General features: G+C 46.7%; 1 protein-coding gene across 1 annotated transcript; it reads left to right on the top strand.

The window, feature by feature from the left end:
- The first annotated feature begins 43676 nt into the window (after window positions 1-43676).
- LOC142803017 (monocarboxylate transporter 4-like) lies at window positions 43677-68112 on the top strand. The gene is made up of 3 exons (XM_075888117.1): window positions 43677-43974; window positions 61209-61352; window positions 67748-68112. Exons 1-3 carry the CDS (start codon window positions 43677-43679, stop codon window positions 68110-68112), a joined length of 807 nt encoding a protein of 268 aa, XP_075744232.1.
- The last annotated feature ends 3977 nt before the right edge of the window (window positions 68113-72089 follow it).

Genomic DNA, 72089 nt, shown 5'->3' with positions numbered 1-72089 from the left:
TGTTGATATGACATAACATTTGAATATATTTTAGTAAAATCTTCTTTACCGAATTGCGTGTCATTATATATTGAATGCGTTGGTCACCTATATATATATTATATTGAATATATAATCATATGATTTACTTGTTATTATTCCTTATGCGAAGGCATAGGGAATATTATTGTCCAGATGTTGATTGTAGCTTTTTGTATCTGTCCAAGCAATTCCTTCGTGTTTTTATTGTTTTTTGTAGGAGAATGAAATGCAAAATACGGAATCATAATTCTAAAAATATGTGCATAACATTATTGTATGCCGGGTCACGTGTTTCTTACAGGGGACAAAAGAAACAGGATAAAGGAAGAGAATATGCCCAAGTACAAAAGGTAAGGCCTGCATAGCGGTCCATATACCAACCAAACAAGGCTCGCAGAGTGTATAACATCCCCTAGTCAAACTAACGTACAAAGCGTATAACGCAAGAGGACGCCAAAACGTAGTGGCACAAACTCCTCATATATATTCAAGGTGTACCAATCCTTAATGTGTAGTCAGGCATGATATAATGCGAGGTCGAGGCGCTCGTAGCTCTTTCGTGATGGAGTGTGAGGATTTTTTTGACTGAATGACTATAGAGTCAGTTGTCGAGCCATACATTTGAGTTTCACAACTAACATCTTGATTGACTCCGGAGTTAATTGGCTCAACCATGTATCGGATATTAATGTTTAACTGATCGACTGAGGATTCACTTATTGAGCCATGTATTGGCGACTCACACTTAACTGATCGAATTACCCTCCTTAGGGGTCAATTCTTGAGCTATGTATTGGAGATTCACTTTTACCAGATATGATTGTCGTGCAATGTCTACGAGTTTCACATTTATCTGATCGACTGTGGAGTAAATTGTCTAGCGATGTGTTGGAAATTGACATTTATCTGATCGATCATGGAGTCTATTCTCTATCCGTGTACACATGGGTTGCACCCACGTCATATCCGGGAAGGAGAGGACCGAGAACCGCCTTGTTTCTTAACATATGCAGCTGCTTGGAAGGTAGTCGAGAGCTTTGCAATGACGAGATCTGGTTTTCGTTCGCGCCACTGGCTTCAACGTGACTATTCGGGCCATTTTTTAATGCAGACAAGACGCGGAACTTGTGCTTCTAAAGAAAAGGCAAAACCGCGCGTTACAGTTTTTTTTTTTAGTTTTCCCGCGATTATTTCAAATCAGTACGCGCAAACAAGGGTGTCGTGCGAAAAGCGCCGTGTCACTCGGCTGGCGCACATAAACTGAGAAAACCTGAAGCAGAAATACATTCTTGTCTCAAGTCATAACTTCATCACAGGCAAGGGCGTCCTCAAGTTATATCCAGGTTTACTACGCTTACTTACGTGATCTCGTCGCTTTTCCAAAATGCTACCTAAATTATTAGCTATGTACAGACTTTTTCCACTCGAACAACCCCGTCTCGTGTTGTTATATGAGATCTTACGACGTCGCATATGTGAACGTGGCTTCTTTCATCAGACAGCCCACAATATAATGCTCGACACGAACGCCGATCGGACACCGTGCCCTCTGCTGGGCTACGACCGTTGTGCGCACTACTACCGCAGCATGTGCACGTATCAACCACTCTAAAGAGTGACAGACGAACACGCTGGATGCAGTCGCAGCGGCCACGCTGTTCACGGAGTCTGGAACATCGCCCTAACGGCTTGCCAAGGACATAAAACCAGAGCGTGATGAACCATCGGCAGTAGATCATGTCGAAGCCCATGCTTCTTGAGAAAGACACCTCTACTTCGACTATAACGTGAAATAGTGACACAACTAACCTCGCTTAGAACTACGGCATGCTCTGATGTGATCTGCTTTGCTGCTAAGCTCTTCATCCATCCAGTGGTGAAGTAGTTGTAGCCATCCAGTGAATTATAGACCTTCATTTTTGCAGCGTGACATGACTTGTGGCAAGCATCAAACGGCCTATTCCCGATGCCGCCGTGTCACCCGTGCGTCACGGAAAGCCGCAGATCAATTTTCGGCGTAGCATCCTTGCCGATGCGCAGTTCTAACTAGTCGATGCCATCGCAACATTTCAATTTTCGCTCTGTAATAGGCGAGTCGGTCTCAAAAGCTCTTCGAAGTACGAGGGGCAAAGCGCGTGCACGTTTCCTTTCGCCATATCGCTCGAATGACGCCGACATACTCCGACGCTGCTGTAATCTGCACGCGCAGCCCAACTCAGTGTTCAAGAACATGGCGGTCGCTGACTGATAGACAAAAATGACATCACGTGCAGCCCATTTATTGAAGATTCGCGTTTAACCGATCGACTGTGGAACCAATTGTCGAGCTATGCATTGGATATTCACACTTACCTTACCGACTGTTGAGTAAATTTTTGAGCCTTGTATAGGAGGTTTGCAGTCAAGTGATCGACTGTGAAGACAGTTGCCGAGCCATGTCTCGGAGATTACCATCTCTTATAATTCAGAGAAGTGGCGCAACACAACACAAAGACGTAAATGAGAGAACGAGTATGAGCACACACCACCTACTGATCTATTTTCGAATGAACACTCAGTACGTATGTCACAGTAAGCACATGCGCAGCAGTCCAAACTCAAAAGTGATCTTGCAAAAAAAATTCAGGGTTGATGATGATATGTGGGGCTTAACGTCCCAAAATGACCATGTGATTATGAGAGACGCCGTAGTGAATAGCTCTGGAAATGGCGGCCACTTGGGGTTCTTTAACGTGCACCAAAATCTGAGTACATGAGGCCACAGCATTTCCGCCTCCATCAGAAATGTAGCCGCCGCAGACGGGATTCAATACCGCGACCTGCAGGTCAGCAGCTGAGTACCTTAGCCACTAGCCCACCACAGCGGGGCAAAAAAAAATGACTGTTGTGCAAGACGATCGATGGTACACTAATAACTCTACTGCAGAATATTTTAATAAAGTAAACTTTAGTGAATTCTTCGCTGATGCGTCACCACTTCGCTTTATGATGCTTGCGGAAGAAAACATGCTACAAACAGCGTGACACACAGGACAATGGCAGATAATAATCAAGTGCTGTAGGATAACGTAGTCGTCCATCTGTGTGATTTTTCTATGTTTTCACCGTTTTCTGTCCCCTTGAATATGTACCTACCGCTCTAAGCAAGCATTCTAGGGGCCCCGCCGCGGTGGTCTAGTGGCTAAGGTACTCGGCTGCTGACCCGCAAGTCGCGGGTTCGATTCCCGGCTGCGGCGGCTGCATTTCCGATGGAGGCGGAAATGTTGTAGGCCCGTGTACTCAGATTTGGGTGCACGTTAAAGAACCCCAGGTGGTCAAAGTTTCCGGAGCCCTCCACTACGGCGTCTCTCATAATCAAATGGTGGTTTTGGGACGTTAAAACCCCACAAATCAATCAGTCAAATCAAGCACTCTAGGGAACGTCACGAATTCGTTCTCCGATTTGTGGAAACTGTCATTCAACTCTTTTAGAAGTTGCTGGAAAATTGCGAATCAGCGTATACTCATGCCATGAAACATTGAGTAACAAAGTTTAGAGACACCATTTCGACGCAATATTCGCGGCACTATTCTTGACTGACTAACAGAAGCATACCCTGCTGGAGTCGGTCAGAAGCTGTTCGTCATAGACAGTGCCACTTGCTTTAGAGCATCCTAACAAGCGATAAAATGTGAGTTAAAGGCTGTATTGTTGACTCGAAGGTGAAGTCACCCCAATGCAGTTTTTTTTCTTCCAAAAAAAGTACGCATAAGTCACTTGAATATTCAGGTCATTTTGGTAGCCTATCTTGACAGCCAAGACAGTCTATCAGGCAAGGGTGTAGGCGGAAATTTGTTTTCTGGGCAAAGATGGGGGCACCTTTTGAAATTATTATTTTTTGTTTGTATGCCGTGGAGAAAAGTCACAGTTTCGTCACAAACACGAAGAAATGAATGCAATAGCACAACTTTGAATGTAACGCTGAGAACGGAAAGCAGATCGAAACGTGCAGCGCACTGCTCACGCACAAATGTCTCACGAAAACAACACACAATGAATGGGAGCTAACTAACAACGTTTACAGCTCGACGGTTAACGCGCTGTTCAAACAACAATGACGCACCAAGCGTAATCACGGGTACTGATATGAATGCGAACTAACAAGCGTCCCAATTGTTACTTGACTGTGTTTGAAAAGCGCGCTCTTTCACAAACGGGGACTGTCTAGCGAGCAAAGTGATCTTTGTGTGCCCGGACGCTAAACGCAATCGTTCCGGTACGAACTAAGCCAAAGGCGTGTGATTCTGGATTCTCTCCCACCACAGGATAAGTCGCTGATAATGCCCCTTCTCTCTGCGGAGCAAAGCACGCGTGTGTGATGAGCGCGTATCGCGACGAGTTTGGCGACGACCCCTACGCCGAGCTAACGTAGAGCGCGCTCATCGCGCCATCTCGCTGCTGAAAACACGCCATCTCGCCCGTTCTGTAGATATAAATAGCTTGCCGTTTCAGCGTTGAAGGAAGTGCTCCTTCGTGGCTCAGTGGCTAACGCCACGCGCTTACGAACGAAAGGTGAGACGTTCTATTCCATGCGGCGGGGCCTTATTCTCGGTTATTTAATTGATTGATTCATGTGTGGGGTTTAACGTCCCAAAATCCCCATACGATTATGAAAGACGCCGTGTGGAGGGCTTTGGAAATTTCGACCACCTGGTGTTCTTTAACGTGCACCCATTTCTGAGCACACGGGCCTACAACACTTCCACCTTCATCGGAAATGCCGCGATTCGATCCTGTGACCTGCGGGTCAGCAGCCGAGTACCTTAGCCACTAGACCATCGTGGCGGGGCCTCTCGATTACTTATCTCTCTCGAGTGTCTATATTTGTAGATACGTATGCATATACTGTGAATGATGGCGATGCCGACGTAGACGCCGGCGGCAAAATCCAACCCCAAGGGTTCATGTAATTGCTATCGCAATGAAAACATTTCTAAAAGAGAAGGGTGTAAAGAGAAGGGTCTTGGTGTAAAACTTGGCCTATGCCACTGCCATCACATTTTCTTAACACGTGGCCAGAATGCAAACAAGGAAGTCTACCATACCATTCTAGAATCGTTCAGAGATCCTATTTGCAGGAGGAAGCCTGAATGGTGACAAAAGCAGGCGTCTATTCTGCAACATGACGATGCCCCGGCTCACGCGTCACTCTTTGTGCGCCGCTAATAAAAAAAACTCTACACTCTTGCTGTGCCCCGTCCACCAAATGTTCTTAGCTAACCCTATTTGACTGTTTTCAATTTCTGAAACTTTAAACCAATATGAAATGACATCGTTTCTAAACCACGGACAATGCGAAAACAGAACTGCATGCTATTTCAGGGTGTGCTTTCCAGGTTTTCCAAAAAGTGTAGCGACGACAGAAACAGTGTATTGCCAATAGAGAGGACAAGTTTGACAAGGAATGTACGTATAACGTTATGCAATAAACAGTAAAGGTGCCATGGCAAAATGTTTAGTTTCTTTTTGACCCCAAGTTAAACCTTTCGAACCGAAGAAAGAAAGACATAAGCGCAAATTTTAATTACCAAGCCATTCTACCTAATTCGTCAAGTTTTGTCTATGGTGTTAATTAGGATCCTTCAGCTAGGGAACCTGCCATTACTCTAGCTCGATATTGTTGCGATAAACACATAAATCAATATTTATACGTCATGATACCTTGCTCAATGGTAACACCACCACCTTACAAAGAATGTCAAGCTTGAGGAAGTAGGTTTTATGCTGTAGATTCATGAAGTTTAATTTTGCCTACTATAGCCACTCCAATACTAAGAGCATGTACGTTATTGCACAGGTGGCAGCAGGTGAAGGCATCGGGCACCTTCCCGCGCCATCAAGCCAAAGAATGACCGCTGCAACAGCCCCTCTCAAGCCTTCAGTTGTGCCACTGCCAAGCCAAGAAGCTAGCGCTCCACGTCTAGTGCCGCCCGCCGAAGCTTCTGTACCGAAACCGCTAAGTGCCAATGTCGTGCATGCAGCACCGCCACAACAACAACAACCGCCTCAGAAGCCGCAGCAACCGATGCCTGCAGCGGCAGCAGTGGCACCGCTAGTGCTCACCCTCGATCAGCAGGCGGCAGTGCTGTCAACTGCACCTGAGGAAAAGCCTCAACCAAAGCTGGAAGTCAAAAAAACGGAATCTGTGCCACAAAAGAAAGAAGAGTCCAAAGAAAAGGTCGAAGTGGTTGATAAAAAGCACGAGAAACAGCCCAAGGACGATGCTAAGTCAGTGGAAGGAAAGAAGGGATCCTCCCTTTACAAGGAACAGCTAAAGGCGTCCCTCCTGTCGGAACCATCGCTTGTCCCCAAGGAGCTCTTGATGACCAAGGATGTCAAGCCGCAGGCGTCTCACGACAAAAAGGCCGCTTTACTTGACAAACTGGATGCCAGGGGCGACACGAAAGGAAAGGAAAAGCCCCCTAGCAAACACGAAGGCAAGCACGAAGGCAAACACCACGAAGGCAAGCTGCCTGAAGGCAAACAACATGAAGGCAAGCTTCACGAAGGCAAGCACGAAGGGGACGCCGCTTCGAAGACGGCGACGTCTGACGTTGCAGCAACGCCATCAACCGCCATGCCTATGACCATGAGTCAGCCGACATCAGCCACTACTATTCCGCCATCCACGGCCGGTTCCATGCAGAGTAAAGAAAAAAAGGATGACAAAGGTCATAAAACTAAGGACAAGAAGAGTAAGAGCAAGGACAAGAAAAGCAAAGGTAACGAGAAGAAGAAAAAGAGGGGCTTCTGTCCCTGGCTGAGCAGTAAAAGCAGCAAAAGCAGTAAGAGTACCAAAGCGAAAAGAAAGCATGGAGACAAAGCGAAAAAATCTGCCTCTAAGGAAGTCATCACCCGCTCCGAGGCGAAGACCACGGAATCGAGCAGGCCCAAGTCTAAGAATGCCAGGAGAGGCTCTTCCAAAGAGAGGAGCTCCAGATCTAGGAGCAAGGAGAAATCTGGCAAGGATAAGACTAGTAAGGAGAAGGCTGGCATAGGGAGCAAGGAAAACGCTGACAAGCTGGTTAAGAAGTCGGGCAGAGAGTTGGTCTCCAAGGAAAAACACAGCAAAAATAAGCACAGCAAGGAAAAGTCACAAGGCAAGGAGAAGCACCACAAAGACAAACACGGAAGTAAAGAAAAGCATGGAAGCAAGAAAAAGCACGGAAGCAAACAGAAGCACGCAAGCAAGGAGAAGCTTAGCAAGGAGAAGCGTAGCAAAGAGAAGCTGAGCAAGAACAGGTCTACCAGCAAGGAAAGTAAGAAGGGGGCCAGCAAGGACAAAATTAAGAAGAAGCACAGCAAGGAGAAGAAGCCCGGGGAGCCAAAGTCCGAAACCAGTGGCGGTGGAGGAGGGCATAAGCGCGAGCCCCATGCGAACGCGTCGAAGGTCAAAAAGCCTTCAGCCGAAGGGCCTGGAGGTGGCGCCGGAAAGAACGACTTGAAGCGTAACGCGTCAAAGGCGAAGAACCAGGTGTCCCGTAAATCACAGTCCGAATCAAGCGGTCTTGCCAAGTCCTCAGGCAAGAGCTCAAAGTCATCCACCGTCCCCAAGCGCAAACCTGATAAGGACAGGGGGAAATCTGATCTAGGAGTGGCGGGAAAGAAATCCAGCTCCGGGGCAGGTCGCACCGTTCATCGTAAGGCGCGTAGCGCTAACAGGCTCTCTTCAGGTGGCTCAGACCTGTCACTCGTCACGGGCAAGATGACGTCCCGAAACATTCGTGATAAGCGCCGCCAGCGCCTGACTAGGGTGCCTCACAGAGCGCTCTCCGAAACGCAACGCACGTCGGATCGCAGTTACAAGGGGCTGGATTGTGCCGCCACTGGCGACCAGCAGCTTGTGATCGCTTTGCTGGGTGGCTTGGCCGCCGATTCCAAAGGCGCTAATCTAGAAAGTACGTAGCATGTTCTTTTATGGCATCTCATTGTTCTTTTGAGTTCCATAATCAACCTAAAACGCTGTCATCTATAGTTTTTCTGAATTGAAAAGATGCCTTTTGGGAAAGGTAGATGCAGCTTTGAACATGTCGAATTATGTCTTTCGTTTTGTGTCCCAGGAGATGGAAAATATGCGCAAACCTAAAACGCCCTCTTTTCGGAAAGACTAGTGAGCGAGCTTCCTTCACTTGCTTCTGGATAATATTCTAACGCGCAGTTTCCATCACCTGATAGGGACATAATAGAATTTTTTGGTCACTCTATCAGTTCGTGTGCACGTACATCAAATGATGCAAGTAACTAAAAGGTCGTAGTCTATTAGTAAATGTGTTACAGAGAAAGTCTTGGCACGCCACCACGTTTTTACTCAAATTGCAACAATTCTGAGCTTACTCTTGGTCCTGATGAGCTGACGTGTGTCTGGTACGAACGTGCAGCTGCTCGTCTTTGGAAACCGGAAGAGGAAGCACAATACCGCTATTTCTGTTGCAGAGAGACAAGGTGCGGTAGTCAAATGTTTTTTTCTCTCCGTGCTCAAAGCGAGATCACTTCAGAGCGCTTGGAGATGGAGAGTAATGTTCTTAACTATTCAACTGAACGTATTAGGAGCTATCGATTTTCACCAAGTGACCATGCCACACACTGCCAGAACTGACTGGAGCGTTCAAAAACGACTCAAAAAATGTACCATGAGTGTCATATATTAGGGTTACGCTAGTCCAGAGACCTACCTCACAATGGAACTGAAACACAGCCTCTTTTTTATGCTTTTCTCCTCCTTTTTTGTCATCGGCGAGCATAGGTCGGCCAAACTCACTCACTAATGAAACATATCTTGCGCTTTTGGACTCACTCAAGCTCATGCTTATCAAAATTTTTCTGAGCCGGACTCACACTAACGAAAATTTTCTTAACCGGACGCACTCGGACTCAGACTCGCCAAAACATTACTCACCCGGACTCCCTCAGACTCAGACTCACGGCTTGATCTGAGTCTGAGTGAGTTCGAGTGAGACAACACTTGAGTCTCTTAACCTAAAATTGTTTTTGACCATGATGTAAATGCTTTATAACATCAATCTCTCGTGAGCGACACTCTTCTCGGCGTATTTTCATGAAGTACCTTCGAGTAAGAGAGATGATTGCTCGTAAACCAGTAATGTCATTTTTAAAGAGATAACAACATAAGATATATTTATCAAGAACTGCCTTGGAAGAGTCGGGGGGGAGGGGAGAGAGGGTCACGGTAATGGCCCATCTTACGTAATTCATGACTGCATTCAATGAATATCGAAATAATGTATAAAAGACACTGCTTTGAAATACGTCTAAGTAGACTTGATCATAAACGTGACTCAAGGTAAGGCTTCTAGTCATGCTGAAGATTACTAGACAGTAAAAGATAGGGTAGATAGTTAGGTACGCATTTAGGGTAATAAGCTCCTTATTTTTACATAGTACATATATTCGGTACTATTTGGTACGTAATATTCGTAATACTTCATGTAGCACTTGGTCTTATAAATTTATTATTACACCTTTTGAGTGCACAACCATACTCCTCTTTTCATTTGATTTCATTGATACTCAATCCTTATATTTCTTGTGATCGAAATATGATCGTAAAGGGCACCTTTTAATGGACGAAACATTAGTGTCTCTGAGATAAAAAGTGCACTATTAAATGTATAAGTATGTTATTTGGTGCGCCAATAAGTATGTTTTCTGATACACATTTCCTGTGACATTTTAGTGCATTCTAAGCGCGTTCGCACATTTTTTCTCTATTGCAGGTGTTCATAAGTTTGAGTATTTTGTTTATTGAGCAAAGCGTCTAGTCATACGTCATCCTGATAATTATAGCTCTTTCACACCCAAGCTGGAGCGGCAAAGCGAGCGTTTCGAAGCGGCGAGTGCGTGCACCTGTTCAGACCACACGCATCCTTTGGCTGCAGCCGCACGGCAGATGAGGCGAGACCCCTGGCGCTTTCGCTCACGTGTCGCTAGCCGTGGTCTATGTTTCTTCCGAATAAAGACGCTCTCCCAAGGATACACCAGCACCACAGCCTCGCCACCACCACGTGGCGTTCTGATTGGCTGCGGCAAAGCGGTGAGCTTCGGCGGGCTCCAAAGAATTGCTCCGGGACATGGAGGAAGGAAAGCTGAGAAGAGGCCCTCGCAATGCGTGCTGCAGAGCGAAAAGTGTGGCGGAAGTCACGTGCTTTTGTAGGGGGGCGTGGGACAGTGTGGGCACGCCAGCGTCTAGTGGGCCAGTGACAGGCAGACGCCGGGCAGCAAGTTTACAAAGGCGAGCCGCTAGGCGAGCCAACGCCTTCTTCTCGCAGGTGCATTTCGCGCATGTGCGAGCCGCTGTAGCGTGCCCACAATTGAGAGAAGTCCTCTACTCTTCCCTACTTCCGCCTTCACCGCTTCACAAAATAGGACATAACGGCCTCCTCTCAGTTTATTCTTTCCTCCACAGTACGGGATATCTGGGAGCAATCGGGCCTGCCACCTCGTTTTCCCCGCTTTCGCTGCCTGCAGAAAGTTTCTCCCATTTTTCGCTTTGCCGCTTTGGCTGCCCCATCTTCGGCTTCCTGCAATCCCAGTTATCGTGATTTACAGGTCAAACCGTGAAGCAGCAGATTGTCTCTACTCTTTAATCAGGGGTTAATGAATCCTATTTTCCTTCATTTCTTTTCGGTGACGTTTTCTAATGCTTGGTCAGGCTTTCGTTCTATTGAAACCTCATCAGGCGTTGGTTTTTCCTTAAAGTGTGCGATGCAGTGGACTTTTTTTGTTAGCAAAACAAAGCCATCTTGTTATTGTTATGCATGAATAAACTCAAAGTCAAACTCAAACTCATTATGATACATTGTGTAGCCTGTGCAACTCACTGGCATTCTTTTGTTTTTGCTTTGGCTCAGGTGCTGCCATTTTTTCATTGGGTCCTGAAGAGGACAAGTGGAAGTGCGTAGGCAGAATGCCAAGGCCTCGCTATGGTCACCAGGCCGTCGTATATCATGATTACATTTACGTCGTAGGTAAGCAAGACGACCGTACAAAGAAAGGCTTACATCAGAAGCCAGTACATGTATCCGCTGTGAGTACGGTATAGTTGAAGACAGGGGAACCAAAACACAGGCGCTTCGACTTGGTCCCGTTTTCGCGCTATTTTCTCGCATATCGTGTTCCTACTGGCTCTTCAAGACATTCTTCTGCATTTGAAGGTTTCGAAGTTACCGCCTTTAGAATAATCGATTCGTGACCTTATGTAAGTGGTGCGTTACATTCTGTCTGCGCAGGTAAAAGCCAGCGATAGACTAATTAAATACTGTTAAACCCGTTAAACTGTTAAATAAATGAATGGTAAATACTGTTAAACTTAAGAATATCAAAAGTGACGATACAACGAGCTATTTCACTTTTCGCAGCTTTATGTTCGCAGAACACTATGTTACTGACCTTCAATAAGACGTAACGTATTCATCGTTAATATCAATGTAACGAAAACTATTGCTGCCACAATGAAATATATCAAAGTAACAAATTATATCTGCTGCTGGGTAATTGGTAGAAAGAGCAAATGAGGTTGTCGTCTTGCTTTTATGCGATTATGTAGGACAACTCTTTCTATTTTGTGTGTGTGTAGCACGCGATGGTTACCGACGTTGCGTGTTCATCGAAGCGAGTGGAGAATTCACAGTTTTGCCGCAGAGGCGAAGCAATCACCGCGATAACAACAAATTATAAGGCCACGTGCAGAATGGCAAGTAGATCGAAACGTGCCCTGCGTTTCTCACGCAGAAAGGACGCACGAAACGTACTCACAAGTACAGATTAACGCGAATAAGCGTCTCAGTTGTTACTTCGCTGTGTCTGAAAAGCGTGCCCTTTTCGCAAACGGAAGCTGTGCAACGACGGCAGTCACTTTTGTGCACCCGTCGACTTCAACAGAATTGTTCCTGCGAAAGCCAAAGGCTAGCTAAGACATACGATCCTCCCCACGGCAGGATAAGGGCACGCGATTGAGCGTACACCCCGTTATTCTTTACACTGGCCAAAGAACGCGTGAGAGATAACAGCCGCCGTGCGCTCACTGCGCGATCTTGCAGAGAATGCTGAAAACAAGATGAAACACGATCAATGTAACGAAGTAAACTACCAATGTTATTGACTTCCTTTTATCGAGGTTTAACAGCAGAATGGGAAGCAGTGGTTGGTTAACAGACTACTTGCCCTACAATTATGAGTCAATAGTGGTGTTGGAAACGCCGACGACTTCACACATCCGGTGACGGTGAGTGAGGCAGAATTTTGTATGGCGTGTCCTGGTTACTGTAATAATTGTACATGCACGAAGCGCAATAAATGACACACGAGAAAGCCACCCGGCCCTGGGTGTCTCGTAATATTTTCGCCCACTTTTCTATCTTCACGATTAGGTTACAGTTGCTTCTAATATCATTCCCAATACTTTCCTTCCCCTAATTGTCTGTTGTCTGATAATATTGTTTATAACAAAGGAAAAACGAGTATTGAATATACCTTTCTTTCTTTCATTCATAGCGAGGGTCTCGTTCTGGCAGACTTCCTTTCTTCAGAGGGTATGCGAGACACCATTGGTCACCTGCCAGGTCGTAATTACTTCAACATCGTTTAATAAACTTTCAAAGTTAAAAGATTGTTAAAATAATAAATAATATTGTAGGGCTTTATAAAAAATATAAACATAATATTGATAATATTGGCATATATATTACTATTATATTGGATAAACTTATTATTTTATGATTTCATTACCATTTTCAAATCTTATTATTAATAATCTCAACCTCAGGTCACGTGCTACGTGACGCTCACAGGCAAAATATTAGTGTCCCACATTCGCTAAAAAGGCAAAAGAAGGCGCTTACTGGCACTTTCACGTTTAAATGCACGTACATACTCAATAAAGTTGAATTGGGGGGGGGGGGGATAGCCGCCATGATGCCGTGGTAGCTCGGTGGTAGAGCATCGGACAGCTTATTTGAAGGTCGCAAGCTCGGCCTCTGCACAAGGCAAGTTATCTTTTTATCAACTTTTTTTCACGATTACACTATACAATTGCTTCTGATAGCATTTCCTACACCTGGCATAATTGTCTTTCAGCTCTTGTGCTATTCTGTCTAACAAAAAAATGAGCTGTTCAATATACTTTTTTGCTTTCTTGAGTCCTGTTTGTTTGCGCTACCATAGTAATCACATATTTTTTTACATCAACGCGTGACCTTGTGGCCGACTTATGCCTTCTGGTGGTCGACATGCCGGTGCTCTTGTCATGACATAAAGCTCAAAAATGAGCAGAAACAATTATTCGTACAATGGGAACTGGATTACGTCTGGTCAAGTTTAGGGTCAGTCTTCAAAAAACAGTGCTGCAACGGCCAATGCACACCGAAGGGAACAAAGGCAAGCGCTTGTCAGGATGTCGCTATTGCAAGCTACGAATGCGTACGCGTTGCGTCAAATGAAAGTAAGGAGATATAATTTTCTCGCATTTCTTGTGCTACTAAACAACTGCACACCGTAAACGCTTCATGACAGATTCCCAACAACATTTCTTTGTAACCACATAAAACACTACACGTCTTGACTACGCTCTACCAGCTTTCATGCCATTTATTTTCCGTGTGTTTCTCGCAGGTGGCTTCGAAGTTGGCAATGATGGCCGTCAACTTGCGACCACAGGCTGCCACAAGTTCAGCATGTCCAGAAGCTGTTGGGAGACCATGGGCAGCTTGCGACGCGCACGCTGCCACCATGGCGTGGCCGTGGTCCTCGGCAAAGTATACGCTGTCGGTGGACAATCTGTAAACGATGGGTAGGTGCGCGCCCAGGAGCGACCTTTGCCTCGCCACAAGAAACAATTAAGCGAGCACACAACAGGGTTGTTCAAGCAGTGACAGCTAGAATATGTTATTAGAATCCGCAAAGTTCGCGGTACATTTCAAGGTTTGCGGATGACGTAAATATTTACAAAGTTGCAAAAGAAGCGTGCGCCTTTTGTGACCAAGGGCCATCACGTTTCTTTTTTTTATTCCTTGCACCTTTTTTATTGGCTTGTTGCGTTGTTGTTAGTGTGCAGCAGGGTTCCCTACGGGGGGCTGCGGCGAGAACGCCTACCAACACTTCTTTGCCCCTAACTAAAAATATTGCACCATTGCAAATGGCTCACCTTGTTGTATCGCTTATCGCTTTCCATAGAACGCCCACCACTTCGAATTACCACTTTGAGAAGTGCGCCTGCATAGCAGTAACTGTGCGTGCGCCACGTCACGCCGCACCTTTCGTCACTCAGTTGCATAAACAGTGGGTCTAAACTCGTGACCCCGTGGTTTCTGATGTCGCCAACGCTAGAGCACACGTGTTCTTGCTGTTTTTTTTTAATGCGCGCCACAGATGCCAGAAACGCGTGATTGGTTGATAGGGTGTGGGGGACAGGAACTTCGAAGACTAGAAAATCTTCTTAAAGTTTAATTTCGTGCTTTATTCCACCTAGTTGATCACTCGCCTCCCGTAATGGATTAACATCGGCATTACCGAGAGTCGCCGTCGAATATCTCTCGTACGGGGTCACAATTTCCCCCTAGGAGAGGCGCTGCCATCAGCACTTCCGAGTCAAGGTAGAGGTCAAGTGGAGTGATGTTCTAGACCACGAGAGCAAAAGCGTGTCAAACTTCGCTTTGTATACTACTTAGTTTTCATTGCATCTCTTAAAATGAGGAATGCTATTTAAATGCGGAATGCGTTGCTGAATGATGTGGTTCAAAAAAACGTTTATTAGGTTTGTCTTGATGCGCATTTCGCGCAAACTGTAAGCCTATTAGAGTTTCTGCGTGCAACTGCGCTTCCTTACAAACGTTACATAATCCATAAATATGTTGCCGACGCTATAAATGAAGATATATGCAACCGTGTTTCTTATACATGTGTGCCTTATGTTACAAATGTTGTTCTAGAAATGCTCTTCCCATGCTTATTATTGTACAAGTCAATTCCGCACACTCCCTGTATTGACCCTCATGTGGGGATTATCGGTGTAACTAAAGGAATGAAGGCCACGGCCCTTTCGCGAACAAGAATGCCTCATTGTGCAAGTTTCATAGAATTCTGAATTTTGTAGTCTTCCCATGGTGTCTTTACCTTGACTTGTTGGTCTTTTCAGCGGGTAAGATATGCTAGCACATGTCACGCAGGTTCATGGATTCAGTGGAAGTGTATGACCCAGACTTGGACAGGTGGTCGGAGGTGACGCCCCTGTGTTGCGCTCGCATGGCAGCCAATGCTGTTGAGTACCGCGGACAGATGTACGTAGTCGGGGGTCTAATGATGGTCGCCGGGCAAAAGCGAAAAGTCTGCATTGTGCCGGACACTATGTGCTTCAACCCCATGGATGACACGTACGTACCGTACTCCACCATTGATTTCAGCATGCCTGTCCACAGGTTGTGGTGCACGGTCGCGCATTTGCAGGTCGTGGGTGCGACCCCGGTCGTGGCAGTAGCATTTTGACAAAGGCAAAACTCTAGAGGTCCACGCGCTGTACGATGTCTGTGGACGATAAAGAACACCAGGTGGTTGAAATTTTCTGAGCCCTTCACTGCGGCCCCTCCTCAGTCATATCCTGAGTTCGGGACGTTAAAGCCTTACACTATGAGTCCACTTAGTGAAATTTGAGTGTCAGGTTTCTCAGTTTTCGTCATGGTCACACTTCTTCAGTGAGGTTAATATTATTTTTATCTGCTTTTTCATTCAATGCCTAGGTGTTAGCTTTAGACGCAGCAGAACTAAAGCGAGCATGACATGACCTGTGCTATATCATAATATGCGATGTCATAACGTGAGCTTTATGACACCTATTCGACGAATAATTTTAATAAGCTCGCTGTGGCACTTACATTAGTGCTGCTGACGGCTTTCCACTCGTAAAAGAACTTTCTGAGATACAGCATTCTCAGGGAGTGTTAAGGTTCTCGTAAACGAAAAAAATGACATTATTACGGCGTTTTTACTGCGTTACATAATCTAACGTTTTGAACGCTTTATTGACGTGCTAGGTGGCACCACAAGGCGTCCCTTCCTCTGCCAGTGTGCAATTGTTCGCTGGTGGCCCACCGCGGGCGCCTCCTGGCCGTCGGCGGCTTGGTGCGCGCTCTGGCCGAGGGGTCGCCAAGTCAGCAACCTATGGCACCCATCGCTGATGTGCTCGAGTATTCAGTGGCCAACGACTCCTGGTCACGCATTAGCATCATGCCAGTAAGGGCACACAGCGTGGGACTTGCGTCGCTTGGTGAGCACAATACGTACTATGTGCATCCAGAATAACGATGAAGTGCAAACTATTTTTCCAGTGATTGTAAGAGCTTAAAGGCTTCGTTAGTCCATCAGTGGGGCCTGTTGTGTAAGTTAATGCATCAAAATTGGTTATCAGTATTAACTCAATTGTGGTAAAGGGCTTGTGTGATGGAAACCAGGGCATCGGCTTCGTTGTCCATAATTAGGAAATACCCCGATGTGTCCAAATGATGGGTGCAAATGAAGGTGAAAAGAAAATGAAAGTTATTCGATTGAATACCACACGCAGTAATGTCAGGCAAGGAGTCGTCTTTACAGATGTAATATTGTCGCGGGTATTGGAATACTTCCCGTAACAATATTTCTTGGCAGAAGCATAGAATAGCACCAGACATTGAAGCCATGTAAGGTGCGTATAAAGTGAGAGGTTGAAAGCTGTGCGCCTACTACAAAAGGCTGAACTATAACCATAGATTGGGAGCACGGAAGCTAGGCCTAGTTTGTATGACATTAAGGAATAAATTCACAGCACTAAAAACTCACTGCAAATATATTCGGTTAAAATCACAGCTATGCGCACTCGGGTGAGAGAGGTGCATATTATAATAGCCAGCTAGTTACGTAAACCTGCTCCATACATTTACAAAGAGAGAAGGGTGGCGCTGCGATGAACCTTCCCACCTTTCACTTCTGTCGGGGAACTCTGCACTCGCCTATGACTATAATTAGTCGTCATCGTAAGGCCCAGCAGTGCCAAAAACTGCATCTGTCTATAGGTGCGCGTATAGAACAGCAGACTCGTCCTGGACTTCTCAACTGTGGTTGCAGTAGGTGTCTTAGGCGAGCTTAAGACTGCGGGACTCGACTGTAAAAGGGGAGCTAGCAGCATGCGAAAATGCATGTTGTTGCGTGCGCAGGTGACGACGTCTACATTCTCGGCGGTCAGCTGGCTGACGACGCCGGAACGGCCACAAGAAACGCCTACCGCTACAACCCAGTGACCGACCGCTGGGTGACGCTACCTCCACTGCCGATGCGCCTAAGCCAGGCGTGTGCCGTCATCGTTAGGAAACAGGCGTTCAAATGACGTAAACGTAAAGTGTGCGCGTCACGGAACTATTTGCCACCCAAAATTTAATAAATTGACGAAACTAAAAGAGTAATGCAGGAGTTGCTCTTTGTTAATTTTTACTTACATTGACCCTGTTTTGCAACAGAAGCCACTGTACTGAATTGAAGGACTGATGCACTAATGGCGGTAAGGTTCGGTGACCTAAGCGAGAATGCCCACACATGTCGTTGTATGTGAGTAGTCTTTCTTGCGACGTAAATGCAGGAGGGAGATCATTGGCATCTAAAGCCTCTCTAGGCTAACCTGCGCTCAGATCGTTAAAGATGGAGCGCTTGCGTAGGCGTCTTCATTACGAATTATGCCTACGTGAGTGGGTTTTCAGATTAACGCAACAAGTTGGGATGAATGGCGGTTTACAAGAGGGAATGGCTAGGACTGTCCAGCAAACCCTATCCGCTCCGAAGTTGTGTAAGCAGTTCTTCATTCACTCACTATGACAAAATAATTAAAGGTTGTTGCGGCGAGTTCCACCGCAGCCTCATTCATCAATTCCGAAAACGAGGCTCGAATGAATGCTGCCATTGCAACAATGCCGGTAGACCTAACAACTGATGAGAGGAATTTTTTCCAACACGGATACTCTGCGGCATCGACAGAGACCATCCCATTGCACTTCAAGAAGTTTTTCTGAAGAAATTTATGTCGTTGTTGTCATCTTTGTTCTTTGTTTGTTGCGGATGTTCAATAAGCGTAGAGAGGGAGAATTTTTAAATTCAACATTTAGAACTGTAAAATGAACAAAGCCGAAAACTTTGAAAAATGGCATCATCTAGGACACTGAAATGAATATTTATGAACAAATTTGTTCCTCCCAGAGCCATTCATAAAACTGAAACCGGACAACACCGAGAATACTTAAAGGAACGTTCGTGGGAAAGTGTTCTTTTTTTTCATCAAAAAGCTATGTAAAGGTGTATGCTGATCTAAAAGTAGCTTTAGGGTGAGCTTGCTTCTTTCTCCTACAAAATATTAAGCTTCCCTTTTGCATCTTACAGCTTTGCTTCTGGCATATGGCGTAAGAAATATGGCTCCTATGTGTGATTTTTCTCCTTCAACTGTGCGAGCATGTGCCCCAAAGCTGACATCGTAATCTTTGTATGATAGTGCATAACTACTTCGTGGCTATAGTACATCATCTGTCTATGCGTTTATCTTATGACACGTAGGTAGATTGGTCCTGTGGTCTCCAAACTGCAGAAGGGTGGTTTTAAAGCATTCGTCGTTGAAGCGAAAGTTTCCGACCTCTACCTCAACGTTGAGATCAACGGCAAGCGAGTGCAATCATGTGAACACACCATCAACATTGCCAGTATCCGCGAGAATATGAAATAATTGGCATTATGCCATGTGGTGCATGGCATACTACATTAGGCCTCGCTCAAGAGCTGAAAAAAAAAACTTGAATTGAACAATCTGGAGCTTTCCACCATGGGCGTACTGCAATTTTTTCAGGGTTCTCTTTTTATCGGGGCAGGCCTACATGAACAGAAAATTCTCCACGAGTCACTATTTCTTTTTTTCCAGTAAAGCAGACAGGGGTATCTTCAAGAACAGTACAGCGTCACGACAAAAAAAAATCTGCACATTCATTAACTTTGAAGGCCGAGAGTTAGCGTCGGCCACAGTCAAGGCACGCAACTCAGACGCAGCGGAAGAAGCGGCAATTGCTCTCGCCACCACCACATGTAAAGACGACGCGGTGATTTTCACTGACTCGCAAGCCGCTTGCCGGAATCAGGTGAAGGGTTGCGTCTCAGCCGACTAAATTAACATCCTGCAGCTGCGAATCTCTCCATTTCCATATACCTGCGTAATCTGGGTTCCTGGACACGAGGGTCTACAGGGAAATGAAGCGGCTCACGCCACAGCCCACGAGCGCGTCAGCCGGGCTGCCCTGGGACCAAAGGATACCCTATCCGTGGCTGCAGATTTGGAGGTAGTAGAAAACACCTACTCGTCGCTACTTCAACACTAGAAACTGGAGTGACGGGTGTACCCTCCAACCCATCCAAGACTAACCAAAAGAAGAGAGCGTGATTTTCAGACACCTGCAAAGCAACAATTACATACCTGGCATATTAATGCACCGCCTCTACTCAACGACACATGGCTACATTTTCCCGCTATGCAGCGTACCAGACACCTTGGCACACTTGCTCCTGGAATGCCAGTGCCATGCAAACCACGACATGCAACTGGAGCGGGACCAAGCCCTCAGAATAAATGACGCCCACCCAATAGAAACGTGGGATGCCTAGCTAGTCATCGAGGATCTGGAAGACCAGCGACAACTCGTCGCTAGGGCCAAGAGGTCAGTCAAAGCCAGAGGGAACTCTCCCACCTTAGGGTGACACCGGGCCTCGCTCGGAACACTGTTTCTAAATACACGTTTATTTCTCTCTCTCTCCACATGCCTTAGGAATCTTGTGCCAAGCATGCGGAAGTAAGGTGACCGCTGCAGTTTGTAATATAACGAAACGTTACGAAATACCCGTAAATGCATGTGCAAATGTTGTGCGCACAAGCATGTTGAACAGTACCTTATGTCATATTAGCAAGATAACACTTGCGCAACGATACCAAGAGCAACATGGCTATTATCTACACCAGAATTGGTGAGCTTATAAGGAACGCTCGTGCTCACCGGGATGGCTATAGCCATAGACACTACTACATAAATCAGCTTCTTTGATTATCAGTTCTCTAGAGTGAATGTTATCCCAACGTAACTGCTGTATCATAGGAGTGCATATATAAAGTTTCTAAAATTGTATAGTCGGCCCTGCAACCATAATTGACTTTTCACGAACATTGCCTTTTCCAAATCAATTTCAAGACCTGGTGTTATTAATAATTTTATGACACTATTGACATGTAAGATTATCACAGGCATGTAAAATTATCGTTTCTCTAGAAATGACTCTGGATCTAGTACTCAAACTGCCAGATTATTATCATTCCTATCACTTCACTGCCAACGAAGTCGCGCCTACCTGTTATTTCTTCGCAAACTACTTCAGTGTATGACATCCTGCTATTTACTTTGCAATCGTGTAAATTCTTAGTTTCTGCGTAAGTTAACCAGAGAAAATTGACCAATTCATGTACCTGCCACCTTCTTTCAACACTCTACTGTTCTCAGAATACCAAGTCTCTATAATGTTAACTTTCAATATTTTGATGCTTTTTGCAGTCCACTTTAATTGTATTTATCTCAGCTCTGCACTGTCTTAGCATAGTCAGCATATTTGCACAGCGCAAGACTACGAGCAGTTACGGCGTAACTACAGAAGAAGAGACAAGGACAGAAAGAGCGCTGACTTCAACTGAAACTTATTAGCGAAAACGCTTGAAATATATACTCGAGACAGAACATCACCGCGCAATCACGCAACCTATTTCATTAAAGAAGACAATCATGATCTGATTACATTGCTACAACACCACACCTTAGCTCAAATTCACTGTGACAAAGCCAGAAACTCGATTTCTTTTTTAGTCAGAGGAAGCGAAGGCATTCTGATAAATCGATCCCCCATTATTTGCATTTTATTGGCCTCAATAATCTCTCACGTTAGTTCTGACGGTGTTTGGCTACAACAGTGCAACAGTGCCATGCGCATACGTTTGCTCATTGCATACGCCTCAAGTTCCTACCGCCTGCAGTCAAGCTGTTGTTCGGAGGCCTAACCACTTCAACGAGACACGGCATTCGAATTTGCAAAATTCTTCACTCGGAATGGAAACGTCGAGCGCACCAGCTTCAGGACGTGATGTTCTTTCAAGTGAATAATACCGGCAGCCCTCAAAGGGCCAAGACAAAGTGACTAGAGTTTTGCATACCCACTGGCAGAACGGCCGAGTACATCCGGCAACCTATGCTGGCACACCTTCAGGCCTTCACTCCCAGGAAGAAACCCTCACTGAGCAACCCAATCAACACTGCGTGTAAGGTGCCCATCCCGGACTGTGTACAGCGTGTGTTAAGCTTGGGTCCCAAGTTCGCCACATAACCTCAGCTGGCACCTCCGGAAATGCTGACCCTTGTAAGGCAAGTTGCCAAACGGGCTCGCAAGACCGAAACATAGAGGTGTGTAGCTGAAGGCATTCAGGTTCTGTCGCAGTCTACACCAGGCCGCCATAAACTCCCATTGCACCGTGTTGTCACGTTCTTCAAAGAGCATTCACTAGCCTTGTTGACCGCGGATAAGGATGGGGGCTTTGCTGTGTTGCCGAATGCAGTGCGCCGCTCAAAAGCTAGCAATTCGATAAGTTCCGTGTTTGAGTGCCGAAGCGACGTTACGCTGACAAAAGAAAAGACTGAAGCCAAGAAGTTGTGCAACGCACTGTAAATAAGTAGGCTAGCAAGATACATTGACAGAAGCAAGAATCTTAACCTGGATTTATTCTTCACAGTCAAGACTCGCAAAGTAGACTGGCCGCTTCGAATCATTGTTTCGGAAAATTGGACGTATAAGGAAGTGGCCTTGTTTTTACAAGATAAGCTAAACTTGCTGACCATCGACGACCCTTTTCTAATGAAAGATTTTAATGACATTTCATTTCTTTCGCGTAACAACAATAGCTTAAGTACCTGTTACGTCGACATCAAGGACCTTTACTACTCTTTACCACATGACACACTACTACGGTACGTTGAGGACTGCATTGATGACTTCGGTTCAGTTTCGTTCCAGAATGTGGCGGCCATAACAGTCAGTGGCTTTCTTGATCTTGCTGGATTTTACTAGAAGACAGTTTGTATCATGGAATGAAGGCACTTTTATTCAAAAAAGATGAGTAGGGCACCGGTTCATGCATATCACCTGTTTTAGGTGGCATTTTTCTCGCTCACCATGATCGACTCTTGGCTAGTCGCCTCGACAGAACGGCTGTCGTCAAGGTGTTTCGTTTTGTTGACAATTTTTAGGGCTTTTTTACTGCGATAATAGGGACTTCGAAGCAACCGTTTCAAACATATTACGTCTTTTCAATGAGTGCATGGCACCTCCTATTCTAACGTATGAGCTTCCGAAGGATGCTTAATTAAGGTTCTTATATTTGAGATTAAACATTTCAAGTGAACACCTTTGCTGTAAATATGAGCCTAGAGGAAGCAAACTTCTTCTACAGTACCTTTCGGCTCATTCGAAGCTCGCAAAGAGAGGAATTGCTAATCAATGTTTAAGAAATGCCCTCCGAAAGTCTTGCGGCCACTCGTTAATCAGCAGCTTCGTTGAGCAGGCTTTCCGTCTGATCAGCACTTGTTTCCGCGATCATGTGCGGTTTAGGGGGCAGAAAAGTTGCTTAGGACAATTAAACAGGGGCGAGAAGCATCAGTGAACTGCGTGGCTAGACGCTCAAAACGCGTGGCTGTGATCCCGTATCTACATAAAGTTTCTCACAATTTGAAAAAAGTAGGTGATAAGGTAGATGTGAAGGTTGTTTTCTCTGCCCAAGAAAACATTTCAGCGCTCTGCAAACGGGCGAATGCGCACTCCGCACGAAGTATCTGCTGCACAATTAAACATAGAAGGCTATCCGTCGCATGTGTGATAGCTGTCGTTTATTTGCTCCCATTGTCATGTGGCAAGATATATGTTGGGCAAACGGGCCAATGCCTGAATGAGCGTTCAAAGGAGCATCAATACCAAGTATACTCAGCTTTGCAAGGTGAATTGGGTATCCGTTGTAGAGATTGTGGCTGCAGACTGGAATTCGAAAAGTGCACTGTTGTAAGCAAACCCCATCAGCAGCTAACACGAGAGATTATTGAGGCCAATCAAATGCAAATGTGGGGTTATTGATGTATCGGCATGCCTTCGTTTGCTCTGACTAAAAAAGAAATCCAGTTTCTGGCTTTGCCACAATAGATTGAGAATTCGCGCTGAGGTGTGGTTTTTAACCATATAATGAGATTATGATTGTCTTGCTGTGATGTAATAGGTTGCGCGATTGCGCGGTGATGTTCTGTCACGAGTATATATTTCCAGCGTTCTCGCTAATAAAATTTCAGTTAAAAACAGCGCTCTTTCTGTCCTTGTCTTTTCTTCTGTAGTTACGTCGTAACTACTCGTAGTCTTGCGCTGTGCGAATATGTTCATTCCCGATCACCAACTAGCCCAAGCATCTATCTAAATTAACGTAGTCTTTCAGAATGTACAGATTCTTCTCTTTTTCGTCTATCAAAAATATTTCTACATATTTGTGTATATTCCCCTTTTTTCATTCTCATTCCAAAATTCTTGTTTGTCTTTTTGTTCTTTCTATCTTGCGCTGTTTTTTTCTGTCTGTGTTTTTTCTCTCGTTTTTATTTGATTTTTCTGAGGAGTCTATGCATTGTATTGTTTATTGGTATCGTTTTATTTTTGCGTGCGCTTGCATTAAAACCTCATCGTTGTTACAGGGCACATTAAATAAATGATTGATTCGTTGAATAATATAAATAATAATAATAATAATAATAATAATAATAATAAGAAGAAGAAGAAGAAGAAGAAGAAGAAGAAGAAGAAGAAGAAGAAGAAGAAGAAGAAGAAGAAGAAGAAGAAGAATTGATTGATATGTGGGTTTTAACGTCCCAAAACCACTTCATGATTATGAGAGACGCCGTAGTGGAGGGCTCCGGAAATTTAGACCACCTGGGGTTCTTTAACGTGCACCCAAATCTAAGCACACGGGCCTACAACATTTCCGCCTCCATCGGAAATGCAGCCGCCGCAGCCGGGATTCGAACCCGCGCCATGCGGGAAGAAGAAGAAGAAGAAGAAGAAGAAGAAGAAGAAGAAGAAGAAGAAGAAGAAGAAGAAGAAGAAGAAGAAGAAGAAGAAGAAGAAGAAGAAGAAGAAGAAGAAGAAGAAGAAGAAAAGAAGAAGAGGAAAAGAAGAAGAAGAAGAAGAAGAAGAAGAAGAAGAAGAAGAAGAAGAAGAAGAAGAAGAAGAAGAAGAAGAAGAAGAAGAAGAAGAAGAAGAAGAAGAAGAAGAAGAAGAAGAAGAAGAAGAAGAAGAAGAAGAAGAAGAAGAAGAAGAAGAAGAAGAAGAAGAAGAAGAAGAAGAAGAAGAAGAAGAAGAAGAAGAAGAAGAAGAAGAAGAAGAAGAAGAAGAAGAAGAAGAAGAAGAAGAAGAAGAAGAAGAAGAAGAAGAAGAAGAAGAAGAAGAAGAAAAATGACGGGGGGGGGGAGACTTTGCCCACTATTTTAAAAATAAGATTTCAAATTTTCAACGTCGCATTTTTGGCCAATCCTCCATGGTTGGTGCGAAAAACAAACAAGCAAACAATGCCACAGAAGTGTATATGATACAGCGTGTAATCTTCTTAAAGAATCTAAACGCATGCCGATATCACATCTACTTTAAAATATACTCGGCAAATAATAGTGTTGTAATTGTTAATGTGAATAAATGTAGGGCATGCACCCAATTTTCATCGGGTGAGGCAAACGCAACTATCCGGTCAGCTCGAAAAAATCAGTAATTTGATATGCTAGTAGTTCTCGTTTTCTTTTATTTATTTTTATGGTAATAATATTTTGGCAGCTTACCTTTTGTCGTTGTTGTTTTTTCTTTGAACATTTTAGTAATAGGCTCACAATCATTGTGTAGCATCACATATACGCTACTACAAGCTTACATGGCCTATCCCCCAGAGTGGGTATGTGCCAGAGTTGACGGGCAACAAAAAAACAAACAATCAAGCAAACCGTAGAGCTTATCATGCAGTGCTGACCATGCAACGCTTGCACGAAAAGGTGAGTGTTTCCAACGCTTTGCTGAGACGAAATGGTAGTGGCACCTACCCGTCACTTTGCGTTCTACACCTTATCACCTCTGAGGCGGGCGCACCCATCCGTCTCAGAGCCACGCGCTTTGTTTTGCAAGAAAACTGTCAGATGGCGCTCATGTCTCACGTGTGACGTAACTTGATGCGCTCGTTCACCTCCGCTGCATGCTCGAGGCACTTCTCGCAGTGCCTCCAGAATACCATTCACCAATTTTCTTGCGCAGAACATCAAATAAATGTTTTGTTCACTCTCTCCACATGCAAGACTGTCGTCTTTCGACGACATTTGCAGATTAACATGCAGATAAGGGGCCAATTTTTATCGGTGTTCTTTTTTGGGGAGTCTGTGGCTCTGTTCATACTTTCTTTCCTTGATTCATATGTGGGGTTTAACGTCCCAAAACCACCATATAATTATAAGAGAAGCCGTAGTGGAGGGCTCTGGAAATTTCGACCACCTGGGGTTCTTTAACGTGCACCCAAATCTGAGTACACGGGCCTACTACGTTTCCGCCTCCATCGGAAATGCACCCGCCACTGCCGGGATTTGATCCCGTAACCTGCAGGTCAGCAGGCGAGTACCTTAGCCGCTAGACCACCGTGGTGGTGCAAGGCATGCAAGCTGGTTGCGCAAATAGATCTACCTGCTATTCGTAAGTTTTCATGGCAACTGTGGTTCCTTCCAAGCGCGACTATAGATTATGGCCAACTTGCGGAAGTAACCTTTGCTGCCCGTTCTACTTCCGATAGAATTTTCTGTTCAGAAAAAAAAAATACTCACAGTATGTACAGAACACAAAGGTTTCATAACACTCCAGTAACAGGGCACGTACACTTTGGCACATCTATGTATCACGACCAACATCACTACGTTGCAGTGAAGACATTTACTCTAATATACACTACAACGTTTGCATACATGTACACAAGAACTCAATGCGATATCATGATACAATGGTATAACAATATAATAGATGCAATGAAACATGATTTGTAACAAATGAAATCATATATAACAAATCAACGGGCACTGCTTAGCACCAACTCGGTCGAAAAATGAGTTGTATCCTTTCGTGTTCAACCTTGACGAAAGTGCACGACCAAGGCCGCAGAAACTCGTTCTCCCCGAGGAGGAAAAGCTCCTCAGAGAGAAACGCGAGGATCTCTCGTCCCATTCTCCCCAGTATCGGCCACAAAGCACGCCTGCGGCAATTGGCAGCTACGGCCTCACATAGGTTTCTCGAAAGGCTGAACAGCCCCGCAACTTTTAAAAGAGCGGAGAAGCGGCCGCGCGGAAATCGGCCGTTGAGTGTGAAAGTTCGCACACCCTGTCCCCGAAAACCAGCATGAACCGCACGACAAAAAAGGCGGGAAACCACGCATTCAATGGTCGCATGTCGATTGGTCTTTACCATGACGCAATTGGGGCAACTGGAAGTGCGAACAACCTTCTATCGCTGCAACCGATCTCGAGTGGAAATCAAGCCCCAGCCCAACCGCCAGATAAAGTTCCGGAGATGCCCTGGCAACACTGCTGCAGTTATTAGTTTCCAAGGGTGATCCATTATAGAGTGACGATGCTGGGGCACCAAGGGACGTAGCAGGGCGGCCATTGTGTCCACCACTTTAGATTCGGCCACCTCTATCTCGAGCACGTAGCCTCCAACCGTCGGTGAGCCAGAAGAGCTCGATACAAAGATGGCAGTTCAGTTGATTGGGAACCTTGGTTAATTTAGCTAGCGGGCAGGAAGACGCGTAGCGATGGCCCCAGATGGTAGCGAGCCAGTGTCTGAGCGGGCGTGCCATCATTGCTTTGTATTCGCAATAGAGCGCGGAGACACAAGGTAGAAGCCGTGACGGAAACGTCGGGGAATGCAAAACCGCCTTGATCTAGCGGTTGAGCTAACGCTGGACGAGATAACAATTCTGCGCCACCAGACCAAAAAAAAATGAACTGATGCAGCTTTGCACAGACGTGGAACGGTGGTTTAACAGAATGGCAAAGGTACCAAAATTTTCCTAGGTACACCATTTAAGTTAAGTATCGGCGTTCGAAGGGGGAGAATTTGAAGTACCTGGCTGCTTTGATATCACTTTGAAGAGTTCGTACAACGGATGACCAGATGCTATCCTGTACACGAAATGCAGTGAAAGTAACTCCGAGTATCGCAATGTTAGGAGACCACTGTAAAAGCGACGTGATGGTGATACGACCACTGGATGTCCAATGAAGAAACACTGGCTTTTAGAAAAGTCTAACCTTGCACAGGAGATGATACCGAAATCGTGGAAAGTATCAAGAGCATGCTGCAGCGACTGTTCAATATGTACATATAGAGTAATGTCTTCTGCATATGCAGTGGCCTTTACTTGAGTGTTACCGGGTAGGCGTAATCCTCGAATCTGCGGGTGACGTTCAACGGCCCTTAAGAAGGGTTCTAATGCAAGGATAAATAACACTGGGGAGAGGACACCTCCTTAACGGACCCCACACGGGACTTTAAAAGGGTGACTCTCACGGGAATCTATGTAAAGCTTAACTAGGTGCTTGATCGGACTGCTTGGTGCTGCATGGTAGACGAAGAAAGTACGTAACAGCGCAAACGACAGGAGGGGATAGAAGAGACAAAAACGAGGCTCTTGATAACATAGGCTGTTCGGCACATGTATGTCCGATTTTGCCGATGTTGTACGGTTATGTGCATATTCTGTTTTCCTGTATATTCCAGTTGGATTGCGATAAACTTTGGTTGTTAGTTCAGCGCTCTGTTCTCGTCTCTTCTATCCCCTCCTGTCGTTTGCGCTGTTAAGCACTTTCTTCGTCTACTATGTAAAGGGTACTTTCTGAACTACTGTACATCACGTGGATGAGGTCAATGAACTTATCCGGGAATCCAAATGCATGTAAAACATTTAGTATGTAGCCATGTTCTATGAAATCAAATGCTTTCTCCTGATTTAAGGAAACCAACAGTCCTTGCACACATCGGCTAGTGGTGCATTAAATGATGTCACGCGTTAACCACGTATGAGTGTGTATATCTCGGCCCGGAACATAACAGATCTGGTGGGGAGCGAATAATGTTGCAAGAGATGGACTGATTCGGCGCACCAAGATGTTGGCCAAGAGCTTGTAATTTACATTAAGCAGGGTAATAGGGCGCCAATCTTCTGGTCGCGTGGACTTTGGGTATTTCTTGGGAACTAGTATTAAACGGCCTTTGTGGAAAGAGGTTGGAAGGGTAATATCTCGGAAACACTTCCGAATGACGCGTGACATAATTGGACCAATGATAGACTGGTACTGTACATAAAGCTCTGTAGGGAGTCCGTCAGGCCATGGGGCCGAAACCTTTTTCATTGCGTCTAATGCGCCCTTTATTTCGTCATCAGATGGCGGTGATGGCAGAGCGTCATGTGACATGTTGGAATCATAAGGTAAGTCTTCTAGCAGTGGATGTGAAGAAACGGATCCTACGTAACAGACAATAGCAACAGATTGAGCCATCGACTGAAAGTGTCGAGTGAATGCCTGAAAGGCGCGAGTACCCACAGCAGCTGGCGCGGCAGAGTTCAGCAAGTGGACAGGCGAGCCTGGTGGACGAAGCAGAGCACTGCGTACCTTAGCACCCTGAGGGGGCGCACACGGTGCCCGTCTACAGCGCCAAGCTGCAGCTAAGAGTGAAGAAGCGCGCATAATACGTTGGTACCGTTCAACGAGCTCTTCTTGCCATGCCCGCATTACAGTGGAAGGACTGGGATCTCGATTGGCAATGCGTATCTTCTGGATTAACAATGACGCATCTTTCGACATACGTGTGCGAAGTCCCCTGCCCGGTGCACTGCAATGATGGCGCCACTGTTCTTTGAGGCGATCCCAATCAGATATATCCGCACCAATGAGTGATGCGCGTAACGCTCGGGACAATTTTCCCGTAGACTGAGAGTCCTGGAGTACGCGGCAATCGAGACGCCATGGTCTGTGAATCATTGGCGTCCCCGCTGGCAGGTGGAGAGAGAGCATAACCGGGTGGTGGTCGCTAATGTACACTGGTGTTGGTGGAAATGGCATTACCCCGGTGTCGTGAACGTAGGTAATGAGACCAAGGGATCCATACACGCGATCAATTCTGCTGCTCGACGCTACTCGACGCTAAGTATAGGCATAATTGCTGCCATGCACACTTTCATGATTGTCACTTAATGTCAATTGCTGCACTAGACGTTCGAGTTCTCTGGCATTCCAGTTTACCGGCCGCGACCCGGACCTCGAACGTCTGCGTGTGAGTCTAAGACACAATTGAAATCCCCTAAAAGTACCACATGTTCGGAATTTAAAAGGAACACATCAAGAGATTGGAAGAACGCATTGGAGTTCACGGGCGCCGCTGGGGCATACACGCCAACAAATCTTATTCTTAACAAAAAAAAGGTGCAGTCGAACGTCAGGACGCGTCCGAAGGCATCGAAAAAATTATGATGGTCATGTAAAAGAACTCGGTTAAAACTAATGACTCCGACGCCAGTCCAATGCGTGCTGGCGTACGAAAAGAAACAATCAATATTGAATGCGCGCTTGAAAGCGAGTACATCAGAAAGCTTGAAAAAAATTGTTTCTTGCACGAACAGCAAATCACAGTGCACTGAACGCGCGAGAGCCAATACCTCAGCCTGTTTTTGTGGATTGCGGAAACCTTGAACGTCAAAAGTAATAACTTTTAGAGCAAGAGCCACGGAGAAAATTGAAACGTGATATAGGACCACGCAAATACAAGGGTACCTTTAGCAGGCGCGGGAGCCGGTGCCCCACGAGCGGCTGAGTCATTTTTTGCGGCCAGGCGATCCACCGGAGGATCGGGGCTTCCGGGACCGCGTCGGAATCCACAGGGAACTTCTGTCTCTGGTGGGTAGTTATTCTGTGGTGTTTGGCGTCCGGGTTCTTGATTGAGGGTGGTACATAGGCGTCTACACTGTCCTGGCTTATACCACTGGGGCTGGTGTCTTCGTCAATTTGTGGGGGCGCCTCACTCGTGGTGCTGTTGGAGTCGTCCTAGACGCAGGCGTCGTCGTCTTGAGATGCAGACTCCTCGATGACACCAGATCTTCTGGTCGACTGAGCAGCCACGCGAGGAGCGTCAGATGCAATATTTCCATCTGAGACGCCTTCCTTACAAAGCGCCTTGTCTGACGAGGGCTTGGCCTGCGATTCTTCGGAAATGGCCACAGGACGAGGGGAGCTTGAGTTTTCAGAACCTAGAGGAATTAGCAGGCGCGGAATCGTTGGGGACACAGTGGGCATCTGGTGCAGCGTCGTGATGGGCGCACCTTGGTCGGGGTCAGTTACCAAGGCTCACGTTGATGAACCGTCGCACCTGTTCTTAGACGGCGTTTCTGGCTGAAGTGGAGGGAAATCTTTGAACGCCGCCTCGGAATACGATGGCATGATGGTGCAGGCGTCGGTGGCATGTGGGTCCCCACAACGGCGACATGGCAGCGAGCAGCCTTTCCCATCGTGGCCATAAGCGCCGCACCTTCCACAGAAAGGAGCTGTGCAGTTCATGCGGAAGTGCCCACTGCCTCCACATCGACGGCACCCTCGCTCGATTCCTTTATAGTCACTGGTCTCTCCAGGCCCTGTGACCTTGAGGTAGTTGGGCACCGATGACGATGCCTTCATTTTCATTCGGACGTATCGCGTCCCAGTGGTCACGGTTGGGCGCGATCCCATGAGTCCTCTGGTGATGTGCAATGCCTTCCCGTAGGGCGACATTGCTTGTGCGAGGACTTCGCTGGGGACGCGGCACGGCAGAAACAGGACAGTTACCTGGGTGACTTGGGGTACTAGGGGTACGATGGTGACGCGCTCTCCTCGGATGGTGAGGTGTGACGCGTCCACGATTTGAGCCAGGACGACTTCGCTGTTCACGGTGACTTGATAATTCCGGCCTCCGAAGTGCTAGACACAGTAAACTTCTTCGATTCCTACTATGGAAGACATCGCGTCAACGACGTCTTCGGGACTTGCCCCCCCCCCCCCCCCCAGGGACGACAACATTGAAGGCTAAGGCCTTCTTCGGTGGTTGGCTTGCCATAATGGGTGCCCACCAGCCTAAGGACGCCCTGACACATCCTACTTAGCTCATCACCAAACCACCTTTGCCTCTCTAAGCACCACCCGAACAGCGTACGGTGCTTAGATCTCTAGATGGCCGTGTGATCTGGTGTGGCTGTAGCTCACAGGATGTACAATTTTCTGTGTTTAGAAAAATTTATTCTCACGGACAGTGAACATCAATTACAATCCAACAGAACATCGCGACAGAACACAACATCTACACACAGATCAAAAGTTGTTACAAAAAGATGTGTTTACATATGTGAATGGAACACAACATACACAAATACACAAGAATTGTTACAAAAAGATGTCTACATAGGCACAATGCAGAAAACGAAGAAAACATATGCAGCAAACGAAGGACACGCATATGAAATGTAAGGATCTTTGTGTCAGATATTTACATAGTATTTACAAGGTATTTGTGTGAGTACTAAACAAATATTAACCTACCAATACCAGGCAGGCCTGAAAACGAGCCTTACACGCCTCTCGCAGACGAACACAAAAGGGAAGGACCAGTGTCGAAGCAATTTTTTCTCACCCGGAAAGAGCAGTTTAGTTTCTCCGACAAAACAGATAGTATTTCCTTGTACAGTCACTCTAAAATTGGGAAGAGAGCACGGCGGCTACGACCTGCTGCAACAGCCTCACAACGGTTACGCCAAAGACAGTAGGCACCAGCAACAATGAGAAGGCAGGCGAAGTGGCCTCGAGAACAACGTCCAGAAGAAACAAGTGAGAGTGAATTTCCGTACTTGACCAGTGATACGCACGAACCCACTCATCCCCGAAATGCCGCCGTTAATAGTCTGGTTACACCTACGAGTTCGATTGTCTATTCGATAAAGTTGCGCTTGTAACCTGCACCGTAAATCGCAATAAGATATAAGTCGTGATTCCACTTTATCCTTCAAGCAAACTGAAGGCTATGAAAACTCCTTGAAATGTTGCAAATCAAATGTGTGATGATTTAATCGCATAAAAATGAACAGAATTTACCGCAATAAGCATTGAAAGCGATATGAATTAATTAATTAATTAATTAATTAATTAATTAATTAATTAATTAATGAAAAATCACGCAGAAAGGCGTTTGTAAATTGTTCAGGTAAGCCTCCTTAGAGTTGGGCACTTTAGTGATGCGTAAACGTAGAGTCTTTTTATTGAAGAGAGAGACTTAGGTGTCTCATCAAATTAAAAAGTTGACTGACCGGTGTACTGCGAGGTTGCATGAACACTAGTGACGCAAGAAAATTACCATTACGTGATTATGCAGTGTTATCACGCCATCCCGACGTCAAAGATTGCCATAAGTTGTGACCTTACTATCACCTCGTCACATAGCATTGTCGCTCGCTCACAGGTGGTCGACTATGGAGGTGTACAGTTTCAAACCAGGTGAGGTGATCGGAGGCAGGGTCAGACTAGGTAATTTGCAGATAACTTTCAGGGGGGGGGGGGGCAACGTGAACTCAATACACTGATTCAGAAGAAAAATAAGATGGCTCTCACCTTTAGGCCGTTTTAGGCGAATGTATAAGTGAGCGATCCTGAATATCCAAAGTAGAAAACCTTAGATGTCTCGCCAAACGGAAAAACTTACCGGCAGCGTCTAGCGCCACCGGAGATATTGATGGTGAAATCATCGCGTGATAACATTACCGCATGACGTCTACGTGACATCAGAGATCGGCAAAACTTGCGACCTCATCGTCCCATCACATGAAGTCACGTCACACAAAGACGTCGTCCCTACTGAAACATTTCGTATGTGATAACAATATTTCCGTATGTTTATGTAAAATTCCTACGGAGAATCATGAAAAACATACAGAAAACGTATAAAATATCCACAAAGAAACGCGGAATTATTGGTCTGGTATACGAAACGTTTCCGCATTGTCACATGACACTGTACTTTGGTCAAAGGCGGGACTATCGCAGAAGCATAGCAAAAACCAGTTGAGTTGCATCGGGTGCTAGACGCAGTGATAGACCACGTTGAAGCAGGCAGCTTTCGATGAGCTGTGGGGCAGGATCAATACATCTAATAAGATTAAAAAAGCCACAGTTTCGCCAAAAAGGGCAAATTGATGAAGGCGATTGTAACATATTCTAATGTTTTACGAACCAATGCTAGCATTCTTAAGAGCAATATGAATTGTAGTAAACGAGCGCTTGAAACTAACCATGCTTCCTGCGGCGGGGACACAGCAGATGACCGCAACAAAGCTCATGCGTAGTGACGGCGTTGATATACGAACTGAGGCTCGTAGTCAACTCATTTAGATCTGATCTTACGTAACTCTACAAAACGCTGGTTTAAGAGAACATGGCTGCTCCAGGTACACTTTAGGCACCGTTTTTTCGTGTTCAGCGGTGGTCGGAGAAAATATTTTATTACAGAAAAATGTACCAGAGAGTTACGACATATTGCACGCTTGAGTGGCAAAACCCTATTCCTGGACGCCAATGGAGCTGGCCGCTGCCCGAGCTCGCCTCACCAAGAAGCGTTGAGCATCCAAGGTGGAGCAGCTGAGCAGCTACTCCTCCCAAGCCTCTCTAGTTGAGACAGGAAAAGGGGATGATAAATGAAGGGGGTTGGTCGGGCATGAAGCGATGGAGGCATGAAGCGAACATGGTAAGTGTCGGCCATGACCTGGCAGGTCAAGCAGGTGTTATGGATATGCGGCAAAAAAGGCCTGGCTGCCGCCGGACTGAGAGAGCGCAGCTGGTAAAAGCTCTCGCTTGCTGGGGGGGGGGGGGGGGGCAAGCCGCACGCTGATCGTAGCTGCGAAAACACGGCAACCATCAGCACTCCCTCCCCCCCTCTCCCGGTTCGCTGTGATAAGCGTGCGCGCCGACGACTCCAACCGGAAAGGTGATGTTCCCTCCGTAGAAAGAGGAGGCTAGCGCATTCTTCCCCGTATATATAAATGTACATATACATATACGTGAATGATGGAACCTCCGGCGGCGGCAACGACGACGACAACGACGGCGCAAACCAGCCGTCACTGTCCAATTGCTGTCGCAATAACAACATGGCGTTCATCTTCGAGTCGTCTTAGGTGAACACGTAGAGACCCTGTAACGTTATTGTAGCGTATGAAACGTTTTTTCCCGCCACATCCCACAACCACCTGCAGCTTCACAATAAGTTTCCGCTGTGTCAAGATTTTCCGATTTGTAAAATTTGCAATGGCGGCATTCCACGTTGTTCTCTAGGTGGATTTTATTCCACCGCAACGAAATTCAGTGCAGCCATTTTAGAAAGTGTTCTCCTCGCTCACTTCTTTTCCACAACATTCGTATGGTTCATATCTATATAGTAACCTCATTCAATCGTGGCTGTTCAGACCAGTGAAGAGGGGAGGCTCATAATCGCGATCTGGTCGTACAGCAGGCCTTCATCGGCATCTATTGGCAGAACAATCGCGCAATAATACCGCGCTACCAGAAAGACTCTAATTTCAAGCTAGCGCGACTAATTTCGGTGAATGCATGCAGTGCTATACTGAAGTTATGAACTCGCAACAGCCCGTACCCGAGTGGCGACCATGTTTTAATACTTCACAGCGCTTGAGGAACTTCAAGAAGGCAAAGTCATGTCATGGTAATAGGCAGCCATTGATGTGTATTTTGTGCACCTTCTTTTCTGCAGGAATTCGTATTGCTCTACATAAAAATGAGTGACTATATAAAAAAGTAAAAAATAAATATGCTTAGCCCTGTGGTCTCAGCGTGGAGGTCTCAGTTCAAACCCAAGCACATCCAGGAACTATATTTCGTTTTATATATTCAATTCTTAGTTGCAGCGATCATCATCTAACGTGACTGAAAGATGACAGGAATGTGAACGAACGGTCGCTTCTCTATTTGAGTCAGAATCGGCATGCGTTTGAATCTAAATATATCATTTTGTCTTTTGTTTGAAGGGAAGATGACAAGGACTTACAAGGAAAGACTACAATAGGGGGAAGGCAGGACGGCTAACCAGACATCAGTCCGGTTGGCTGAGAAAAAGGGTAAAGTAAAGAGCTGTTTATTAGGGGATAGCGAATACTGACATTTGGAAACGAATTGAACACGAATAAGATTAAATTATTATTCAAGTAGATTTCGGACCACATTTATCCAGACCTGGAACTGTACAACCTTTTTTTTAAACAAATATTCACAAACATTATCAAAATAACATTACTGTTACATTTAGCCGGCTAAGAATGCCACAACACTAAAATATTACTTTAGTGAATGTCAATTAAACCAACTGTTCAGTTGTAGAAGCTTTTTAAAAAACAACATTCCCCGCCGAAGCACCATTAGACCCAGTACCAAGGTATTTATGTTTAACGAAATTAGTTCAGAGCGCATTTCAGTTCTACGAGCGTTTTGTGAGACATCATTCAATGCCTCTCCACTTAGAATGATCAGAAATTGTATGAAGGAACAGGTACAGGCAGCGCCTTGCATTATATAAGGTCCCTGCAATACTTTTCGAACATGGTCAGAAAAGGCTGCCGATCACTAGTAGAGACTCCCGAGAACACGCGAGCAATTATTACAGCGTAGCACCTGGCCTGGAATTCCTAATATATCATGAAAGTCCGCTAAAAATTACGTTCTCTTCTGTCAACAAATGACGGAAGACGCTCAAATATCAGTGGTGGAAGGCCATTTATCAACCATTGACTGATTTGGACATGGCGTGCTCGGTCAATACTGGGATTGCCATGGGAGGTCGCGACTAGGCTACGTAGGCACGCACGATCAAACAGAAAAAGCCGTGCATTCAAAGAAAAAAAAAAGAAAGAAATTGCTCAACGTCCCGAGGCGCACCTGACGTATTTTCCCTCCCTGCTTAGCCTCCAGCATCTTCGTCGGGACGAGAGAAGAGAGAATGCGATTACGGAGTGCGACAAATTTTTGTAACTCCGCTCGTACTGAACGGATTCCTAAAATATTTGTGGCATTGAATTCATGAGACAATAAGCTATTTTAGTGAATCTATTTCAAGGTTACTTGAAAAGTCTTTCAGGGCCCCTTTAAACGCTACGCAACCTTTAACCATTTCGTTGAGACGTACGGCAATCTGTCAACAGAAGAGACTGTAGCGAGCTTTCCTGCCTCAGGAAGAAAAAGGGAAGGAAAATAAGCTAAAGCCCCGCGAATTTATTGGTTGACCTGAACGGGGGGGGGGGGGACAATTAGAGCACTTTTTCAGTGCTACGTACGCTGCTTTTCGTTTGAGCGTCGATTTCGATACTGAAAGTCTCAGTAATTATATAATATGAGTCCTGTTTGAGGAATCATCACCATCATCATTATTATTCTTGATCAATATTTAAAGTAGGTATGAGCCATAACATAGGATACAACACCTTCAGATATAGAAGCAGTGACGTACTCGAGAAAAATGAAGTCTTTCGCTACCCAGCTCTGTGTTGTGCCGGAAAGGTTACGAGTGATTGGACACAGTGATTCAAATCATGACCTCTCCAGTCTTCAAAGTGCATGTAGAACAAACTATTACTACATTCTTCAAAACAAGCTAAATAGCAGGAATTCACATTGAAGTAAGCAGTATCGCAAATAAACGAGTTACAATTTTAAATCAAACACTGGTGATTTCTTCAGCTACTGATACCAAGCTGCAACGTGGCTATTTCAGGTCACCCAACTCTCACTTTTATGATCTTTTTTCTGGGGTACCTCTAATTTTTTTTCGAAGGTCTGCTCCTAATTTTTCAAAAATACACGTTTAATACACGTTTTCTTCATGTGTGAAGTCTAATGGAGAACGGTGGTGTGGTCCATCAAGCCAGTGGTCAAAGTCGGGTGGTCGACCCGGGCTGAGACCTTTCGCACGGAGGTAACGGCAACGACTTAATGGTAGACCAGTGCAGGTCCACAGTAAGTGTGAGTCAGTTACATCTATTAACAAAATGGGCATGATGTGCCATACGGGCCTCGGTACTTTTGCGCCCAAAGGGTGGTCACGGATGGGGTAAGCGCCACCCCAACACGAAGCCTCCACAACGTAACCTCCTCTCGGTGAGTCACACCACCAGGGTGGTCTGATAAACACGGAGGTATAAGAGCTCAAGTGGCACGTCGGTGACTTTTTTTTTCCCCGGAGCATCTGTCATTCCCTCGAAGTTCGTTCAAGTGGCGTTTCACTGTATTATGTGAACTGATGTATCTTTTTATATACTGAAGCAACTGGAGCTTTCGAGGTACTTTTTTCAAATGTAGGATCAATGCAATAGTACTTCAGTAGTTTAGGAGCTCGTTTGTCACCAGCGTTTAAGCTACACTAAGACCTAAAACATTTAACATTTCATGATTGAGCATCATGAAGCACACGATGATGATATTATTTAGGACACATTTGCTTCGGCAGCACTGGGGTCTAAAACAAAAAAAAAATCTCGTCATACGGTGCTTGCATGATCTCGTAAAAGGCTCAACTGAATGTATCTCGGTAGTTCACTAAATAGACCAAGAAAAGTGATCATTTACTGTTCCAAAGTGCTCTTCCTGCCAGTTTCCCCATTCGTGCTGATTATTAGGAAAGTGTAAAAAATATTCCGTAGATCGAATATGAACTTTTGATTTGAGTAGCAAATCGAATAGAGCACTGTCCGACTCCTCTTTCAAAAATTTCGAATATTCGCACACCCCTGATAAATTGTTGCTTTACAGCTCACCATAAGCTCGTCATTGAGAATATTTTTAGAAGTGAATGGTAGATGCACTGTTCGGCGTACCGGTTGAGTTTTCATCTGCTAATTGAGCCAGATTTTATCGCGTCATGGTGATTACCCGTGACCGCATTTTAGAAATTTCAAACTGGCTATCGACTATTCGCAGGAAAGACTTGAATTCAGTCATTTTACTCAACCGCTTGCTTGCCATAGGCGAATCGTTATTTGTGTTATTTTCTATGATTATTGCCGATTCAATGTAGATACGCATCCGAAGAAGCCCTCCGCTACAGTAAAGGGAACGCCACAGGTAACACGCAGATACTGCCTTTCTGTAATTTTTCAAAAATAGTGGACACATTTCCTGAAACACCCTGTATAAACTGCTGTGAAAAAGATATTGCGATACCATGGTTCATGTGGCTTACTACGAATTCTCAGAAGTGCATGCCTGTTCGCTTCCCTGTGCTCTCGCCGAAGGTGCTGACGGCAATTCATAAGCATTTCATCGCAAGCGTTGTAAGCCACTGTCGGACTCTAACAGTCCTCGATTCGTCAATATAAACATACGTCGATTGCTGTAGCTCCCCAATAGCCTCACTAAGTTCAGCCGTCTTCCGGAGAGATATTGAGTGGCGGGCGCCGTGCGCGCTTTCACTGCGAACGACGTGATGGATTAAGGTGTATAGTTCTCATTGTTCTGTTTGCGCACTGTAGACCGCTATATAGATAGCGTCGTTTGCTGCGTGCCCTGCGACATTTTCCGCCATGAACGTCGAATGCCGGCGCCCGGTGAGTGAAGCGTCGGCGATAGCGCATTCTACTGGCTTCCTCTGAGCAATCCAAGGATAAGGCGTACTTTAGATGGTTTCCGTTCGCATGGTGAAAATCGAGCTATCTTCGACACATTTTGGCTGACTCTTTGAAATGACGCCTTGACCCTGTTCATAGCGCTCAAAGATTCCCTCGCAACGAAGTTTCGACTGAATATTTTGGTAACGTGACTTTCCATATTTTGATAGGAATGTTTCAACGCAAAAGCGCAACGCCCTGCAACAAGCGGAGCTGAAACGCCGTGTGAAACAATCAAGTTTTTTCACAAAACAACAAAAAAGCTAGGAACTTCTGAGCTGCGAAGTTCATTACACACACATGTGAGCTGATACACAGCAACTTGAGTTTACGCCTGCTGGTAAATACTCTGTAGACAAGAGAAGTCGTAGTTCAGAGTCAGTCTATGGAAGGCCTGTGACATCGCGCTTATAGCAGTTACGTCATAACTGGTGCTGAAACGACGCACGCTAAACAAGGAAGTGACGCAAACATGACGAAGCAGGTGGTAATATGAACTAATTCATTGCCACGCACATTAAAGCAACAAAACCGCATGCACGACAAAAATAACTCATAGCTAAGAAAAAAAATGAGCCTTCATTCTATTTCAGCCTTGGGGCGCTGCTTCCTGCCTGAAATAAACGATTTAGTTCCCACAATGTCCAAAGTAGTCGTGGTGTGTTTGGTTTTTCAATTCTGTGCGCTTGCGTTCTACCAGAGGCAAGATTTGACAGTATAGTGATTGGTGTTCACAATCGTATCATATGTTGCAGCAATGTACAATTGCAACCTTTTTTTCTGCTCTAAGTGGTTTTCGCAAATACAAAGGAAAAAAATGGCAGATAAGGAGAGTTAGGTAGATTAACCAGCCCAGCAAGCCGGTTCGCTACCCTACTTGTGAGAACGGGATAGAGAAAATGGAAGAGGAGAGACAGGACAAAGAAAGAAAAAGATATAGCAACACACAGCACACACGCAAACACTGCAGTTACAGTCTCTGATGTGGTGCGCGCCGTCACTGCCGCAGTCCCTTAAAGGGGCCCTGCAACACTTTTTGAGCATGGTCAGAAAACGCTGCCGATCGGTAATAGAGGCTCTGACAACACGTGACCCAAATATTACAGCGCAGCACGTGACCTGGAATTCACAATGAATTATCAAAGTCAGCTAAAAATAGCATTATTTTCTCTCGATAAATGACATAAGACGCTCAAAAATAACACTTAGCAAGCCCATCTATCAGCCGTTGGCTGATTTGAAGATGGCGTGCTCGGTCGTTACAAACATCGCCACGGGAGGCTCCGACTTGTCCACGCGTGCGCATGCAACCATACTGAAAAAGACGCGCATTCGAAGAAAAAAAAGTGTTCAGGGTCACGAGCCGCGAGTGACATGGTTTCTTTGCCCCTGCCATCTTTCTCTGTTTAGCTTTCAGCGCTTTCGTCGGAATGAAAGAAGAGAGAATGCAATTGCGGCATGCGATAAATCTTTGTAATTCCACTCGCACTGAATAGATTCCTAAAATTTTTGCGGCGTGGAATTCGTAAGGCAATAATCTCTTACAGTGAATTCATTTCATCGTTACTTGAAAAATGGTTTCAGAGCCCCTTTCAACGTCCAAGTCCATTTTTCTCAAAAACTTCAGTATTTCCTTGGTCGCCTTCAGCTGCAACGTCCCCTGCCAACGAATAGATTCAACATACAAGTCGATTGTCAAGGTGCGCTTAATCGACACCAGTAAATGTCTCTGAACAAATATACCGGACAGTCACATAGGCCGTCGTCAAAACTACAAGTGAAGTTCTTCCATCCATCCACACTGGCTGTAGTGTAGCGTCACCTCCCAACAACAGGCATCGCAGAGTGCTTCACCTTTCGGAACTAATACCTAACCTATTTTGCATAAGCTCCCTGGAATGCTATATTCGCACGAATAAACGTTTTTTCATGCAATGTTCGCAGGTCTTATTTATATCGTGCTGTATGTGTCGGTTGTAGTCTATACATTATACAAATGAACAGATGTACGTGCACCGGTAAAGACTGAATGTCTCGGTGACTAACTTTACCGTCATATAAACTTGCTCGAGCTTGAATACGCTTTCGAGTTTGTTGCTCCGTTCCATTTCTATCGGAAACAATGCGTTCATCAGTGATATGTGAAACCCTGGTGGTGTGACAATCCTGTTGTCGCTAAGAACTGGACGCATTCGTGTCCCGTGCGAGGTTCCTGTAGCCGCTTATAGAGAGTGATTTGTTCAGCAGATATTTGTAGAATCATAAAGGTGACTCACAAAACTGGAAATATGCAACTTCTTACAACATAAATTCAACAAATTTAACCACTGTTTTAGAACAAGTGGACTCATCCGTGTCTCATACTTCGACGATGATGGCATAAAGGTGTGCATGCTTCACGCACAAAAAATACGTAATCCTTGTACTTCTCACCACAAACTATTTATTTTAATTGCTTGCTCAGCACTTCAGTGGCTGGAGAGTGGTACAGGGCAAAGGGTCTATGCATAACCAAAGCCGGACTGCAAATACGGCCTAAACCATACGTGGTCGTAGACAAGACGGAACTGTGAGAGTTGTATCGGGGACTCGCTCGCTGGATTCCGGGCCGACCGGTTGTGCTCTCGCGATCACCGACGACATCGCAGCTCTGGCCGACTGGCTCACCCTACGCCACCTCCTGCCGCTGGTCGCCTACGACGACGTCAGCGCAGCTCTGGCCGACTGGATTAGCCCTAATCCATCTCCTGTTGCCGAATAGAGCTCTCTCAAGTGGTGCCCCATCCTCGGACTCCTGTTACCGTGTTTCCATTTTTCCTATCTCTCCTATCTCTCATATGTCCTCGCTCGCTGTCCTAATGCATCTCTCCTTTTCTCTACACCTTTAATCATATCCTTTATAATCCCTCCTCACCCCACCCTTTGTGAGCTACTGTTGAGGTGTCGCACGCTGATGCAGAGAGTTACGGGGCTAACTTTTCTCTTCTTTTCCCTCTTATAACCACAAAGTGATGTGTGTGTGGGTAAGTTGTATCGTTATTAATACGTCGGCGATGCAAGTGAAGGTAACGCACTAAAGATCGTGATCTCATGCTGCATGCCAAACGTCCCCGTACATCGGCAGCATGACGACGATGGTTGCACATGATAATTTTGTCAGTCCGTTTCTGTGCAAATTGTAGGCAGTTACCGCTTGGCTAGTGTCTGTGCATCTCCACTTGAACGTATCTCCAATCAGTCGGACTGTGCAGGCGGTTTCTCTGTCTATCGTGATGACGCATTAATATCCACTTTGTCTGAGAACGTTACGGTTTGTGAATAACGCAACTTCGTAGGCCATGGCTCATTGTTCAAGTTTCCTCTGGCATATAGCAATAAATAGTCGATGTCCGCTGCAATCCACTTGTCTTCGGCGGTGGACAGGGAAGACGGCCACAACAGATCTACGATTAGCTGTCAAAGAGCCCGCTGCTGCTAGTTATATGGGTTTCGTGGACGGCAACTTCCTATACGCTTGCGTTCAGAACGTTTTCGCACAGAACGCTCGACAGAAGTAATGAATCTGTGCCAGCATCTCTGCTAAGAGCACTTAAAAAACCCCAGTGTTTATATGAAAATATCGCTGCGAAAGGTGAACATCGTCGTGGAGAGCGACAGGCATTATCAACTGGTAGGCTTGGTCATTGACACTGCAGTTTTTTATTGTAGTGAGTAGCTATACGCATGCAGGAGGTGAAAAAAGGGAGATGAGAAGGATAATATAAATATATTATAAAGATCCGGCGACCTCGATAGTGCGGGTCTCACTCTATAGAGGTCAGCCAGAACTCCTTGTGGGCTGGTGACATCCTCGGCCCGTAGGACTGCCCAGAGCAAGAGCAACACCTTTACACTGGCTAATGTGTACTACAATAACTTTTAGTACACTGTACCAGAACTGTTCCTCTGGGCCTGTGTTTATGTTTCGAGGTAAGGCGCCGTTCTTGACACCTTATAGTGATCGATGAGAGGGCGCCTTCGGGATTCTTTGAACTGTCGGAAATGCCACGTTGGACGCTATAAGGGCCTCCAAGAGCCCTTGGGCCTTCTCAAACGTTCTCACACAACTCCCTACCGCTTTTTTTGTCCTCATCCAGCAACAAACTACAACAAGCGTAAATCCCACTCGAGATTATTTGGAAACGTTTGTTGACCCTATCGAAGCAGCGCGCCTCGACAAACTGTACGCTCGCAGAATGCACTCCAGCGCGTCTCCGGCGTCAGCAAAGCTTCCCTATTTACGTCATACGCGAGAACGCGCCACTCAAAGGTCACGGAGTGAATCAGTCTTTAACTCTGTCCAGTGCGGTGCACGATCCAGGCAAGAGCAAGAGAAAGCATGACCGAGTCTAATGTTGGACCGCACAAACACGTGAGAGCTGATTATTTTTATATAAAGAGATGTTGCGTAGTACCGGCTCTGTGACTCTCTGATAATATCGTTTTCCGCAGTTGACACTTCTTTTATGTCCGAAATGTTTTATTTCGCTGCGGTTTAGGATATTTAGTAGTGATGTAGATTTATTACTGGCAATGCACTTGAAGAACAGTATGCCCTGATGAGGTTACACAGTTATTCAGGTCTTGGTTAAATACTCTCTGTATCCCGGAAACCAGGAAAACTATCGAGTTATATCTAGCACTTTAGGCGCTGGATAAATATGTAGTTGTTTTATTTAGAACTCAAAGTCTACGCACCATAAGATGTCATGCCTCGTCAATTTGTTCTCGCCACAGCCGGACTCGGGCATTCATCACGGCGATGACAGCGCTTACGAGTTGAAGTGCCCGAGCAGCGTTAACAGGAGCTCCAACGCCACGGGTCCTGACGGAAGGCTGAGCTGGGCCATAGCCGTCACATGCTTTGTGATCAACTTCATCGCGTCCGGCTTTTACCGATGCACCGGATTGTTCTTCAGTTCCATCATGGAGACATTCGGTGCAAGCCGGGGCGACGCGTCCTTTCCGGTTTCTCTCTACGGGGCATTTTACTACGTGACTGGTAATGTGGCTTACCCATGTCTTTTCCACACTTTTCTAGCCGTACTTCCTCTTTCGTATGTTCTGCTTTTATACTAGTTACTTTTAATGCGAATGCATTTCTTAGTCAGGCTATGTCAGGCGCCCGTCAGGTTCCGTTTACCGCCCTCTCCCATCTATAACTGTGGGCGCGCGCACTTATCCTCGGCAGGTGGCTGTATGACATCATGATACCATACAGCCACCTGTCATATCCCGCTGATCTCTGTAATGGTATTTTTATTTATGTATGTATTTAAAATACTGCAGGCCAGTACTTGGGCTCAAGCAGGTTATACATGAAAATGCTTACGTTTTGTGTTATATATAGTGTGTGTTGTGGTGTACTACCATCCTAGTGCATTGTTTGCACTTGGCTCTTTCTTTTTCTTCCTGAACAGTATTTCACAAGTTGAGATTACGGGATCTGATTCTTTTTCATTTTTTGGTAAATAAGTAAGCGGACTCAGGTCACGCGCTCAAATGGCTAGCGAGCGCCTACCACCCGTAAACTTCTGACAGGCGGAGCTCCACAGGTAGTAAATGAGCATCTTAGAATGCGTAAATGGAGTCTTCATAATCAATTCCACCACAAATGACGCTTCTAAAGATAAAATCATTCGTGATATATGCATTTATACCGGCGCTATCTGTTACAGGCAATGCAAAAGAGGCAGCAACTACTGCGATAAAAGCATTGTTACTCTTTGAAATGCTGTACTAGACGATATTGAATGTACAAGTCATAGATATACGGCTTCAGCAACAATTTTGTTCTCACAAGCCGGCCAAACGCACTGGCATTATTGAGCGTTATGACCTTTTAGCTCTAACCGCTGTTAGCCGTAATTGTAGCTAGCTTAACCACGGTTAAGGCTGTCCGTTTGACAGGGTTGTACTGCCATCATTACCATCATCATTTCTCAATCACCGCGCCGCGCCTCTAGCGCAGCTGATGCTAGCTCGAGCGGCGCGAAGATTAGAACAAGCTAGCGGACTTGGCGGTTCGGACGTGGAAAGCCACGCGGCTCCGCTTCAGGCGTGGAATAAAGTGGCGAGAGACCAGACACGACCACGTTGGCCGCCGTCCCGTCTTCCTCTCACGCTAAATTGGTGACCCGGAGAACACGCCCTTCGCCGAGCGGCCCGCTGCCATGTTCCCGCAACTCTGCCCGCCAGGGCCGCCGTTCCAATCGACCTACCCCAAGGTATGGTTCATGCAGCTCGATGCCGTTCTTGCGCTGAATGGCATCACGGACCAGCCGCTGATGCATGCCATTCTTCGTGACGCCCTTCCGGTAGAGTTTCGTCATCTCTCTGCCACTTCAACCTCCAGCCAGCAGCCTTACGATGACCTCTGCTCTGCGGTGCTTGCCAGCTATGGCCTCACCTACCACCCGCTGCCGTTTACCTGCGACTTTCAGGTTTTCCCTGCGTCGCAGCGTGCTGGACCCTCCGGCCCGAAGCTCTCATCTGACCGCAACCTAACTTCCCCGACAACGTCTCCCTCCACCTTGGGTCCGGCCACTAGCGCAGTGAGTCTCGCACCCGGTCACAGATCCGACTAGGTTCTTGAAGTCGTTCCTGCTGCCGACAACCTTTCCACCGCGAAGTGCGTTTTTTCGAAGTCCTCGGCCGATGCTCCTTCTGGCATGCTTGCTACCTCCATGTTTTCCACGAAAGCGACGGCACGCGACACCGTGGCCCCACCAGACTCCATGACGACCACCTTGCCGCCCGCATCGGAGTCTGGCACAGGTGACCTTACGGCCGTTATTCACTTCCCGACCTCGAAGCTTTCGCCTTCAACAACGTCCGATAAACGAGACTTAACCTCTCGTCTGGCCACTAGCGACGCGTGTCCTGCGCCCGACTGCCCATCCGCCAAGGTTCTCGACATTTGGGCTGAATGCAACCAGTCAGCCACGAGGTTTGTGTTTTCATCGTCCTCGGCTGACGACGCTGCAGGCATGCTTACCACCGGCTCGTCTCGGCCGACCTCCATGGCTCACAACACGGCTGACACGTCAGGTTCTACGACGGCAACATCACCGAACGTCCTGGTGGCTACCACGACTATGGGCATTGTCACGCCCGCTATTCACCTCCCGGTTGCGGAACATTCACCCTCCCCGATGTCCGAAGGCGACTGTCGACCAGCCTCAATGCTCTGCACGTCCTGCCAGCAACGACCACCACCGTCCTCGCAGTTTCCCGCAGCTGAAGTTAAAGCCACAAGCCATCAACCAAGGCCAAGCTTCCAAGACGCTGCGACTATGACTGACGCGCTTGAGGACGACGTGCCCGGTCCGCTTTAGACAGGGCTCACCAGGCATACCACGCCTGCGGTGGAGCAATCTAGGGGGTGTTGGCTAGAGGCAGCCATCAATTATGCAGACCTGCACGCCAACCTTCGTACGCGGACTACCGGAGGTCATTACACGAGCGCAGGTGTCCCGTCCAATACTCCGGGCAAGCCCACGCTGACTGGGTTCCACCACCACCATTCCTCGGAGCCTTTGCCTCCGGACGGCAACAACCAGACGTGTGTCCACAATGCCAGCTCGTGTGTCACAACCGCGACGATGCTCATACCGCATACGTGTCTACCACCCGTCTCTCTACGTCGGCGACGACAACGTGCTTGGCGTCACACATTGCGGCAACTTTTGAGCCGCCCTGCTGCGCAGCCACGAGTTGCAGTCACAGCCCTGAAGACGGCGCAAGCGCCTACTCGGCCTATCCGACGCAATGTCCCACCACTAGTCGTGTATCCGACTACCCACCGCACACTTGGAGGTATTGTTAGGACACGATCCTGCGGGCGTCGGCACGTCTATCTATACCGGCACGTCAGACGCCGCTCGACTTTGAGGTCTGTGTTGCGTCGACCCCAACATCAAAACCCGCACTGCCGACCCTCTGCCGACGTTAGCAGCATGACCTCGCGACACACGGTCCACTCTCGGCCTGTCCGACCAGGTCACCGTGAGACCCGCTTGTCGGCTACCACAGCGACCCGGCACTTCCTTCTTCGTCCCTTGCGCTTCTCCCAGAGTCGCCCACCAGAGACACACTGCATACCGATGGCCCATAAACGTTGACAACCTGGACTTGCCAAATGAACACTTTATGGATTGTCGTTCATGTATATAGCATTTGTCGCTCTCTCTTTTTTTCATATGCCTTCAAATCGCGCAAAGCGCTAGGGGGGGGGAGCCCTGTAGTGCCACCATCACCATCATCATTTCTCAATTACCGCGCCGCGCCTCTAGCGCAGCTGATGCTAGCTCGAGCGGCGCGAAGATTAGAACAAGCTAGCGGACTTGGCGGTTCGGACGTGGAAAGCCACGCGGCTCCGCTTCAGGCGTGGAATAAAGTGGCGAGAGACCAGACACGACCACGTTGGCCGCCGTCCCGTCCTCCTCTCACGCTAAAGGGTTATTAGGCTCGCACGATGTCCTTTGACACCGTGGTTGTCGTAGCTTTCCGTCGGGCCGAAACACTGACTTCACATACACCTTACATGAAGCGCTCATAGCGCGAATATGAATTTCAAACAAATTGATTTTTTTTCAAATTCAAAATTTATTTCCACCTCGTACAATCTCACAGATGGAGGACAACGGAAAAAAGCTGCCGAGAGGTGGCTTCACTAGTCCATAGCCCAAAATAATTTATGGCATGTGGGCAACAGCAAAAAAAATCTGTTCACAAAACGAAAACATGAGAACATATGATTAGCGCAGAATAAAAGCAATATACAATAGCCAGCAAAAAAGCATACAAGAGTACAACGCCAGGATCAATAAAATTGGCTTTCTTATACAAACATAGATCTAAGTGCAGCTGAGGAGCAACAAAACAAATCAAAATAAATTGACTGAAGATGGTTTAGCAATGATGGTAATGAATTACATAAACACTCTACAAGGAGCTTGTATGAACGGCCGCGACGTTATGCACTATGGATAGGAAGCTTTTTTTTTTTTGTCAGATGCGGCTGGTGAGCGCAGCAGCGCAGTCGTGTTTGCGAGCGTTGACGTAGCTTGCAGGCGTGGTCGAGTGCGAGCGCGACGCAAATGTAACTCCAAGAAGTGTCGTGCACGATGTTAGCCTCACCGGAAGACTACAGCGCACCGCTGTGCCAGATATACCTCTGGCGGTACGAAGAAGAGACGACAATCAGCTCCAAGTGCACCCATTCGCGTTTCGTGTGGGCGGCTCTGTAAGTGACGTGGACTTGTGGCAGTGCGTCGACAGCTCCGATATTCGTCAATTTCTTGTTCCGAAGACGAGTTTGATTAGCCGGAAGCTGTCCAGAAAGGCCCTCGAGGGTCACAACATTGTGAAGAGTGGCCGAGTGCGGGAGCCGTGGGTGAAGAAACTCGCCGCCGACACCGTGGTCGTCGTCACTCAAGACGTGTTAAAACATTGGGGAGCGCTCTTCTCGTGCACGTGCGTCGTACTCCACGTAGAATTACGACGCAGTAGGAAGCGAGCAGGCTTCGCTATTACCGGCCTGCATGTGCAGTGCACGGCAAGGATCTCGCCATCACTCTTGCCCATGAACAAGACGTCGATGGCGGGCTTGTTAACACACTGGGAGTTTAACCTGAACAGAAGCAAACATTAGCATCTACGGCAAAATCAAGTAATTTAACACCTCTTACTTCAGTGACGATAATCACGGTATCAGCGGCGAACTTATTCGCCCACCGCTCCCACAACCAGCCACTTGTCACAAGGTTGTGGCCCTTGATTGCCTTTCGACTTCAACAGCTCTGGGGTAATCAAACTCGTCCTCGGAAGGAGAAATTTATGAATATAGGAGCTGTCGACGCGCGGGCACAAGTCCACATCACTTACACAGCCGCCCGCACCAAGCGTGAATGGGTGCACTCAAAGCTGATTGTCGTCTCCTCTTCGTACCGCCAGAGGAATATCTGGCACAGCGCTGCGGTGCAGTCTTCCGGTGAGGCTGACATCGTACACGACAATTCTTGGAGTTACATTTGCGTCGCGTTCACACTCGGTCATGCCTGCAAGCTACGTCAACGCTCGCAAACATGACTGCGCTGCTGCACTCGCCGGCTGCCTCGACAAAAAATGGCTGCCTACCCAGGGTGCATAACGTCGCCGCCGTTCATGCAAGCTTCCTATACTAGTATTCAAACGGGGTGTGACAACTTTCCAATACTATCTGTGTCTCGTTTTATAGTAGCGGTAATTTGTTTCCAAACGTGCTAGGGTGTCTAAATTATGTATGTTATGTCTTACCTCCTGAGACCCAACGATGAGAAATTTGTCTAATATAATGGGCATTGTAACATAGCACATAACAGCTTTCGAAGCACTTGCCTCCTCCCAGACACATTTTCTCGGCTTTTTGTGGGACCTGTGCTTCAATCTAGTGAATTCAGTTGAAGTCGGGTTGTTTCTCGCCTTTCAGGAGCACTCAAAATGGCATGAACGGCTTCACAGATGTCGCCTCAAATGTGTGGAGTTATATTCATTCCAGGACGTCCTAAAGCGTGTTTAAGCACTGATTTTTGTTCGTAAGAGATAGAAGCACACAAATAAATTCGTTTTTGACCAAAAAAGAAGATAGTGTTTGTGCACAAGTGACGCATTCGACAATGTTCATTATAAAGGGCATTGGTCTCACTGACAACTAAAGCGCGAAAGTATGCTCGTGCGATCTTTACGCTTTACGCAGAGTAATACGTTTACCGCTGCAGTTAACTCTTTGTTGCATTCAAAGTGCACCTATTTTTCTCTGTAGAGTGTATGAGTGATATCATTGCTAAGAAAATATTACCATTATTATTAGCGCTCTCGGTTTGAAAACAGCAAAGAAAAGTGTGGTTCTGTAGCGAGATGTCTCTATTTTCGACCACTGGCTTACTCCATGTTCCCCAACAAAGCTCTTTGATTTCCAATGTCCAATATACTTCACAACGTGCGGAGGCGAAGTAACATCAAATATTGAAAATTTACGTGACGCTTTTCAGCTGGTCACTCAGAAAAAGCCAGTTTTGAATTTCAAGTTGCAGAAAAATCCATGGGCTTAAGGATGGTGCACACCGGCGACTAGCAGTGGTCGCGCGACCATGTGCGACTGGTTACAAACAGTCGCGAATGGCCGCAAATGGTCGCAAAGCGACTGCTTTGGCTAGTTCTGACCGATTTTCAATCGCGTGACTGGAGTCGCAAAGCTGCTGGAACCAACCAGCGATGCTCAATTTTTGTTTTCTACTTGTTTTTTTTTCAATGCTGTGCGAGGACGGATGAAAACAATAAATACGGCGTGCTCGGTTCGCTCCGTTCACTCAGCTGGTGGTGATATTAGCTGATCGGCGCCGGTCTCCAGAGTTCTCGCTGATAACGAGATCCGGACGTGACTCTCCAGTTTTGCCACTTCCGGTCACTCGCATGCAGCCTCTGCCGGTGTGAACATCAGTCGCTTTTTAGTCGCCAGTTCGCGAATGGTCGCGCGACCACTGCAAGTCGCCGGTGTGCACCAGCCTTTACTCTGGCGTTCAGGAGGATAGACTGTACTCTGCGCGTACAACCGTCCGTTCGCCCATGCACCTGTCCCACGTTATTATTCTTCCACCGTGACCTGTCCGTTAGTCCGCGCCTCACTTTGTATATAAAGTGTGTCGGCGAACGCCAGTGCCAATTGAGACAGGGTCAGTGAGAACGGAACGCGATACGCGTGTCTCCTTTCTTGCATGATTCGACACGACAGGCACAGCAATTAAGCAAAGCCCGAGTGCTGCATCACGGTGCCAGAAGTTTTAAAGGCGATAGTATTTCTTGCGCTACTTTTACGCAAAAATTTTGGTCTGTCTGTCTGTCTGTCTGTCTGTTTGTCTGTCTGTCTGTCTGTCCGTCTGTCTGTCTGTCTGTCAAACAGCTCTGGCACTCGATCAAAGTTTAAGCACTTGCTGAACGACTACCCATATTGAACTGGTGGTGGCTGCGTTCATGCTTGTAAACATTGTAGGTCAAAAGGCAAATATTACGCATATTGAAGGTGCATCATCAATACGTAAGTATTAGGTGGTGTGTTCCCTTACTAGAAGATACACAGCTACTTACCTCTAAGGACTCTGGTGCTTGTTAAGCTGCATTGAAAATTAAACGCAATGCACAAAAAATCCCTCTGCCGACGATATGGTGCTGCCACCTGGCAGCACCATATCACACCATATAGTGTCATATGGTGCAGCACCATATAGTGGCCCAGGGTTCTGCACATGCTCATGTTTCCCAACGACAAAGCTAGATGGCGACCTTATCTCTCCTTTAAATTATCAATGCCAGCCAGATGTGGCCGATTCAACATATAGGAGGCGTGGTCTCAGGCAAGGAAAAAACATAAATACCCACTTGATGACTCTACCAGACATGTCCGAGGACTCATGTAGTACAGCTGGCACAAGACTTTCGACAATATTAGCAGTGAAGCACACAGATACGCGGCCAATATTTTTTTTATCCAGAGGCTATATCTGTAGAGTCCGACGCGAGGTGTGACCCACGTGACCTGGCGGCCACGTGGCACCACCTTACATAATCATTTGACGAACACTTTGTAATTGCTAAAATAGTTTCGCGCCATCATCAAAATTGACTTGGTGGATTGTCTGCCCATTATCATAAACTTTGCATTATCGTAACGCAGGAGGTTAAGTATTATCATTGAGGTGGCTGAGTGCCCGAGCCAAAGACGCCAGCATTATTTCTAAGGGGGCTCTGCAAGACATCTCCAATCAAACCTGGAATAGATTCACTAAAAAAGCTTATTGCTTCACAAATGCACTGTCGCAATTTTTTTACAATCCGTCGAGTACGAGCGGAGTTACAAATATTTGTCGCACGGTGAAATTTCATTCTCTCTTTACTCGTCCCGACGAAAGCCCTATATATATATATATATATATATATATATATATATATATATATATATATATATATATATATATATATATATATATATATATATATATATATATATATATATATATATATATTCAAGAAAGAAAAGTAAGAAAAGACTCCAGCGCACAGAATTCAACATCCGACATCTTTCGTGTCAGTGTGTAACGTTAGATCCTGAGCTGCGAAGGAGCACTTCCTTCAATGTTGAAACGGCAAGCTATTTATATCTACCACACACCGCTGGCGATGCCGATCTCAGGGGAACTATGGCATTTTCATCCTTACCAGTGATATGTCGTGATGAGTGCGCGCCGCCAGATTGTCGCGACGCGCGCTCATGCGTCGATCTCCCACGCATTGGGTGGAAGGAGAGGTAGACGTTGACGCGTGCGCACGCTTATCTCACGGTTGGGAAAATCAGATGTCTTGGGCTTTCACCGAAACGATTCTGTTGTAGTTACCGGGCGCACAAAGCTCACTACACTTGCTGCAATGTCTCCGTTTGCGAAAACAGCTCGCTTTTCTGACAAAGCGAAGTAACAATTGAGACACTTATTTCGCGTTCATCTGTACCTGTGAGTACCCTTCGCACGTCATTTGTGCGTGAGCAACGCGGGGCACGTTTTGATCTCCTCGCTATTCTTCATGTGACATCTGAATTCGTTGCTGTCGCATTCATTGTTTCGCCTTTCCGGAAAGGGTGTGACTTTTTTTAAAAAAAGAGGATAGCTTTTTGGGGGCACATCGACGCAAAAAATTTGGTTTGTCTATCGGTCGGTCGATTAGCATGTGTGTCACCCGAAAAGTTAAAGTATATCCACGTCCCCATCACCCATTAGTACACATCTGGTTTTGGCGCTCAGATTTTCGCATTTTGTCGTATAACAGAAAATATTGCTCGTATGTGAGGCCCAACCTCCACACGTCAATATCTGTAGCGTGTTTCATGCATACATACGCATACATAAGGCATACACATACATACGCATACATAAACGCATACATAAGTACTCTGAAGAATGTAGCATTTATTACGCTGCGCTGACAATGAAATTCTATGCACGAAAATGATTGATTGATATGTGGGGTTTAACGTCCCAAAACCACCATATGGTTATGAGAGACGCCGTAGTGGAGGGCTCCGGAAATTTCGACCACCTGAGATTATTTAGCGGGTACCCAAATCTGAGCACATGGGCCTACCAAAATGTCCGCATACTTCGGACATGCAGCCGCCGCAGCCGGGATTCGATCCCGCGGCATGCGGGTCAGCAGCCTAGTACCCTAGCCACTAAACCGCCGCAGCGGGGCTCTATGCACGAAAAGGCGTGTGTTTCCAATGTTTTGCTAAGACGATACGGTGGTGGTACCTACCCGTCACCTTGTATTCTACAAATTATTGCCTCCGAGATTGTGGGCCCACGCCGCGCACTTGCTATGGGAGGTCACTCTTTCGTTTTCCAAGATTACTGCCAGATTGTGCTCATGTCTCACGCAGTGCCTCCAGAATTACATTCACCAATTTTCTCGCATAGAACATCAAATAAACATTTTATTCACTCCTTTCAGACTCAAGACTTTCGTCTTTGACGATATTTTTAGTGAAACATGCAGATACTGGGCCATTTTTTTTTCTTTGAATGCGCAGCTTTTCAGTGTGATCGCGCGCGCCCGCGTGGACAAGTCGCATCAGAAGGACCATAAGCATCATAGTGCGCAAAAATATCGAGCTACCCTGCCAGCCTACCATCAAGCTACAGCCCAGTATTAAGACCATCAATTCACCTTGGTGTTTGATATAACATGCAGTGCACCTCAGTGTAGAATGAATTAAGAAAAAAAATCCGAGCAGTCATCACCTGTCCTGAAACAGCTGTATTTTCTTGTACTGCACGCGAAATACGCCGACTACGTGCATATTTACAGCGATGGCTCCACGAACATGCGAAGTTCCTTCAGAACAGTCGTTGTACCAGCGAGAGGTGTAACGGTCAGCTTTAAGACCAACCATCCAACAATTCTTCAATGGCTGCGGGACTCTCAGCTCTTCGTGGCGTACTTTGCGTTGTCCATCGCGAATAATCGCAGCAATGGTCAATTTTTAGTGATCCCAAAGCAGCTCTACAATCTCCGTTGTCAGCCCTGCGGTGTGGACCATACTAACACCTTGCATTCGAGATAAAACGCCTCATTCATACGTCGATTGAGAAGGGGCAACAAGTGACATTTCAATTGTTGCCAAGTCGCTGACGCGTGATCGGCAACTAATATTCCGATAACACTGCCCGGTCAGCTTTGCAAGGTGACAAGGAAGACGCCATGCCTCCTTCAAGGTCTCATGCTACTATCCATGCTTCAATGAATCGCAAAGAATATTTCGCACTCGACACTGCACCCATCAAAATGCCAAAACTATCGGCAACACCAACTAAACGCATCGCGCTGATATCACAGTGCCAACTGGACTCCGTCGAAGATAGGCCACTCTGCTATGCTGCTTATAGCTCTAGGTGTGGCTTTCTCAAAGTCATATTTGTTTGGCATAGGAATGGCCGACAACGCTCTTTGCAACGCACGCTGTAAGCAGGATACCTTGCAGCGTACCTTCTGCGAATGTCCTCGCTACGCTGTGCGGAGACTATTCCTCTCATTCGCGCTCGCTCGCCTTGACAACAGTATGATGACACTGGAAACTATTCTCAAATGTCATCCCGAAAGGTCAACGAGAATTCAATCCCAAACAAGGCATTGCTAAATTCCTGAAACAACAGATTTGAACCAGCGGCTCTAGACTGTGATGCTGTATACCGCCCAAGACACCCGCTCTTCTCTGCGACGTTATCTGTGTGCTTGTATGTTCCCCCTCTCTTTCTTTATTCTTCTTTCAATCTCCCCAATCCGCCCCTTCCCCCTGTGCAGCTAGGGTAGCCGCAGCACACCAGTTATGCCAAATTGGTTAACATCCGTACTTCCCTCTCTCTCGTCTTCCTTCCTTTCTTGCTTCCAATTCACTCATCTTCCTGCCTTCCTTCATCGACTACACACTGCCGTGTCCGCTTGCGCAGTCGCAAACGTAGAAAAGGAAGTGAATTCAGTTTATCGCGCACGACTGTTATGCGAAACAAAGCAGACCGGGCATGCGACTGCATGCCAAGACAAAGCGAGCTACGTGAAAACTTACAACAAAAAGTATACCTTTTGTAAATTGAACAGCCGATAGCTCATTTGATCCCGACGTCATGAGCAAACAGACAGCGTCACGAATTTTGCGGCAAACACGGGAGACGCCGGGAAAGAACAACGCGCCCGTTCTTTGTATTTCCAGAGAGTGTTTACGGGGCCTGTTAAGGTGCCTTGCTGAAAAAAATGGCAGCATATCCACGGAGTCAGTGAAGGATAGTGGGGCGAAGCATCCGTCCGTCCATTCGTCCTTGCTTCCGTCCATCCATGCGTGCGTCTGTGTGGCCGCCCGTGCGTCCATCCGCCCGTCCGTCCGTGCGTCTGTTCATGCGTCCGCACGTTCATATGTGCGTCCGCCCATGCGTCCATCAGTCCGTGCAGCCATCCATGCGTCCATCCATGCATCTGTCTGTATGTCCGTTCATCCACCTATTCAACACTGCAAGTACCACCATCTCGCATCTTTTCATCATATATTCCTAATATAGAAGCACCGCCATCCAGCGGACATTCCAAGGACTGAACGAGAGGAGGCACACGCACACTTTCTTACGGCTTGCGCTTCGTGTCTACTTCCCACCTTTAACCACCTCGAGTTCATGGTATATACTAGTTCACTGGCACTGCAGCCCAACGCTCGCTAAACCTCTCTATAACCTAGGAGGTTACGCCAAGCGAGTATAACGTGGCAACCCGTCTTGTCTTCTGTGCGTTGTTGAACATTAAAAAATTCTCAGCGTGCGCGTTAACTAAAAGCCGGATTCTCTTGTCTCTCATTCCCCCTTAGCAGCCATTGGAATGTACATTGAGCACTATCTTTTATTGTTTATCAACTCACAGAAGAAATTTCTCACCGGCACCACCTTGAAGGGCAAAATGTTATACTTGTTACACACTAATCCAACGGCTACGAGGGACGAACAGGTGCCTCTGTGAGGAGCTTCGCCCCTAAAACTCGGATATATATCAAGGATGCTGATTGTGCTACAGCATATTCCGGTGAGTCAGCACAAGAGCGAGAGAAGAAAGTCGCAGAAATCCCGCGTGCCTCATATTAGCCACAACGCAAAGCGCGTTGGCAAGTGAGTCAGGGTAAATGTTTCTTCCTCCACCGAAAAGCTTTTGAAAGTATGCCGTCAGGTGAATTCTGACGCAACACCCTGGAAAGTGCACCAACAAGCATAAATATAGGTTCGTGTCAAGAATACGTCGTCTATGCATACCGGTATATTCACATTGTGAATACGTAAGTACGACGAGAAGCTGCCTTATTGAATGGAATGGAATGGAAAAACTTTATTTCGGTCCTGCAGGACGCGCTTAGCGCGTAGCGGGCGTCTCCCACGTAGGGACCGACAGGGAGTACCTGGCGGCCGCTTCGTGGGCCTGCTGGACGGCCCATCGAACGTCTTAAGAAATTAACCCAGGTTCAATTTACACAGGGCTACCGGTGGTCATTTAGGAGTTCATTGTCCGAATTTCACGTGCCAGCCTCTTTGGGGTAACACACGTGTGCTCCGGAGAAAGAAAAAAATTGCCCGCAGCTTCCCTCGGGGGAACACTGAGGAGGATGCGGAGCATATAATTGGTTAACGGGGTGTTAAAGTGCGACTTACTTGGGTCGATGGCTAAATTGGTTAACGTGGTTGTGAAATGGGGTGTTAGATTGCGACTTACTTGGGTCGATGGCTAAATTGGTTAACGTGGTTGTAGGAGGGGGTGTTAAATGAGTGAACACGTACACACGTATGCGAAAGGGCGGCGCTGGTCGAAGGGACGTCGATCATTGTGTTTGTGGATTCGTTGGAATTCATTTCACCGCGACCTTGGACGTCGACGCGCCGTACAAACCAACCGACGAGCGGCAACTGAGCGAGCGAGCGCCGACCTTGAGTATATATACAGCGCGACGGCGCATGCACTGTCAGCTGTCGAATGTTCGAGAAGGGGGAGAAGCGCAACAGCGCATGCGCGCACGTCAGCTGCCGATGTTCTCGAAGCGCGACGGCGCATGCGCGCGCGTCAGCTGCCGATGTTCTCGAAGCGTGACGGCGCATGCGCGCTACCTTATACAGCTAGGGAATGTTCGTGAAAAGGAGAAGCGCACGCGGTGTGTAGAGGAGGAAGGGTGCACAGATGGTGGAGGAGTGAAGCGCGCGCGGTGTGTAGAGGAGGAAGGGATGCACAGATGGCGGAAGAAGGAGGAGGAAGCTTGCGGACGGCGCCGCACTACAAGCCTCGAGTATTAGATGATCCGCATCTAAAAGGAGGAGGAAGCTTGCGGACGGCGCCGCACTACAAGCCTCGAGTATTAGATGCTCCGCATCTAAAATATGACAGCGCGCGAATAATGGAAGCCCAGGAAATCTTGCAGGTGATATGAAGTGCATCAGTATAGCTTCATTTGTTCTTTCGAGCAAGTAAAGCATATGTGTATTGGAAAACATGTGATATCGATGATGGGATGTTGTTTCCCTAACAGCTTTTAAATGCGAAACATTTCTTAATGAACTTCGGCGACTTTGATTGTATCTATCTATCTATCTATCTGTCTATCTATCTATCTATCAATCTATCTATCTATCTATCTATCTATCTATCTATCTATCTATCTATCTAGCCACCTTCGTCTGGGTGTTCTAGAAAACACATCCTTAACTTCGGATAGACCGATATTAGTGTGACTTCTTGTCCGTGTTTATTTTGCACTGCTTTTAATTATGAATACGTATACCAAGTGGCTTGCATTTACTCTCTTTCAAGTTGCAAAGAATGTGTGTTGTGGTACGAGTGTGATTCAAATCCAAGAATTCTGCGTGGCAATCAAGTATTCTACCACAGAGCCACACCAGGCTTCAGATGTCGTTTGGAAAAAGACGCAATTCAGGTGTTAACTTGGTGAATAAGATAAGATGAATTAAAAAAAATAAAAATGGAAGGCAGGGAGGTTAACCGAAAGGCAATGTCTGATATGTTACCCTGCATAGGAATCGAAGAATAGGCGAAAATTCAGTATACTGGTTGCACTACTGCTCATCTAGTTATATACGCATTGCATGTGTACTCCAATGATACAGGCGTCACGTCAGGTTAGCGTTGAATAGTTAACCGCGAGCCACTGAAGTTGATATATACGTAGTCCTATCTAGGGTTATCATCCTCGCAAGCACAAGCGCTATACATCTCAGCTTACCTCTTGTGGCGTTGGAAATATATACCAACTTTGCTCTTTGCATCGTTACGCAAAGGCAACTGTACAAAACTAGTTACGTAGTACTTATGGGACTGTTCAACGTACACGTCTGTGCATATAACATTCGTATGCCTGTTTAGTGTCACTTTGTCACGCTTTGCTCGACAAAATAAATTGCATCTCCGTCGTCTTTCCTAGGTATGATTCGCGTGACATCTATTGCCATGGTACGTTGGATCTGCTAAGTTTTTTGTGCAGCTCGTCGGCTCTGGTTTTTTTTTCCTCGCTTATCCTGTGAACAGCGCACTGTAGTGGCAAGAAAATGACAGCCACTTGAAAGTTCAGTGCTCTACGTGTCTCCTCTTTGCTCGTCCTCGTCCTCGTCCTATGCAACGTGAAAGACTAAAATTAAAGCGTTGTAGAGCTGCATTTACCAAACGACTTATAACGGCGCTATCAGCTACGCAAGAACGAAGTGTTTGTATTTTCATGACTTTTTAATGTACGTGGCATCATAGCTAATGCAAATACATTACTTTTGTTCTGACAGCTGCGTCAATTTTTTGTGCTTTTAAAAATGAAGGGACTCGGTGCTGCTTATACATAAAGTTTCAGAGCCCTTTCAAGCATTCATGCGGTGACCTTTCACCTTTTATTTTCATTTACAGAGCCCTAGAATCAGCACGAATCGAACCGTATTGGCTGTTTTTACTTCCAGTGGACTGATATTTAATTATAGCTGACAATATTAAGGCTGACATTTATTTATATCTTAGCAAGCTGCGATTTTAAGATATGTATGTCATTGCCCTTTTTGCTGCAGGTCAGGCGAGGTGCACCCTGTTGCTGTGTTAAAATTTGTGCAAACTAGTGAGCGACTCTTGATTTATTTTATTTTATTTTTCAATGACGTGCGCGGTGGAATATATGTCACAAAGCGGTTCATGCTGTTCTACTAGTATAAATAATTAGCTCTTTACGCAAATCATTTCTGCAAGTTTCATTTCAGTTTACTGCGTGTTGCTGGGCAAAGGGTCCGTAATAAAGACTCCGTCACAAATACCACGTTTATAAAAGTTTCCCATTGGTTGCACTCCTGAAGTAATGGCAGAGAAATGGCTGCATTTTCGTAGTCGTGATGTTTGCAGCATATATTGAAAAGGGCTAAAGCTGGATTATTTGTGCACTCCGCGAGACACACGACAGAACCCACCATTTTACTTGAATACATTATGCCATGATGGCCGATTATGGTAATGTTTCGTGGAGAAATTTTCAGCAGGCGCTGTAAAATCGTCATGCTATAATACCATCATCCTGTCACTTCGTATTAGTTGATTATTTCTTCCCAGTACTTGAATTAGCGGCATGTGCTCGGAAGCTTTATCAAAGGTTTGGGGTGATGATTATTTGAATAGTTTATAACCTATTGAAATGTCATAATATTAGCGCCGGTTCATAGCTTACGTGACTGCAGTCTAACACATTTTTATTAGAGCGGGGAGAGGATGTAAAAGCTGCCGCATGTTTAAAAAAGTACACTAGAGGTTGGCAACGGCCTCGTCTATCAAGTTGTGAGAAGGCTTATGAATCTAGACCACGTGGTAGCGTGTGATCAGAATGTTAAGAATATCTTACTAAGGATCTGAATAGGTCCTAGGCTCAACCTTATGAACTCTCAATTTTCTCACGCTTATGGAAACTATCCGTTTACAATTTATGCACTCAATGACTGGTGCATTATGCGAAAACATGAAGAGTGCTGAATAAACTTGCTAGCTTGCTTAATACGCTTCGTCGGGTAAATTAAATAAAAATGTTACTCGCAATGTTAACGAAAAAAGTTACGCCATCTCCCGCTAAAAGTAACTGTGTGTAGATGCGAAGCCGCGGGCGCTAACGCTTACACTGGCGGCGACGTTAACGCTGGCGCTCATCGCGGCGTTGCGCCGGAGATAAACCTGGGGAAGCGCAAAGCACGCAGTGATGGACCGGTGTTTCCTACTGGAACATGCCGATCGCTGCTAGAGGAAAACGACAGGCCGCAGACTCTGATTGAGCATAGAGACCCGCCGTCCTCTTTAAGCTCACGTGCACGCTACAAATTTTTATTGTTCAACAACGCAGAGAAGAAATTTCCGATGGGCACTACCTTGGAGGTCAAGATTTAGTGCCTATATATGTAAGAGCTGGCCAGTGAACGGTTGTGCAGCGTGCGCAGTTGGTTTTTCCAATCAAGAAGCTGGCTAGGAGACGCTGCTTGCTTCGGCGTTGCGAGGCGAGGTGAGAGAGAAGGGAGGGGACGCGCATGCTCAGTGGAGGTGTAAACGCCACGGGGAGGAATGCCTAGAGAAGAAAGAGGGCAGGAACGAGCGTAGGTTAGGAGACGCTGCCTGCGTTGGCGTTGCGAGGCGAGAGAAGACAAGCGTAGGAGAGGAGAGATAAAAGGAGCGGCTGCGTAGTAAGGGTGGTTGGTCACGCCGCACACAGGATTGAGCTTGACCCTAAGCTGTTTCGCCTAGCACTTGGGTGCGTAAACTACAGTGATAAAAAGCAGCATAGATCACACGGACAATTTAATTTAGTAATTAAATTATTTTCCGCGGTTTACCATATCTCAACTCCCCAGAGGGTTACGAGTCAAAGATGACAATTTCATCGTACATTCTTGTCCGACTGGGTATTTTCGTAAGCGAGATGTTAAGCAGAATACCAAGCTCGTCGTGAGTTGTTACAGAGCTCATATGATCTCGAGTTCTAAAGAAATTTCCAATTATGCTCATTGCAATATGCGACCGTCAGCACGCACCGTAGCATACGCGGACCACTACGTACCAGATAAAAAACGAAAGGTGTTCCACGACATTTACTCTTTCACTTCCATCTTTGTTTAGGTCTTATAGCTGGAGCACTAATTCAAAGCATTGGAGTACAATGTACCATCATCCTTGGTGGAATTATGATGTCCATCGGATTCAGCGTGTCATTCTTTGCGACGTCTACGCTGTTCTTAGTGCTTACGGTGGGAGTAATCACAGGTGAGTGTCCAAAATATCTTGCACAGCTCAAAATGTTGATAGGATGAAGAAACAGCAGCTAACTGTGCATGAAGCTGCATTATCCTATATAGGGATCACCAGAATTAAAAATATTTTTACAGTCTTGTTATTCTAGTTTTGAACTTGCCCATCTGTTTCGGCTCGGGTGCCTAATAAACAAGTCGTCTTTCTTGAAAATATATCGGAAGAATTTATGTAACGCCGAATGCTGAGCAATCACAGGTACAGCTGGATGGGCCCTATCTAAAATATATGAAACCACATTTACATCGGCACATCGAAAAGCTGTCTCAGATATTAGTAGGAGACATGTACGCAATGTTCGAATGGTGAGGAGCATTTATACAAGGCTTCTAAGAAAGGCAGATGAGAAACTGTTTACAAGGAATTATCAATTACATTCGATGTGGCTTCGAAGATGCGTGCCACTAACCTCTTCATTTTCATGGTGTCTTTTGTAATCCTAGTCACTGAACACTGTCACGGGTCCCGTTAATTCGGGAGGCAATCGCCGGGCTAATTCCAAGGGCCGAAGTATCGGCCCCCCGAACCGCACCACGAAAGCGTGGACAATTTAGAATTGGCCCTATATGGTGCGCCAGCGGACGGCGGCTGTGGTCCAAAGAACAAGTCAGAGCCGAGAGTTGATAAACAAAACAAAATTATATTCTCAGTTATGGCAGATCAAAACGATACACAAGTATGCACACTCGACAATAGTTGAATACAATGTGTCACCAATCAAACAATGTACTACACAGTACAATCAACCACGCTCGAAACAACGGACACAGACAACAATACGCACTACAATGCAGTCGCATGCATCGAACAACCAAGACACTTAAAGACTAAAGAGTTAGAAAACTTATTCAATCCAAAGTTCTTGAAACAAAAGTCTGAATTATACTCTTCCGAGAATCACTCACTCAAAGTCCAGCGTTGTTGTCGTTCCACTGCCCCCGAAGTTTCTCCCAGGAAACCTCGCGTCTTCAATTGGCCACTCTCCAGGCTCCAAACTTCTTCGCTGGAAACACGTCGGCTTCACACACGCAGCTGTTGCCACGCGTCTTCGCTCGATAGCGGTAGACACACACTCTTGCCTGTAGCTTGAGTCTTCACCCCTCAGGTGGAAATCCTCTTCTTCTCCTCCTTTGTCACGGAAGACAAAAGGCTTCGCCCACAAGGCGGAACACCCTACGCACTCTGGCGCATACTTTCTTCTTCTCCTGCTTTGTCACTACGGACAAAGCCTTCACCGACAGACGCGGCGGAATACCCCACGCGCACTGGCGCTAACTTCCTTCTTCTCCTGATCTCCCATCTCGGCTGCTCGATTAAATACCTTCCGCGCGAGATTCCAGAAAGTTGTCATCATTTCGTCGGCGCGATACGCAGCGAAGGCTGGGGGAAAGGGCGAGACGATACGGGGGCCGTTCGCGACGGATGACTCAACCCGGCATCACCACGCTTCTTTCCATCGAGAAAGTTCCAGGGCTTGCTCGGCCGCCGACGCGAGGAGGTTCGTCGGCGAACCCACGCTTCCGAGGGCAGAGGCACGCGCCCGGAGAGTCTCTGGATATTTGTTTTCTTTTTTTTATCGTTGACCTCGCAGCGTCACTCTGGTGCTTCGTTGCGAAAATTTGGCGGCGCGCCCTTTTTGAGCGCTCGTTTTGTGACACTGCCCCCCACTTTAAGAATAACAGTCCCCACACTCTCAAAGGCTGTAACATAGTCCGTCGCTCGTGACACATCACATTCACAATAGATCGCTCAATACAATGGTACCTTGTAATTCAATCTCCCAGCACATGAAATATATCCACAGGTACATGAGTACAATACTCCATCACATACTTCAAGCAATACAAATGTACAAAGGTCTGTCTTTACAACAATACATCACATCACCATAACAAACATTTTGACTCGCTCGACATACAGTTGTGACACAGGATAACAAGAACATTAACAGAACATATAGCTCTGTCAAACACATTTCGATTCGACATCAACACCTATCCCGAGTACTTCGAGCTGCGCTTGCGTCCTTTCTTGCGATGCTCGCTCGATCTCTTTTTGTTTTTCCTCGTTTTGTTCCGGCGAGCCTTTTCCACCGATGGTATCTGAGGCGACGTCTCAGCCATCGTTGTCACTTCCGACACTGTTAACGGGTGATAACGTTCAACCGATCCTGTTCGGTTATTCACCCGCTTGTTCATGTCACGACATTGGGCCTGGCTGGCTGACTCCGTCATCTTTACATTGTCGGTCAGTTGAGGTCGAGCCGACGTAAGTCCAGCTGCCCAGCACGTAAACTCATTCAATACGATCGTCTTTTCATTAACTCTCTCTTGCACCGCGGCTTCACCTTAGGCTCGAGTGAGATCCGTTACGGGATTTTTCTCCGCTGTATCTCTCGGTCCCTGTGTCGGCGGGGACTCCATCTTCGGGTCTTCTCCCAAACATTCTGGACCATTCGGCCCTCGCGCCCCGTCGATGTTACCGATGACGAGGTCGTACAGGGGGTTCGTCATGCATAGAGCAGTAACCTTCCCGCTGAAGTACGGGGTTTCAACCTCAATCTCTGCTTCGGGAAGCATCCGAACCGTACTGTCACTTAGACAAACCGGTTTTGTTTTGCCTGTCAACTCACTTTCCCGTACCAAATTTCTCCGCACGAAAACAGTGGAGCTACCGGTATCTCTTAACACCGTAACCTTCTTGCCCGCAACTTTTCCAGGCAGCGTTGGCATTCCCTTCGTAACACCGGTTGGCTGTTTTGTCATTACAGCACCCACAATAGGGATTTTCTCCCCAGTTTTCAACTCTACGAATCCATCGCTGACGTCATCAACGGTTTTTGGTGCCACTTGCGCACAGGATACCTGGTGAGTTTGACTCGCTCCGTTACGACATGCGTCTGCCTTGTGCCCAGTCTGACCAAACTTGAAATATTTTACAATCGTAGGGTTCGTGAAGTTAGTTCGACAGTTGTTGGCGCGATTACCCACTCGGTTACACAGAAAACATCGCGGCACACTCTCCGGTGCTCGCTTCTTTTGTTCGGGTGCCGAATTTTTCGAGTCTTCGGGACACTTTTTCTTGACTCTGGCCAAATTTGTGCCACTTGCGCTTCCAAGAATTGATCCGCTAATGCAAGCATGTCTTCAAGTGACTTAGCTTTCCTCTCTTTCAAGTACAGCGACAGGCTTGGGTGGCAACTAGTGAGAAATTGTTCTCTAATTAGGAGCTCTCTAAGTTCATCGTACTCCTGCGCTGTCCCTGAAAGTTCAATCCATCTGTCGAAATAATGGCAAAGTCGGGCGGCATACTGCGTAGCCATCTCACCATCAGCTGGCTTTCCTGTCCGAAACCTGTCCCGGAATCCTTCCACGGTAAATCTAAATCGCTTCAGCAAAGCAGCTTTCACCTTTGCATAGTTGGCTGCATCGGTCGGCGTCAGCCTGCCGTACACACTGAGCGTTTCACCCCTCAAGCAAGTACTCAAAGCAGTTGCCCATTGATGTTTCGGCCAATTCTGGCTCCTTGCAATCGTCTCAAATTGGTGAAGGTACGCGTCAAGGTCGTCCTTCCTTTCATCAAACGCTACGAGCAGCTTGCTTGGGTTCAAGCGGAAGCCGTGGTCCTCCCGTTCGCTGCTTTCAACTCTAGCTTCAACCGGAGTTTCACTTCGCTGTTGCAAACGGAGCCGCTCGAGTTCAATCTCGTGCTGTGACTGCCGTTCCCTTTCCTCTCTTTCTTTTTTCGCCCTCTCGGCTGCCAGACTTTCTCTCTCCAGCTCCAACTTCAATAGCTGCTCTCTTTCTTCTTTCGCTCTCACAGCTGCCAACCTCTCTCTCTCCAACTCAGCTGCTTGTTCTTCCTTGGCTCTCTCAGCTGCCAACCTCTCTCTCTCCAACTCAGCTGCTTTTTCTTCCTTGGCTCTCTCAGCTGCCAACCTCTCTCTCCACCGCCTCTTTCTCCTTCTGGCTTACCCACTTCCATAGTTCAGCGCCAGAAAGACCCATCTTCTCACCAAAAGCGACTAGCTTTTCGAGATCCATTGTGTCTCGCAAATAAAACCTTGCCGCATGCAAAAAGTATCTGCCTAAATCAGTCTATCGGAACACTCCCCTGCACTCGTTAACGAGAACACTGAGCAACACACAAAATCGTTCCGTTAGCACTATCAACAACTCGAGGCTCTTTCTCACTACTTTGGACACACTGTGCACCAAAAGGTCCTAGTCGCGGAAGCCAGAATAATTGCCACGGGTCCCGTTAATTCGGGAGGCGATAGCCGGGCTGATTCCAAGGGCCGAAGTATCGGCCCCCCGAACCGCACCACGAAAGCGTGGACAATTTAGAATTGGTCCTATTTGGTGCGCCAGCGGACACCAGCTGTGGTCCAAAGAACAAGTCAGAGCCGAGAGTTCATAAACAAAACAAAATTATCTTCTCAGTTATGGCAGATCAAAACGATACACAAGTATGCACACTCGACAATAGTTGAATACAATGTGTCACCAATCAAACAATGTACTACACAGTACAATCAGCCACGCTCGAAACAACGGACACAGACAACAATACGCACTACAATGCAGTTGCATGCATCGAACAACCAAGACACTTATAGACTAAAGAGTTAGAAAACTTATTCAGTCCAAAGTTCTTGGAACAAAAGTCTGAATTATACTCTTCCGAGAATCACTCACTCAAAGTCCAGCGTTGTTGTCGTTCCGCTGCCCCCGAAATTTCTCTTCCAGGAAACCTCTCGTCTTCAATTGGCCACTCTCCAGGCTCCAACCTTCTTCGCCGGAAACACGTCGGCTTCACACACGCAGCTGTTGCCACGCGTCTTCGCTCGATAGTGGTAGACACACACTCTTGCCTGTAGCTCGAGCCTTCACCCCTCAGGTGGAAATCCTCTTCTTCTACTCCTTTGTCACGGAAGACAAAAGGCTTCGCTCACAAGGCGGAACACCCTACGCGCTCTGGCGCATACCTTCTTCTTCTCCTGCTTTGTCACTTAGGACAAAACCTTCACCGACAGATGCGGCGGGATACCCTACGCACACCGGCGTAACTTCCTTCTTCTCCTGATCTCCCATCTCGGCTGCTCGATTAAATACCTTCCGCGCGAGATTCCAGAAAGTTCTCATCATTTCGTCGGCGTGATACGCAGCGAAGGCTGGGGGAAAGGACGAGACGATACGGGGGCCGTTCGCGACGGATGACTCAACCCGGCATCACCACGCCCCTTTTCATCGAGAAAATTCCAGAGCTTGCTCGGCCGCCGACGCGAGGAGGTTCGTGGGCGAACCCACGCTTCCGAGGGGAGAGGCGCGCGCCCGGGAGGTCTTTGGATGTTTTTTTTTTTTATTGTTGACCGCGTGGCGTCACTCTGTCGCTTCGTTGCGAGAATTTGGCGGCGTGCCCTTTTTGAGCGCTCGTTTTGTGACAACACAAAAAATTATTATTCTTACTTTAGAGTTGGCGTTACTGGTAGAAAATTCTGATATTTAAGCGCATCGTACACGCACACAGATGCCAATCAATTACCTCTATCTCTGTGCTTGTATACAAGCACAGAGATAGTTCTATATTCAAAGAGATTTCTCTATTCTACCAGAAACGCTCTATAGAGCGTTTCTGGTAGAATAAAGAACTTTCACTGAACGATTATTTCAGAATAGTATACTCAAGGAAAATCCCCGGCGGTTTAAGTATGCATTTCTGGGAACATCTTTCAGTTTAACAAATTTCTGAATAGTGAATACTTAATCGAACGAAGTTGATCTGTGCACCAAGCCTTAATTTTATGATCAATTTAATGAACCTAGCAGTAAATATTTCAATGAGCGCTTGGCGAAAGGTAACACATGCACTTCAGTACCAGCCAGGAACTATCATTGTTTCTGGTGCTCATCCGAGACCAAAAGAGCAAGAGTACGAGAAGTTCTAATGGCTGAGGCACGTAAAATCCTGCATCTTAAGCCGAGGTTACAGGATATATTAGAAAATTTTGAGATAGCGTGATACAGAAGCTGAGCTTTGCCAGGGTAGCCAGATGCAGTGTGAACAAACGTACTCGCTCTGGACCACCTCTTTATTCTAGTTCAAATGAAGATTACAGAATTATTTTCGATACAAATGGTATTTCACTCTTTTGACTTGATATTCGTTAGCTTAATTGCTGTTCTGTGTTCTAGAGAATATTCAGTTTATTGAACACTCAGTTTAAGGAACTATTTCCTTAAGTCTCTTGGAATTCACTCATTTAAGTGTTCGCTGTCATTGTTGATTCCCCTCCAATTAAACGATCAGATGCGCTGTGCCACCACTTTTTCATTCGGTACATGCTAAAGGAGCCGGCCATGGCATTGTTGTCAGCTGCGGCATCGTCGCCGTGACCCGCTACTTCGACAAGCGTCGTGGCATCGCCCTGGGCTTGAACCTGGCCGGCCCGCCTATGACGTCACTGGTGGTACCGAAGCTGCTTGAGTTGCTGCTGAGCGAGTACGGACTTCGTGGCACCCTTCTTCTGCTAGGCGGTTGCCTCGCCAACGTGCCCGTCTTGGGAATCTTATTACGAGACCCTCCTTGGGAGAACAGCTTCGGGGACACCACTGCTGAACTGAAGGAGCACTCTTCCATTCAGGTGAACTACAATTCCTGTACTTACCCATCACGGTTTCATTGCGACAACAATTATATGGACAGCCTCGGCTGAATTTTGCCACCGGCGTCGACGTCGACATGGGCGTCAGCGTTATGCACCACATATACGTATCTATGTATAGTAAAACACAAGAAAAAAATAATCCAGAAAAAATCACAGCATATGCACGCAGTGAAGGATGATGAATGGGGCGAGGCGTCCGTGCGTGCTTCTGTCTGTCCGTCCGTCTCTCCGCGCCTGCTGATTGATTCATCAAACTAGGCGAACACGAATCAGAACGAGCTAGGAAGGGCTTTAGAATCTTCGCCCAAAAAAAAACTCCGGCGCGCGGAATCGAACGTCTGACCTCTTGCTTGTGAGTGCAAGGCGTTAGCTATTGAGCCTCGAAAGAGCACCTTCTTCAACGTCGAAACGGCCAACTATTTATATCTACCGCTTGTCGCCAGATCGTCACGACTTGGCGGCACGCGCTCTCATTTTTCCCCCGTACTTTACCCCACGAAGAGCCAGGGAAGTGGGGGGAGTTGCTGTTGCGGACGCTCATGCGTGTGCGCACTTATCTCGAGTGGGGCGAATCGTACGCCGTGGGCTTTCACCGGAACAATTTCGTTGTAGTTACCGGGCGCACCAAGTCACCGAATTCGCTGCACAGTCTCCTTTTGCGAGAAGGGCGCACTTTTCCCACACAGCGAAGTAACAAATGAGACGCTTATTCGCGTTTAAATGCACCTGTGCGTTTCGTGCGTCATTTGTGCGTGAGAGCGCGGGGCACGTTTCCCGCTTGCAATTGTTCTCGTGACCTTCCGATTTGTTGCTACAGGCACCGTGCAGTCGAGTTTTTCAGTGTGACTGCAGCGCCAGAACGCAATGCCTAGCGGAGAAAAAACGAAACAACAGGTTGGGGTCCGTCGAAACGCAAAGCGATGCCCGCGTGTCTCTGCATTCGTGACCAGGTGAATTGCAGCAGAGATTCACGGAGATGCAGCGCGTGTCTGTTTTCCGCGTGCCCCTAATGGCCAACGTCAGCAAACCTAGGTTGGGCTAGTGCCAGCAACGCAGCTCCCTCTGGTCAGCCAACGGAACCTATAGCGTTCATTACCTCGCCTTTGCTGCAAATGTGTGACTTTTTTATTGTATTCACTATCATGTAAAATTTTAGCCTGGGCGAGATGTGCCAATAGAGCTGTTCTTTTTTGCATGCGTTTCTGTTGAACTAGTTTATCGATAGCTAACCGGCAACAGTTTCAAGTCCTATAGGCACGGTTCAGTCGAGTTTCTTAGTTTGACTGCAGCACCAGAATGCACCATAGCCTAGCGGATAAAAGAAGAAACATTGAGACGGCATCGGTAAAAATTGAACTCGACGCACGTGTCTCGTGCCCTGCATCTGTCAGCCGATTCTGCCCGGGATACATTGGGGACGAGAGCACGTGGCTCTTTTCGGCATGCCCCTAACGGCGAATGTCAGAAACTTTGAGACGGGGCAGTGTGAGCAACGCAGCCCCCTCTGGTCAGTGTGCGGTGCCTATTACATGATGGTATTTGTGGTTATGAAAATATAAACGAGATTAAAGTTAGGTAGAAAAATGTGATTTAATTGACTGAACCTAGTACTTTCACAACAGACTGAACCTAGTACTTTCAATTGAACAGTTGTATTATAATTACTACAAATATAATCTTCTCATACTGAGTGACCTTGGCATCGTTTGTTATTATTACGTTGCGTACAACGAAGAAGAAGAAGCCCTCAAAATTCTCCTTCTTTCTTTTCTGTAATGAGTGGTCATTTGTGAGCTTCTGGCAAGCTCCGTCATCAGGGGGGGGGGAACACTTATGAATTCGCAGGTACTGAACGGTGGCATTAGGCGCAACTCTGTGGTCTGCAACAACAACGTTGGCGAGGTTCCTAACAGAATCAGCGTCGATGTAGATCAGATCACGACGCTCGCAAGGCGACAATCGATGGAAATGAGCGTTGCGAGAAGCACACTAGTGCAACAGAGCACGACGACCAACGGAACCCAGTCGGTAGCCGACGTCGTTACGAGAAGAACTGCATCACGCGCTAACAGCGACCGCAGCAACTCGGCCACACCAGGTTCACGGACGTCTGGGTACCATCCTTCGATCACATCCGGACGAAGGAGCACAGTGACCAGCATCATCGGAGAAAGACCGCAAAGTGAGGTGACATCCACCGTGTCCATGGTTTCGCCAAAGGGTGCAGCAATGGAAAGAAGGGGAACCATGATGAGTGTCGCTGGATCCATTTTTGCGGCCAAACGGCCGTCTCTAAACGAGCCAGAACGGTACTCGCGCAGAGGAACGGTAATAAGTGTGATCGGCCTGTGCAAGCCCGGAGACATTCAGGAGACGGCTGTCGACGTGTCCAAAGTCGAAGCACCCTCCTCAGCACTTAACAGCCTCAAAGAAGTGCTGAGCGCGCCGCGGATGTACTTGCACACCTTTAGCTCCTTCACGTATACCTTCTTCTTGGACTCATACCTCGCAGTCATGTTTGACCTCGGTGAAGATGTAGGCGTGCCGGTCAGCGAGGCTGTCCTTGCACTGACTATCTTATCAGCCACGGATGCCGGCGGCAGGTTATTCGTACCTTTCCTGAGCGACTATGGAATTACGTCGACTATGTCGCTGCTCACTGCGTGCTATCTCTGGCTAACCATCGTTTCGGCGCTTATGCCGTTAGTTTCGGGAAAGCTTGCCTTTTTGGTGGTGTCCGCCATATTGGGACTCCCTGTAGGTTACCTACTGGTTGGCACTTCAGAAAGTCTTTCCACAGAGCTGGGCACAAGGAATATGCCAATGGCCTACGGAGTTCTGGCACTCGTTACGGCCGTGGGAAGCTTTGTTCGGCCGCCTGTTATAGGTAAGTGGAAATATTTTATGGTAAGGTGATGAAACCGTCAGACAAATACAGCCTAACGGCTTTGAACTTCAGGCATCTTCATGTTGGTCTTTCGTAAAAGTGGCAGGCAGCAAAGAGCAAAGCAGCACCAAATACCGTCAAAGACGACGACATACTTTGATTCCTACAATGCCTACAATAACGTAAATGACAACTGCTGCAAAAAGGCTCAGCTTCCTCTATCACTTGGAGGTAACTAATTATGAGCTGTTTGCAAGAAAACTGTATTTCTTGCGTGTGTTATGCTGTGTACGAATTCCATTAACTCCGTTTCAATATGCCCCGCCGCGGTGGTCTAGTGGCTAAGGTACTCGGCTGCTGACCCGCAGGTCACGGGTTCGATTCCCGGCTGCGGCGGCTGCATTTCCGATGGAGGCGGAAATGTTGTAGGCCCGTGTGCTCAGATTTGGGCGCACGTTAAAGAACCCCAGGTGGTCGAAATTTCCGGAGCCCTCCACTACGGCGTCTCTCATAATCATATGGTGGTTTTGGGACGTTAAACCCCACAAATCAATCAATCAATCATCCGTTTCAATATGAACATATTTTATTCTTCCTCTCTTCAGCCGATTTCACAACTGCCTGATAATCAATACACCTCAGTTGTTCGTGGTGTGCCTATCAGACGTAATTAGGCGACTCGGTGACACGAAAAATCAATCAATGCTTAAAGAACAACATTAAATAACAACCAATCGTAAGGAAAAAATATCACCCCCCCCCCATGCATGCACTTCGTGCAAATAGTTAACCAGCAAAAGCTCAAGCGTTCGGCGCCGGTGTTTAGCGGTGGGTTTAACCCGACGCTGCACTGAAGCATTTCACAAATATTGGTTACATGCTCGTGCTTCTTATTGAGGTTTGACGCAATTTTGGCTTGGGTTTACTTCAGTGTTTATTTTACATGCCACCCACTGTGCCTCGCGTGATCACGGTCATAGAAGAGTGTAATGAGCGGTTAAATGTGTTTCGGAATGCGTTGATCACAGTGGTTGTTCTCGAACCACAGGCGGTCACAGAAGTCGCCGCCAAAGCCAAAGTTTTGAGGGCGTTCACCCGGGTGAATGCGCTCCCGCTATTATCACACTGACGCCGCGTT

The sequence above is a fragment of the Rhipicephalus microplus genome, chromosome 3 (genome assembly GCF_043290135.1).
Source record: "Rhipicephalus microplus isolate Deutch F79 chromosome 3, USDA_Rmic, whole genome shotgun sequence".
Lineage (NCBI taxonomy): Eukaryota > Metazoa > Arthropoda > Arachnida > Ixodida > Ixodidae > Rhipicephalus > Rhipicephalus microplus.
This window is presented reverse-complemented; position numbering and strand designations above follow the sequence as displayed.

Excerpts from the sequence above, each read along its gene's own strand:
- LOC142803017 (XM_075888117.1), top strand. The coding sequence starts at position 43,677 with ATGTCATGCCTCGTCAATTTGTTCTCGCCACAGCCGGACTCGGGCATT. Across the intron at positions 43,975-61,208 it reads GGCATTTTACTACGTGACTG|GTCTTATAGCTGGAGCACTA; the intron begins GTAATGTGGCTT and ends ATCTTTGTTTAG. Across the intron at positions 61,353-67,747 it reads TACGGTGGGAGTAATCACAG|GAGCCGGCCATGGCATTGTT; the intron begins GTGAGTGTCCAA and ends TACATGCTAAAG.